This window comes from Anastrepha ludens, chromosome 6 (genome assembly GCF_028408465.1).
Source record: "Anastrepha ludens isolate Willacy chromosome 6, idAnaLude1.1, whole genome shotgun sequence".
Classification (NCBI taxonomy): domain Eukaryota; kingdom Metazoa; phylum Arthropoda; class Insecta; order Diptera; family Tephritidae; genus Anastrepha; species Anastrepha ludens.
The window spans coordinates 33,627,665-33,688,612 of record NC_071502.1 but is presented as its reverse complement, the minus strand read 5'-3'; the positions used below and the strand labels follow the sequence as shown (position 1 = coordinate 33,688,612).

Here is a 60,948-nt window from a genome sequence, read left to right as displayed (position 1 = left end):
TAAGTAAATATTATACATAGGAATCCAGCCAGACCCGAGGTGGTCAACCGCAGATGTAACTTTTTAAATTCTTTATCGTCCTGTTCGAGGATTCTTTTTTAAAGGTCATATCCATAAATCGATAGAAAATTAAATTTTAGGAAGTTACTTGGAAGCTCAAGCCATTAGCTATGCTAGAAATATGTTAAATTCACGTCCAAGATCAAAAAAAGTCTGGCCTGGGTGCCCAACAGAGGATTAAATAGAGTTTTATTTTCAATTGAGAATGTCATCTGCATTTATAATTTATCAAGGAATAAAGAAAAATCGCCACTTGCAAAAATTAGAAATAACTACTGCAGATTTTTCTGTTAGCGAACGCAAGCATTGCTTTAACGCTTGTTTTGAATATCTTTTCTTCAGATTCGCTCTTCTTGGTGGCATACATTTGATTTGGTTATTCGCTTTGCGATATTTATATGCACCATATAACCAATTATGTATGTATATTTATTTAGCTTTTTATTGCAATATAAATTAAGCTATATTTGTCCTTTGGTAAGATTAAACAAATTATTTTCATTGTCTAAACAGCCGCAAATATATGACAGTTTTAAACACAGAATGTATCAAATATCAATTTTTTTTATTATGTAGTTTAATTGCTCATTCATATTTAACAAATTAATAAATTATAAATGTATAATGTTACTCTGTTCGTTACGTTAAAATTAGTGTACTCGTTGCTATTAAAATATAATAAATTTGTTTCACTTATGCAAATACACTTCTTAGAAAATATTTAATTACACTCTCGTATCTTCACAATATTACTTATTTATTTAAGCTATTTGCCTGACTTCTGGTAGGAAGCTTTAGTTTCGTCTCGGTCACTCATACGACAATATGTACATACCTACATATATATTATATATGTATGTGTAGGCATGTATAAATGTATGCTTATAAAAAATACATACATACATACTTTTACACATTTGAAAATTTAAGTCTTAAGTTTTACGCTTTTATTGTTTATATTCATTTAGTTGTAGATAAACTTTTATGTAGTTAGGCTCTAGGCGGAGCTTGGGCCTCCTTTCTTTCATTACGCGTCTTTTCCCAGTTGGCAATGTATGGCAACGGGTAACAAAGGAAAGCCGAAACTAATATTAGTCCGCCAGAGAAATAAAAGGCAATATTATAGTCTTTGGTCATCCCATAAAGTGCGCCTGAAAAGGAAGAGAAAAAAGTCATCAATTTATTGTATTGAATGCCGATCAATTCAAATCGTAAAATTTAAATTAATAGCAAATATTATATGTATGTAAATGAAAAAATTTTGGCTTTGACTTAATTAAAATATATACATACCTACATTTTTATCTATTCTATGTAAATATAGGCGTATATGAGATTTTGTTGTAAAAAGAAAATAAAAAACAAAACATTCCAAATACATAGTGTTGCGTATGTACGTATAATTAATATTTTTATAAAACGTAAGCCTCTATGCAAATCTGGTGTAGGTACATAACGGGTTATACGAGTAAGTAAAAATCTGCACTACTTTGAATTGTTTGTAGTTTTCACATGCCTTGGCTCTATTACGCGTGCATTGCGTAACTGAATAATTTATTGCATTATCTCTTTTCCATATGAAAATGACGTCAAAGCAGCAACATCTCCGCGGGGGTATTGTACGCTTTTATCAGCAGAACTTAGAGGGAGTTAAAAATTTTACATGTGCGCATTGGAAAGCGTAGAGCGTGACAAAAGGGTTTAGTTAATCTATTCTAGACTAGACAGACGGCGGCGTTAATCGGGATTACCGGCGCAGTTAATTCTGATTAAAATTATAGTGTGATAGACGGTTGTTACGCGGATTAGTGGACAGTTGATTGGCTTGTTAGATAGTTTTGTCAGTAAAAGATGGACCGCAGTCAAAAAATACAGGTATTAACTACTCCAATACTAAGAAATAATTATTTACTTAAAAAAATCGCAACATTTTTGCAATTTCTCAAACTGCTCCGAAACATCAAAACAATTAAAGTAATTTCGAAAGGGTTAGTGCGAACTAGCATTGCATCCAGTCTCTCTTGTTCTCTCTTTAAAAGTTTTATTATTTTTCATTCACAATAGATATGAACCGTAATTTTTCGGTAATGTTGCCATCGAAAATTTCCCTCATCCGATTACATTATGAGAATTAAGTCTAATTGCCAATCTGGAGATAATTCCGAATTAAGTCGTTAATCTCTATTACCGCCACCGTCTACCTAGGCTATTATAAGTTGTTTATAAATAGAAAGGCAACCCGGTTTTATAAAAAAAACTATTATATGGCCGACCGCTTCTACCTATTTGTGGCGTGCGTCTTGATGTTGTTCCACAAATGGAGGGACTTACAGTTTTAAGCCGATTCCGAATGGCAAATGGTTTATTATGAGGAGCCTTTTCATGGCAGAAATACACTCGAAGGCGCGACCGCTATTAGAAAAAAAATGTTGCTGCTTCATGTACGGAGATTCGAACTTGTGCACTTCCGACACTCATCAACCCATTCGGCTATGGCGACCGCCATATTATGAACAGATAAGTTAAAAAATACGCTTAAATCTGTCGAATACCAATGCCTGAAGCTGGAGAATATAAATCGGTTCTGTTGGAAAATCTGGCGCCATGGTGAAAACCAGCAGCTGAGGAAACAATTGCTTTAACAAAGTCACTGCGAAAACCATGGGTTCAGGATGTTAAATGGGATCTTGTACAGAATAGAATAGCGACGAAGGCCAAGCTACTAAATACTAAAGAAAATTGTGAGAAACGTACATATGTTACAACAACGGCGCAATACAACTGAAATAAAACGTCAAAAAATCAGTGAGAGAGAGATTTTGCGAACACAATCGCTATGGACGCGCAAAATGCTGCAAACCCCCAAGATTTACGGGACTCTACTCAGCCATCAACACACTTGCTAATTCAAGACAAAATATACCTTTTGGTTGATGATAACAACAGGGTACCGAGTATAACAGACCAGAAACAGCTAGCGAGACGGAAGAACCATTTGGAACGAAGAACCATTTTGATACACCACTTGTAGAATCACTGTTTTTTTATTAGTCGAACCATCTTAAGTTGACTATAAATCTACCTATATCGTCAATTTTCTTTTCTGCAATTTCTTTCAAGTTGGCCATCGAGAATTGCCCCAGCGTTCTATGTTATAGAGCACCCAGACTTGGGCACTCTGGATCTCGAATACTATTGAATTTGATTTCACTTTATCTAAGATATGTTTTTCTGCTCATTTACACCGATTCTTGTAATTTAACTTTTTGATAATGATATTTTTGTATTGTTTGTGGGAATAAGTTTCTGCCCTCGTAGAAGTGGTGTCGCTGTTGCTCTAGTAATATACTAGTGATTTGAAGGTGTATATGTGAAGTTTCGATCGCTGCAGTTGACATTCGTTTAAAGCGTAAAGAGCCTTTTTTATCTGACGTCGAAAAGGTCTGCGTTCGTCCCGAAGATACAGCATTTGCTGTAAGTGATGCTTCATTATTACCTTTTAAAGAAGTGCAGCTGAAACGTGTCGTATATTGATCAATATTTACGGTAACCACACTCCATCAAATACAATTTGTAAGAGTCGTTTCGACCCTTCCAAAGTGGCAATTTCGACGTGAGTGATAAAGATCGCGAAGGGGCACAGAAAAAATTCGAAGATACTCAACTACAAAAATTATTGGATGAAGACGCTAAATCGAGCCAGAAATATATAGAGGGACTGAATCGGGAAATCTTGCCCCACCCACCGTATTCCCCAGATAATGCACCTTCGGATTACCATCTGTTCCGCAGTTAGCCCTTATTGGATTAAGTAAAAAGGGCTCGAATTTTTCTTCAGAGGAATCCATATGATGCCTGAAAGATCGAGTAGAGTTGTACCTTCCAATGGCGTAAGATCTTCGGTCCAGTGCGCGTTGGCGAAGACTACCGTTCAAGAATTAACCACGAGCTGTATGAGCTCTACGCCGACATTGACGTAGTTCAACGCATCGCCATCCAACGCCTGCGTTGGCTAGGGCATGTCGTGCGTATGGATGAAGAAGCTCCAGCAAAGAAGGTGTTCGAGGGCGAAGTCCAAGGGAGCCGCCGCAGAGGAAGACCATTGCTCCGGTGAATAGACCAGGTGGAGGAAACCCTATGCTCGCTTGGTGTACAGAATTGGAGAAGGCGCGCGCGCGAAGCAGAGGCGCCTGGAGAGAACTAGAGAGGTCGTCCGTAACTCGGTAAAGGGTTGTTATGGCCACCTAAGTAAGTAAGTAAGTAATGGCACATACTTCACATAATATATTATCTATTATTTAATTGTCTATATAATCTATTGTTTAATTGTTTAAATAATTCGTAACTTTGGCTAAGAAAAGACGGAAACTTATTCCCATACCCAATAATATTGGTCAGTAAGAAAAATTGTAATTTAACTTATTTTTTTATATATCATCCTTTTTTAGTAAGTAGTCAGTGAGAACAATTGTTTATTGATTTCAGAATAAATAAATCCGGGTCGTTACGGTTGCGTAGAACCAACTGTCGGGGGAACGCCGCTATCGCTGTCTAAACTCTTACTTTTTTGAACCAGAATTGCTTGGCTGCCAGACTTAGAATTGGCAGGAGTCCACAGTATTTCGACGTTTATCCGAGAGACGATGTGGGTTCACCACGTTGGAAAATAGAGGAGGAACTTGAGCCCAAGCTAAGTAGGCCTAAGTGGGGCCCTCTATATCCTTATAGAAGAGTGACAATCACCGTGACCTAATCTACTTTTTTCCGTCACTTTTTAATATTTTAAACTTAAATTTCGCGTCTGACCATCAAATACCAATTGTCAAACAGGTGATTGTTATTTTGCCAACTACAAATCATTATGCCAATGTGCAATATTTCGTTTCCTGGCGCTTAGACGGTTTCCTTGAACTCACAAAAACAAAATATTCATAAAACTGTCAAGTAACGAAGCAACGAGCTCCGTCTGAAGACACCTATCGTATCGTATTACGGGTAAAATTATAGAACCAGTGGATATTATCGCTAGGGTATCATATGACACTTAGGATATACCACATAAGCAAATATTTTCATATAATTTCATACTTATTAACACCAGCTTCATTTAGTTAATATTATCTAAGTAAGACCTTTGGAAAATTTCGCTAACTAGACGACCAAACCATACTAACGTCAGACCGGATAAATTTGATAAGTGCTATCATCCTAATATTGCGGATCCTAGGTCGACTGCTGCCTTTGTTGCGTTAATGTGAGATAACGTTTTGTTTATCAAACGATTTCAGTAGTCAGCTGTTAATTTGCTTAATGTGAAAAACAGATTAGTTAGGTAAGGCATATTTGTTTTAATTTACTGCTTAGATACAGAGTGAGCAAGTGAAAATAAAAGTTATATTTGAAACTTTGTTAGGCACTTTGCATGTGGGCGAGAATTGCCTACTAGATTAGGCACAAAAAAAAAAACACTAAGTACTAAATTTAGGCTATTTATTTTCTATTCGAATACTTGTTATTTGCCATGTTCGTACTGTGAATTTACATAACATTATTTATGTACATTTGTGTGTATGTTTGAACTTCGTCTGATATTCGGAAAGATTGTTGCGGCTATCCCATCATCTCGCTTGTATTTACTTGCATGGCTTTATCTTCAAGTAGTCCCTTAAGTTTTACAAATACAGGTGGGCTACTAAACAAATATAACGCAGAATCTGTAGGCCAGATTTGCAGTGGTAAATAAATTTAAATAAAAATGTTTGTTAAAGAACTGAAAATATTCGTGTGTATGTTCAAGCAGGCCATAATTATTATTGAAGTCTGCGCATAAAGTTAATAAAGTTCTTTATCGGAATTATTTATTGGTTTAATGGAACTCAGTCGTGTTTTACTAATGCGAATAATTAAAAACATTTCGAACTGCCAGCACTTAAATCACTCACAATCTCTTATACGTCTACCAATGTATTTGAAGTACTACTGTATGCAGGAAGCAATAAAAAAATAAATACAGAAAAGAAATCTAATTTATGTAAATGATAATTCGCCGTAACCAAAAATATATGCTTTCACTCACCTGCAATAGGAGTGCCGAATGTCGCCGCAATTCCTTGAAACAACATGAGGAATCCGAAGGCATTGGTTAGTTTCTCCAAACCAATCATTTCTACGGCGATAAGCGAACGCAAAGCCGAAAAGCAGGCAATGCAAACACCAAAGAACACAGCAAATACCCACTGGGTTAGCACAGTTATTTTCACTCCACTAAAGATAGTCGCCAGGCCGCCTGCGGTGATGGCTACATTATTTAACCATAGTGGCTTTACGCTGGGAATCGAACTGACCATGCCACATATTAACCTAGCAATGGTGTTCACTAAACCAATGCCCGCTACAACAGCCGTTGCTGAGGCCTCGTCCATTCCACTTTCCTTAGCGCGTGCTTGTAAATACTTGAAAGGTACAAAAAAGCCCATCATAGTTAGGAAACCACTGACTGCCAAGCACATGAAGGACGGCGACTTGAGCAGGGAGGTGTCTAACATAGTCGATAAAGTGCGGCGCACAGCTTCGGGACAGAGGTGGCATCCTTTCTGGCGATCTTCAAGCATATCCTGTTTGGTGGGCAGACGTGTCACCGACATATGGTAGGCGAGTGAAGTTTGTGATTGGTATTGTGGGATGCGCGCCAAAGAGCCGGTAAAGAAAATATCGTCACGATACATTGGTCTTGTGTGAATATTGTGTACGGTATCTTGAGATCCGACTGCACTTTTTTTACCAACAATATCGTTTGGTCTACGCCCAGATACGGTGTGACGACGTGCCTGTATTACCACTGCCTTTGACTCGGTTTCGATCAAGTTCTCATTCTCGGTTTCTTCTTCATTTTCTCCAACTGTTGTTAGTTCTTTATTAATATTGAAATGAAGTTGTGGTTGAGGGTGCGGCTCGCCGTTTGGAGTGGTAGGTTGCGATTTGCGCAGTGCCTTCAATTCAGTGCCTTTACCGGATGAATTTGAAAGACGACGTTCAATATTAGCACCACGAAATACTTCGGCAGCTGTGGGGTAGTGATGCTTGGGTGATGCGCCCATATATGTGTTATGAGCTGAGTTTGGCATTGAGTAGGCGAAACGCCCTTCAGGCAGTGGTTTCGTGAAAGCAGCTTGGTGGAGTTGGGGCTTAGGCGCCACAGTATTACCATGACCATTGCGCTTCTCATTCTCATTTTTGTCCTCGTCAGAGTCTTCATTGACAGCTAATGTAATGGGTTGAATTGGTCTAAATGCGCATGCAAACAAGGCACAAAAGGCTATGAAGCATCCCTGCACTGCGATTGTTCCCCTCCAGCCCGACTTGGCAAGCAAGTATTCAGTCAACGGGGCAAATATAATAGTGCCCACACCAGATCCACACATAGCAACACCGGTTGCAAGTGCGCGCCACTTTTCAAAATAGAAGCCTATAATGACAACAGCCGGTATGTAGACCATGGAAAATCCAACACCAGCAAGTATGCCGTACGTGATGAATAATAACTCGATGCTTTTAACAAAATAGGAGATACCAAAACAAGCAGCCGCAAACAGGGCACCAGCTATTGCTACTGGCCGGAAACCGAAGCGATTGGCCATGGCACTTACAAATGGTCCAGCGATTAAATAGAAGCCACTGAGCAGGGAAGGCACAAATGCTGCATAGCCATCACTCACTGAAAATTCCTTCATTAAATGCCCTGTAATAAAACTGGAACAAAAAACGATTCCATCCAGAACTGTGCAGCACAGAAACGATGCACACATCACAACCCATGCCCATCCGCTGTCAGGTGGTACAACCACCGCTGCCGTCGATTCGTCGATTTCGTAATCTTCATCTTTACTATTCAATGGCTCAGCAACAGCTTTGGCCTCGTCATGTGCTCTGGAACTTTGTGTTGCCATTTATTCTAAAAGCAAAAGAGAATGAAAGTAAAGTCAAGTATTATGTAGAAAAGGCTATAATCTTGTTTTTTCTATCGCAAAATTAGATTATGTTTGGTCATATATCACTGGTCCGATAAGGATAAGGTGTGTTATGTAAGCAGGAAATTTTTGTAATCAGGTGAGACCGAAAGATTGTTTTCTGACATTTAATTGTGGTTTGTGTACTTATAAGTGGTATTTGTTAGTGGCGTGTGTCAAGTACACAGGTGTACGTATGTATGAGTATGTAATTTAATTTTAACTGATTTATCTACCTGCTGCTGCTATACTTACGCGCACCTACTGTACCTTTAAAGTATTAAGAGGGCACTTTAATCATTTGATAACTGAGCACACACATACATACACACATATTCCATTTTTGTAGTTCTTAACTTTGGTCGTGATTCGGTAATCTGTCGAGTTGACTTCCTGATGTTATACCTGCCATGTTCTGAATATGAATTTTTATTTCTCAATTTTTTAATCTTATTGTAGGTGAGTCGTATTATAAACAATTTTTTGTTTTTGTCGGGACAACTATATAGTAAGTACAGCACTCAGGCACCATTAAGTTCATTGGACTGACTCGAGCTTCCTTTTTAATTTTCTTTCAATCTACCTGACGTCCGAAAAAATCTCAGTAGATCTTGTGATGCCAAGGAGCGAAAGAGGTTAGCACATCAGTGTTAAAGACCTCCAGCTTGATTCGAGGGAAGGCCGGGCAGAGGCACAGAAAGTGGTCCGCCGTCTCATCCTCCTCTCCATATGAAAGGCAGAGTGCAGTGCCTGAGAAGACTACCTATTCCATGTGCTTCGCCCATAGAAAGTGGCCCGTCATCAGTCCAACCAGCTGTCTGCAGTACCTTTTGCTTAATGACAGGAGGATCTGCGACAATCGATCGGGCATGACAGGAAATATCATTTTCGTCCATCTGCAGCCTTCCTCAACCTGCCAAACTCGCTTATAGGTTGAAGTAACCCGTTTGCTAACCGTGGCTTTGGTGGCTGCAGAAGGGAGTGGCAGAACGGGCTCCGGGTCAAAGTAGTTGGCGTCAGAGCCCAGGGTCAGAGGTCTCACTACCCACGATACCCACGTGCCTCGGTATCCATGTTAGCATCAGCATATTGTATCTACCAACATGGTTCAGCCTGGATTTACAGGAATCAATTAACATCGAAGGCCGTCAGCTCAGCTTGTTGTCGCTGCAGAACCGTATAGATCTGGCTCTCCACCTGTTTTCCACAACAAAGTTCATTGCAACAGCATATACCTCCGCTTGAAACACAAACGCATGCATTCAAAGAGCAAAGTGCAGTTTTGTCTCGCCGAATTCCACATAGACACCGGAGCCGCAACCATGCTCGGTCTTGGAGCCATCCGTGAAAATGCGAAAACCATTATAAATTATAAACAATTAAAATAAAAAAAAATAAATAATTGGCGCGTACACTTCTGTTAGGTGCTTGGCCGAGCTCCTCCTCCTATTTGTGGTGTGCGTGTTGGTGTTGTTCCACAAATGGAGGGACCTACAGTTTCAAGCCGACTCCGAACGGCAGATATTTTTATGAGGAGCTTTTTCATGGCAGAAATACACTCGGAGGTTTGCCATTGCCTGCCGAGGGGCGACCGCTATTAGAAAAATGTTTTTTATTAATTTTGCTTTCACCGAGATTCGAACCGACGTCTCTCTGTGAATTCCGAATGGTAATCACGCACCAACCCATTCGGCTACGGCGGCCGAATTATAAACAATTACAAGGAACTATACACATACTTCTATATCTGAATAGCATGTGCGCTGATGGCCTGAATATTGTAGATTATATTCTCAATTCGAAAACTAACTCCAAAGCGAAACTCGAAACATCTCTTCTGTTTGCACCATTCAGGTAACAGTTTGCATCTGTCTATTTTTCTACTCTGCTAAAGACTAAACACTCTTATGAAAAATGTATGTACGCAGAATAATAACATATTTCACTAAAAAGGGAAAGTGCGGCTTCAAACGTATTCTCAAATGGCCTTCTCCGGTGTGGTCTTAAATATGTAATCGGAGCGAATATCTCTCCATAAACGGCTAATCGCTAACAGTGATGTATTAATATGGCATTTATTTGCATTACAGACCTTCGACGACACAATACCTTAAGAGAATTATTTGCCACAGGCAGGAGGTACTTTGCCCATATACCAGTTTGGATTCAAGGAATCCCGCTCAACCGTGGATGCAATCAAATGTGTAGTGGAATTAGCAACAGAAGCCATTGAAGACAAGAGATGGTGTGGCGGAAAAAATAATACTGCGCTGTGGTAATTCTGGACGTTAAAAATGCTTTTTGCTCTGCTAGCTGGCAGCATACCTATACTAGAAGCCCCATACAAGTTGGGACTTCTAGTTATATTAACATAATACCCAATTATTTTTCGGATCGTAAACTGCGGTCTAGAATCGACAAAAGTATTGAAGAGTACAATGTAACAGCAGGGGTTCCCCAAGGATTCATTCTATTATCGATTATCGAACGACTACTACCGGCTCTAATGTACGACGGTGTACTTAGACTAGATATGCCTCCTAGAACGATTGGATTCGCGGATGATATCGCGGTGGTAATAGTGGCAAAACACGTCCAAGGAATTGAGAAAAGGGCCAGTAAATCATTAATTAGGATCAATGCTTGGCTGATGTCCATAAACCTGGAATTAGATAAGCTCAAAACTGATGTGCTTCTAATAAGCAGCGGAGGGCAGTGGAATCCTGGAAGGTAAAAGTGGGGACTGTAACAATCAATTCAAAACCCGGCATTAACTACTTAGGATTGATGATTGATAGTCGTCTAAACTTTAAAACGCATCTAGAATACACTATAAAGAAGGCATCGAGTGTGCAATTCTGTCTGGCACGAATAATGCCAAATAACGCGGGTCCTTTCGTATGCGGCACAAATCTAGGCTGATGCTAGATAGAAGATCGATGCGTAAAGAAATCGCTGAAGAAGAAAGGCGTCGTTCTATCGCCCACTGGAAGGACTGGTGAAACTGGTCACCTAAGGGTAGATGGACACATGAACAAATACCCATATGTATAACGTGGTTAGAAAGGAACCATGGGGAACAAGTTTCCACCCAACTCAATTCCTTTCAGGGCACGGGGTGTTTAGAAAATATCGCCATAGGTTTGGCCATAACAGTTCACCAAACTGCCCAATCTGCATGGAATGGGAAGAAGATGTTGAACACGTCTAGTTCGAATGCCTACGCTATGCTCTCAAAACCTTTAAAATTTTAAACGGAGAAAATGTTATGGATTTTATGCTGAAATCAGCTAATAACTGGAAGAGAATCTGCGTGCTGGTAACACACATTCATAATAATCTAAGATTTCCAGAGTTTAGCTGGCGTCTACAATAATTAGGAGCCTTTGAGCTAACCAGCCACATGGGTTAATACCTTTTTGACAGTTCCGCGGGGAGGGTGGTGGATATGTGAGCAGGTGCTTCGTACGTAGGTATAGCTGTGAGGACACGAGTCGTGTACACTGCTACGGCGGTATACATATGTAGCAGTACTCTTGAGAGCTTGCTTTTCACGGGCGTCATCTCAGAAAAAAAAACAATATCTTCGGTACAACTTTTTTTCATTTATGGCATCCAAACATTTGCAAAGCACCCTTTGGGGATCCTGCTAGCGATAAGAAAATGCATGGGTATTTTCAAATATTTATACCTTTTTGAGAAAGCATCGTAAATCAATTTTTTAAATGAAATATGTACGAAAAAAATGTGGACCCTCACAAAATTGACAAAAAAAATACCAATTTCAGGATGTGATGCTTCATTTTAGCGGACAGATTCGTATTCAGCACGAAAAATTACACAAAATACAATATTTCCGAATGCTCTTGTAACTAAAAGCATGTAAATTTTTGCTGGCCTGTGTATTGATATAAATGTACTAACCTAGTGTATATACAAACGTACATACATACGTATATGTACATATATATTATTACTAAACTGAATTACAAATCTATAAAAATGTTGGTGCTAATTAGTTAGTTAGTGTTGAGGACTTACGAGAGCGCTTATTATTTCATTCGCTTAGCACATCGCTAACACAACTAATTATGAAATAATATTAATAAATAAATAAATGGGCTTTATTCGCACCAGCTGATTCAGTGTTATTTGCTTACTATGTTTTTGGTTTATGGAAGAAATGAGAAACTTGGAGCTCAGTTAGTGTAAACTTGAATGAATGAAAAGGAGATTTACATTTCAAGACTTTTTGTGCTCTTAGTGTAGACTTAAATCGTCTTAGAGCTATGTGTCAGGGAATGCCTTCGTAGAGGCCAATATCAACATTCTCTCCGACAGCCAATCAAATCAACTAATCCGCGTAACAACAGTCTTAATTAGAATTAAATGCGCAGGTAATCGCAATTAACGCAGTCGTCCGTCTAGACTAACTTTCGATATAACAGGTTGAGAAAAATATTAAGTTAAGTTAAATTAGGTAAACTAAATTACACTTAATAGATAACTACAAATAATAACTGAGCTCTTCGAAGGCGTTTAAACCATATGTACATAAACTCAAGCCAGAGGTCTACTTGATAGTGAGCATAGCATCAACTCAGCAGCAAGACTAAGGCTTCGAGATAAAAAAAAATATATTTCTCAATGCTCGTTACATTAAGGGGTGGTCTAGAGCTCGAAAACTTTGGGTATTTTCAGGAGTTTTTTTTTTACAATAAAAAAATTAAAAACGATATTTAAATTTTGTAAGATTTTTATTTAACTTCTTTTACATACCTGCAAAAATGAACAAAAAAAAATTAATTTTAATAATTTAAAAAATGGCGTAAAGTTGGCCCTCCCGAAAAATGGGACCTGGACGGTGGTGTCCATTTCAGCTCTTCTATTTATCTGAAACACAAACACCAAAAAAATTATTAATCAGTATAGCTGTAGCTATGTCCCATACTAGAATACAAACAAAATTTACAAAATTGCGCGGTTTTGAATTTGACACCTAAAAATCGGGTTTTTTCAGTTTTTTAATAAAAAAAAAAATACAAAATAATGAAAATAATAATATGATTCTAGTACGGGCGATAGCCATTGATGTTGTGAACAACATATTAAAATTTCAGACGATTCGTTTGAATAATTTTTTTTTTGACAAAAAGTCGTTTCGAGATAAATGAGTTTTGTAGAAGCTAATATATAATATTGGGAATTTCCGCATGCAAATTGCACAGTATATTCTTAGGAATATCGGGAAACCAAAAAATCGATTTTTTGAAATTTCTAGACCATCGGGTCCCCTTAATACCAACTAACCCAGCACTTATGTATATTACATTTTGATTACATTATCATCACACTTATTAGTGTTTGGGCGACTATAAAAACAGCGCATCAGCCCATTTCTGTACAGAATTTTTTTCATAAGAGATGAATCTCAAACTGTGACACATTAATATGAATTGATATAATAATTGTGTGCACGTGAACGAGAGACGATGGTTAAGTGCATCCATACGACTACATCAGTGCGTATGTTTGTATGTATGTTGTTGGTGTCATCTACTGTCGCAAGCAAATCAATATAGTAGCGAGATAAAAATAAACTATAAGAACGGCACAGATGGTTCTTATTTGAATGAAGCGATGCACATAAACACATATATGACTCGTTTAAGCCCTGAACACCAACTAATTTATTTATTTATTTCATTTATTTCATTTTAATAATCTACAGTACAAAGTACATTATAACAGGCCCACATATAACTAGATTGCCTACTTTTTCGAGGCGAGATTGACCATACAAAATTTTTCTACCGAGATCCGAGATCATAAGAATATCTCAGATTATAAATATCCTATTTGCTGTACAACCCTGTGTTTTCTGTGTTATCGATAATTATTATTACGGCTGTAAGGACAAACGTAAAAGAGAAAACTAAATGGTTGCCGGCAAAGAAAAGAGGTTTGTAATCATAATTCTAATAAAGGATCAGCTCCTCCAACACTTTTTAATTTGCCATTTCTATGTAAAGTACTTTTCAAATTTTAAACGCGTTTTTCTCAAAATGGTGTTTTCAAAGTCGGTGATCAACATTACTCGAAAACGGCTAAACCGATTAGTATCAAATTTTAACACGTAATTTATTTATTTTTTAGTAATTAATCGAAGATTTTTTCTCACCGATAATTTTTTTTTATAAACAATTTAGGCTGAAATTTTGGTCAAAACTCGATTTTTTTTTTGTGAAATCACCATTTTGTCAAAAAAATTTATTTTGCTTATTCCTTCTGTTAATTACTAGGGCGGCCGCCATAGCCGAATGGGTTGGTGCGTGACTACCATTCGGAATTCACAGAGAGAACATTGGTTCGAATCTCGGTGAAACCACCAAAACTAAGAAAAACATTTTTCTAATAGCGGTCGCCCCTCGGCAGGCAATGGCAAACCTCCGAGTATATTTCTGCCATGAAAAAAGCTCCTCATAAAAATATCTGCCGTTCGGAGTCGGGTTAAAACTGTAGGTCCCTCCATTTGTGGAACAACATCAAGACGCACACTACAAATGCGAGGAGGAGTTTGGCCAAAAACCCAAAAAGGGTGTACGCGCCAATTATATATACATATATATTATAATTACCAGATTTAACATTACTTTAACGAAATTTATTTTGTTTTTTAATTTTAGAGGATTCAGTTCAGAGATATAGTGGTCACCGCAAAACGTCTTTTTTGAGAGGAGCTCCCGGAGGTCAGCTGTATAACTCAAAAAGTAATCAAGATATCAACATAAAATTTTACAGGGTTATTCTTTAACATATTGGCCTCAAATATTCCATTAATCATCACCAAAAATATTATTATACCAAATTTTAATTTTTTTTCTTTAAAAATAGGTAAGAGCAAAGCGGAATAACTTATTTTAAAGAACAAATTTGTCTGCTTGATTTCAGTTGATTAGAAAAGGCTGTACGTTCCACGGTGCAAATTAAAGGAACCACGTTTTAGTAGCTGTAGCGCCGCCATTTTTTTTTTTTTCTAAATATTTTTGTACTTTCATTTAAGCACAAATATATGTAATTTATTTTAAGATAATAAATACTCTCAGTTTGTCGCAAAAGAAATTGAAAAATTCGTTATCCGGAGGAGCTGCCGCCCTTAATTATGCATCCATATTACAGAAAACAAGGGTGTGTCTGTAGACGCTTTGGCTTTTTGCTTATTATAAAATGTAATATCGCATTTCGAATGCGTATTGCTGCCATAGTTTTTTGCAACCTCAGTAGACCTCGTTTACGGATTTCCTGCAACTGTCTATCACTAGCAGCGAATTCCGCAATTAAATTTACTATTGCTTCTCTTTGCCATTCTTTATATCGTTAGTAATAATCAAGTAAACCAAAAACACTAAAATATTTCACCAAACCAATTTCTGTGAAAAAAACCTTTCAAAAGAGTCTTGACAGTTGATTGTTAATTTTGCAGCTAAGCCGCCACATTAATTTTTATGGATTTATTGCTAAACACTGCATATGTGAACGTACTTTTATTGTTTTCACATATTATGTAAGCATATTTAACGATATATATATATATGTATATGTATGTATGCAAGTATACACTGCGTTAAATAACCATGGCACTAGGGCTTATAGGCAAGTTTTGGCAAATTATTTGTCTCTCAGCTAATTTTAATTTTTTTTTTTATGAAATACAATTTATTCTTCTACAAAACACGATATAAATTCAATTTCCAAACTGTGTACAAATTAAAAAAAATCCACAAAATTTTCTCAAAAATGTGAGTTTTTTAATCAAAATTTTTAGAAAATTTTCGATTATGCAGTTTTATAGCCCATTAAATTTCGGTATAATAAAGTGTAATTTTAAGTGGCTTAAAAATCGCATTGATGTTTGAACAGTTTTCTTATAGACGGTGTTGGATATTTTCCACCATATAAAAAAGTAATCAGCATTCGTTAAATGCGGAAAATACACAACTAAATTATTAAAAATTAAAAAAATTATTAAAATTCAATAAGAAACATAAAAATCGTCAACACTTGTCAATACGTTCTGGTATCATATTTATTTAAACCACTGTATCTACGCATTTTTTGTATTAAAAACAATTAAATTGAATAAAAAGCAAAAGCACTCAACATAAAAAATCGTATTCAGTACAAAATCTAGTCCATAATCGTGCTTTTCGTTATGAATATCGAACTGGGAAATATTTCGTTTTATTTCCACTTTCGACAATATTTGTGTTGTGAGTATAAATATTTGTCGAGCCCCTAAATGTGATCTACATTAATATATATATATGTATGTATATACGTAGGTAAGTACGAGTACGTATGCATGTGACTATTTGCACATACATGTCTGTATGTACCTGTGCATATGTATATGCACAAGTGTGCCAATGTCGTCAATGTTGTTTACCGGGTATACTGTTTTTTGTTAATTCTTTGATTATTCCTGTTTTTTTTAAAGGAAATACATAGTTCTCAAACGTTCTTTATATAAAATATTCTTAAATACTCTCACACGCGTACGCCCACAGCTTTACTATATACAATATATGTATGTAGCTATTTACAAATACATATGGGCGTAAAAATATATAAATGAATATCGAAAAAAAAAACATTGGATTTGTACTCATCCAGTGAGAAAATAAGTATGTACACACATACTATATATATATGTGTTTACTCTTCGGTTTGCCGAATCTGACACTCATTTATGACCTCCTTATGAAGAGATTTTAAGTGTTGTTAAACAATATAAACGCAATGCTACCTTTAATTTCCGTTATCTTTTGGTGAAAAAAATCAAAATTTGCATGAGTTTATTATACCGCCGCATGTGTGTGGAATATTAACGTATAAAAAGTTTGGAAGTCGATTTTGCTGAAAAAGCCTTTGTTTTTGCACTCACCTACTTAAGGAGGATACCATAAACGAGAATTTGAGAAATGTTTTATGGAAGTTTTATTTGTGCGAACATGCAGACACAAACATACATAAAATGGGGCGCAAAATTAATCACTCTATGGGAGGATTTACAATTTTTACAAATGGTCTCGTTCGTCAATCATATTTGATAGTGGTGAACTAGATAGCAGCAGTACACAAACTGACAAGCAATGGAGCGCGTATAGGTCGCAATAACGATTTCCATCAGTCAAAATCATTTGTGTTTCGTTTAGTAAAAAAGTCATTCAAAAACAAACTCAGATAATTAACTTTTTGATGATCAATTTTGCGCCATAAATGGACGCTTTGCATTACCAGTAAAATTCCAGTATAAATAATTTTTACTGATATTGCAATTTAATATGCCTTTCTAGCAAAATCTTACTGATTATTAAAAAAAATGTCAATACATAATCAGTCAGATTTTAATCAATACAATTTTTACTGATAATGAAATTTAATTCGCATTACCAGTGAATTGTTATTGGCTACTTAAGATTGCTACTGGGACTACAAATCGCACTTTTTAACGATTTATTTAATTTAGTGGTTATGAGTTGATTTTTAACTAGCAGAAACTATTTTCAGTAATCAGTAAGATTTTACAAGATTTACTGCTATTTCATGTTTGTATGTAAAGGGTGATCAGATTGGAGGTACTTTTTCCAATAGGGTTTTTTTGACAGATCACGCCAACTAATTTTTTCAGTATTTATTGACATTTCATCATGGAAAAACATACGCCTCAACAACGTTTACACGATTCTGTTACGAAAATTAACGCTCTGTGAAGTGGTCATAACGCGCTCAGGCCAACTTATGGTGTTCAATGATGAGGTCCATTTTTGGCTTAATAGCTACGTGAATAAGCAAAACTGCCGTTTTTGTGCTGAAAAGCAATCCGAAGCCATTCAAGAACAACCATTACATCCACTGAAAACAACCGTTTAGAACGGGCTATGGACTAGAAAAATCATCGACCCATATTTCCTCTAAGACAAGGCTGGCGCCAATGTAACAGTGAATGACGAACGCTATCGCGTCATGATAAACGACTTTTCGATGCCGGAAATCGAAACCCTTGATCTCCACAACATTTGGTTCCAACAAAATGGCGCTACTTGTCATACAGCCCGTGAAACAATTTATTTACTCCGTCGTCGTTTCGGTTAACAATTTATCTCTCGTCTCGGGCCAGTGTATTCACCACCAAGATCGTGTGATATCACACCTTTGGACTTTTATTTATGTGGGTATGTAAAATCTAAATGCTTTGTGGATAAACCAGCTTCGATTGAGGCATTGAAAAGCAACATTATTTAAGCTATTCTCGAGATACCGATCAAAGTCCTTCAGCGAGTCATTCAAAATTGGTAATCACAATCAATTTAAATTTTCGTTGCTTTATTTCAATTTAAAATCCGACACCTTTAAATTGGTCACTCTTTATATATTCATCATAATAGGTTTTCTTAAAATACCGGGGGGAAAATAAATCCATTATTTTCTCCGTAGATCTCCGATATCTCTTAAAGTATTGATCAAGCAATTTAAAGTTTATGCCCGTTGTCAAGGTGAGATTTCACACTAAAAAAATTCGCTTGCTGTTTTTTATTTTAATTCCATTCACTTGTGGGTGTTAACCATGGAAGTCATCAAAGAGAAAGTTTGGTACATTTTACAGTTTTTCTTTGATAAAGTCGAAAAATCAAGACAGGTCGTTGAAATTGTGAATGGTGTTTATGGTGCCAACACTGCAACAGCTAATAAAGAGCAATTTTGGTTTCGTTGATTCCGTTCCGGCATTTCTGAAGTTAAAGAAAATGTCGGTAATGTCGAAAATGTCGATAAAATCACAGAAATAATCGAAGTTGACCGGTATGTTAGTAGTCGTAGCATCGCCCAGGAGTTAGAGATCAACAATAAAACAGTTTTAAACAATTTGCGCAAAGCAGGATTCAAAAGGCGGCTCGATGTTCGGGTGCCACACCAATTAACACCAAAAAACATGATGGATCGAATTTCCATCTGCGAAGCTTTGGCCAAACGGAATAAAAGCGACCCATTTCTTAAACGGATGGTGACTGGGATGAGAAATGCGTCACATACGACAACAATGTGCGGAAACGATCGTGGTTAAGGCATGATGAAGCCGCTCAAACGGTGGCCAAACCAGAACTAACGGCCAGAAAGGTACTACTGCGTATTTGGTAGGACTTGAAAGGAATCATTTATTATGAGTTGCTTCCATATGGCCGAATACTAAATTGAGGTCTCTACTCTCAACACCTGACCGTTTGAAACGGTAAAATTTGGCCAACATAAGATGTGTTATGTTCTACCAGGACAAGGCAAGAACACAGACGTTTGTAGTGACTTACCGAAAACTCCGAAAGCTTGGTTGGGAAGTTTTAATGCATCCACCATATAGTACCAAGCGATTACCACCTTTTTCTCTCATTGCAAAACTTCCTGAGTGATAAGAAAACGGTATCAAGAGAAGATTTTGATCGATTACTACAGTTTTCCGCCAGTAAGTACTAAGACTTCTATGAGAGAGGCATAAGGAAGCTGCCTTTAAAATGACACAAATTCTAACAATAATTACAATAATTGGCTGTTACATTGTATTAACTTTTTTGATCTAAAAATTCTATAAAAAAATAGCTGAGTTATTGGCTGAATCCAATGAAATGTGCTGTAAAACTATCAAACGCATTAAACAAAAATCACCAAATCATATTCACATTAGAATCTTGTACAATTATCCACTTGTATGTATGTATGTATATTTGTATGTATGTATTATATGTATGCATGTATATGACACAAACTTAAAACAAATTAATAAAACTATATAAAAATGTGTAATAGAATTTTTTAAGTAGACGTTCGCCGCCAACGATTTGCAACCAAACAGATTACAAAAGTCTAATGACCCAGCGATGGAATGTAAATGAACTTTGAGTGCAGCCTTATAATTTTGCACCAAAACACTACTTTCCGATTTCTGATAAGAGGGAGGAGGCCCATGTAATGTGGAGCCACTCTGTTATGATATGTTAATATGTCTCTGCTTTAATACATGAATGTAAGTACGCACGTAGATATAGTATGTATGTACATACATACATACATACAACTTATAAATAAATGAGAAATGTGAATGCGTCAAGAAAGAAAAACAATTACGAAATATAATTATACGCCGCATACTCGTATAAATTAATTTAAAAGTAATTATGTAGCGTGTTTTTTTAAAGTTATCATTTATTACGTACAATCGAAGATTTATTTTTCTACTTCCTTCTACTTTTCTGTCTTTTCTTTTTATAAAATAGGGGTATTTCTAGAAATAATGAAGAATTTATGACATATGTATCTCTACTTAGGTAACGAACGTCTAGACTCTAGAGCACGCCGACGATATGGACTCCTCCTTCACTTCCTCCTTCACACTTCTCAAAACTACTAAATGGTAATGACGTGAACACCCCCACCAATGGAGAAGTTGATCCGAGTAGTGCAGTTTCTGTGACGGTGTCGACTTACCACCGCCCGACTATGACGAGGTCTTGAGAGCTATTGCTCGGCATAAGAACAACAAAGCTGCGGGTGCGAATGGCCTGCCGGCAGAGCTCAGAGAGAGAAGACTCAAAAGAAGCATGTATGTATGAATTGGATATTCCCGCAAAGCTCATGACTCTAAAAAACACCACCAGCGTAGTGAGAAGTGACAAAGATCTTTCTGAGCTATTTGAAACGAAGCGGGGCTTCAGACAAGACGATTCCTTATCCTGCGATTGGGTGATGGAGAAAATTATTTGTTCGGCCAACATCGACGTTTCCGGCACTATTTTCTATAAAAGTGTGGTACTTCTCACTTACGGTGATGATATCGACGTTGCTGGCACTAGTCAGCTGGCTGTCAGTGCAACTCTCTCAAGTCTTGGAAAAGAATTCTGCCGAGTGGGTCTTGCGGTAAACGAGGTCAAGACAAAGTCCCTTGTGTCAACAACCCAAAAGTCTACGCATATTGGACAGCAGGTTGCGATTGACAATTACGAGTTCGGCGCAGTCAAGGATTTTGTCTACCTAGGATCCAGCATTAACACCAACAACAACATCAATCAAGAAATCCAGCAAAGAATAACATCAACAAGTGCTACTTTGGACTGGATAGGCAATCAAAACGCAGAGCCCTCTCATCGTCCCGGTCTCACTGTATGGTGCTGAGTCCTGGACATTGACGATCACCGATGGGCGGTTATTAGAAGTTTTCAAGAGAAAAATTCTTCGCAAGATCTATGGTACAATTTGCGTGAATGATGAATCCCGAATAAGATGGAATCACGAGCTGTACGCCGACATCGACGTAGTGAAGCGCATCAAAATCCAGCGGCTGTGCTGGCTAGGTCACGTTAAGAGCAAAGAAGGAGCTCCTTTTGAAATGAACTGGTAGAACTCGCAAAAAAGGACGTCCTCATCTACACTGGAAAGACCAAATCGACGATGACCTGACCGCGCTTGGTGTAAATCAAACTAAAATTTGGAAAAACACAAAAAAAAATTAGATTTTACAATATTTAAAGATTTAATTCCTCACATTTTTTCTAATTAAAGCCAGCAGATTTTGAAATTTGGAGGTTCGAAATGGACTTTATATATAGCGCTGCATTCCAGTGGCATTCTTTCATAGAATTTTATGCAGAATCCGAATCTCCTAGAAACAATGTCGAGCAAAATTGACCCGCCCTAATTAATACACATACATACATATACGATATTATACAAGGTGAAGTCTAAAATATACAAGACTGAGCTAGAATAGAAACTACAGGAGCTTTGCTCTGATAAATTCGAATTAATTTATTCAAAATAGTCCTTCCTGGCCTGGATACACTGTTTTGCGCGATCTAAAAGCTTTTCGAAAGAGTGTTTCAGGTCATTGACCGAAATGTCCTTCAGGATGTCGGCACAAGCCTTTTGGATGACCTCTACGGACGTAAAACGTTTTCCTTTCATGGCCAAATGCAATTTTCCGAATAGGTAGAAGTCACAGGGAGCCATATCAGGCGAATACGATGAGTGTTTGATGGTTAAAATGCGATTTGTAGTCAAAAAATCAGTCACAAGAGTGGATCGATGAGATGATGCATTATCATGTAATAAGCGCCAACTTCCTCCTTCGCGGTATTCAGGGCGAATTCGACGAATGCTTCAAAACGCCAAGATAAAAAATTGCATTGTTGGTTTGGCTCGTTGGCACGAAATCCTTGTGGATAATTCCCTTGAAATCGTAAAAACAATTGAGCATCAACTTGATTTTTGACTTCTCCAAACGCGGTTCTTTAGGTTGTGGCTCGTCTGGGGTCTTCCATTCGGCACTTTGACGCTTAGTTTCAGGTTCATGTTGGCTACAATGTTGTAAAGGAAGTTCTCGTATTTTCTTGCCTCTTTAATGAGGTCTTTCGAATGTTGAATTCTGAGCAATTTTTGGTCCTCAGTTAACTTTTCGGAATAAATCGTGCACAGACCTTTCGCAAGCCCAAATGATCTGTTAAAATGCAATAAATCGATGGTTTGGAGATATTCAACTCCGATTTCATGAATTTTAACAATGATTTCCACTCATTTTTGATAAATTTACGAAAAATGTCGATGGAGTTTTCAGTGGTTACTGATTTTGGGCGGCCCGTATGTTCATTGTCATTTATGTCCTTAAAACAAAATTTGATATTAACTCTTTGTTCATTTTTATACCGCTGACACAACCATACTGACACTTTAGGAACAATAACTTCGCTTCCACTGAACCAAATGTCACCAAGTTTTCACGAGAAGTCAGCTAGGGATGTAACTTCCAACGCACTAACTCATTAAAAAGTCTTGTTTATTTTGGACTTCTCCTTGTATACGCGGGCGGGTCAATAAGTCCATGACTTTTTGTATTTCTGGCCTCTTTACTGAAAAAGAAATACTGCTCCTGTCAACAGGCATCTGCCAGTTGACTCCTGTCAAAATTTGAACGTGCTGCGTCAGTTAGTTTGTGTTTTACAGCTACCTTTATCAGACTACCCAGTAATTCACAGTCGACCACAAACGCAATCGTGTAACAACTTCACAGGAAGGTTTGGCGTTGTTTAATCGCAATATGGAGGAGTTTTTGCGCCGTTTTGTAACCGTGGACGAAACATGGATTCATCACCACACACCAGAGACCAAACAACAGTCGAAACAGTGGGTTTCTAAGGGTGAATCGGCTTAATAAGCACACGAAATTCAGTTTTTTTCCATTTTCTCCTCAAATTACTGGGTAGTCTGATAAAGGTAGCTGTAAAACACAAACTAACTGACGCAGCACGTTCAAATTTTGACAGGAGTCAACTGACAGATGCCTGTTGACAGGAGCAGTATTTCTTTTTCAGTAAAGAGGTCAGAAATACAAAAAGTCACGGACTTATTGATCCGCCCTCGTATTATTATGTTAGTATGGGGAAAAAGAAATCCATTCGTTTTGCATAAAATTGTTGCCCAAATGGTATACCTATAATTTTCTCTTTGTTGACTTCCATCGTTAGCACCCTGTAACTCACAACTGAACGAAACAAATAAAAAACAAGAAAAGATTTTTTAGTGTGAAATGTCACCGTGACAACTAGCATAAACTTTAAATTGTTTGATCGATATTTTACGAGACATCGATCACTGCAGCCATCTACCGAGAAAATAATTTTCCCCAAACTAATATTTATTTAAAATAAGCTTTGTGTCATGCATCTATTGCAGTTTTTGTACGCATCTTAATACTGCCCCACAAAAGGAGGCACCTATAAATTTCTATACATACACACACACTTTCTTAGATGACACAGCGTCTCCTCCAATTTGTCTATCTTACATTTGTGCATCACTGCCTTCTACGAATAGGAGATGGCTTTTATGAGTAGCATTTTTGTGCTAGATATGCATATATATGTACATATGTATGTACTCGTATGCTACATATTTGTTCATTTTCACGCACTCGGTGGTTTGCCATTGCCTGTCGAGGGGCAACCGCTATTAGTAAAATCTTGCGCCATAAAGCTATTTATCCATAACAATAAAATATAAATGTAAGCGCATATATTAAATAAAATTACAGATATCGGCAGAATTGTTTTTATTTTAATATATAGTACATCTGTACCTATAACGAAAAGGTCCAGTAGGTTATCTGGGTAAACTGGCACTATCAGCGTTTAAAATGCATATAAATATGTGTGTATATACATATGTACATGTCTAGAATTGTATATATATATATATATATTATATATATATTTGTTTATACAATATATGAATGTATGAATATAATACATAGGTATATGTACGTTTTTTTTGTAACTAGAACAATTTAGAATTGGCCCTTACAAGTCATCCTTGTACTAGAACTACGTTAAGGGCTGCTCCGCTCCAACATTCAAAGCAACGACAACTATTGTAGCGCAGATACTATATTCTTTGTATGTACATATGTATGATACAAAAAACGTTTCTACAACAAAGTTACTAAATTTTAAGACGCCATAAATCAATTCACAATTTTTGAAATATGTTTATTTACATGTCAACGTACGCAAAAAGTTGAGAGGTGGCCAAAGTTCTGTGAGTATTCATTTCACAATCAGTTGTCAGAGCAAAGCGAAGAGAACCCAAATGCGACGCAAACGTCCGTTTATGAGGTAGCACAAATACATACATATGTCTAAATTCATTTCCGAAAATGACTTGTTAATGTTGATAAGAACTTCTGTACTAAGAGTTTTTGAAAGCAAATTATTTTCTGAAAGTACTTCACTTGCTACATTTGACTGCGGCTTTACAAATTTCCTGTCTGATTATAACGCAATGAATCTGTATGAATGCAGTTGCATGTTTAATTGTGAAGAAAATAAAAAACGTTATAGATACATGTCAAAGTGAACTCCAATTGACTAAAAACAGATATTTATTTGACAACTTACTAGTTGGTTATATAACCTGTCATTTACAAGGTGTAAATATTGACGATATATCGTTTCACTTCAGCAGCATTCCCCACAAACTTATGAGAAACATTTGACGTAGTTACAACAACAACAGCATGCAACACAAACAATCATTTTTTTGCAAGCGAAATTCCCGAGCTGAATAGTTTCATGATATTCTACAGCAATTCGGTCGCCAATTCCGACGATTGTTGAATTGAATTGTTGATTGTCGATTTCTTTTTTTTTGTTTTATTGATATTTCGAAAGTAAAGGCTTTTAAGAATAAACTGTCAAATTTTTGGAAGGATATTCTCAGTATTTTCGATTCTACAGACGTTTTAGCAGATAGAATCAGAATCGTCACGCGGCGGCAAAAACTATACAAAAAACTATACAACCGAATCCTCTGAATGGCTATCGCCCGTACTAGGATCATATTATTGCTTAAATTATTTTGTATTTTTTTGATGAAAAAACTGAAAAAAACCGATTTTTATAGTGTCAAATTCAAAACCACGCCATTTTGTAAATTTTTTTTTTTTATTCTAGTACAGGACACAGCTACAGTTATACGGATTAATAATTTTTTTGGCTTTTGTGTTTCAGATAAATAGAAGAGCCAAAATGGACAATACCGTCCAGGTCCAATTTTTCGGGAGGGCCATTCTTAAAATTATTAAAATAAAAAAAAAATGTTTTCATTTTTGTAAGTAAAAGATGTTAAATAAAAATCTTAAAAAATTTAAATATCGTTTTCAGTTTTTTTATTGTAAAAAAAAATCCTGAAAATATCCTAAATTTTCGTGCTCTAGACCACCGGGACCCCGGAAAAAAGAATGAATTTATGTGAATAAACCAGCAACAATTGCAACTTTGCATAGCAACATTTGTCACGAAATTGCGACAAATCCAAATTTCATCAAAATTTTCATGCAATGAGCCGTCATCTGTACTTGGAGTAGGAAGTGGAGTGTATTTTGAAAATGCCATTTAGAATAATTTTATAGACTCTCTACTACACATACGAGGTGTGTTCAAAAAATAAGTAGAATTTTTCAAATTGCGCGGGCTACGTACATTCGACTTTCGATTATTATTTTTTTTTTTCGATTATAATTTTTTTTGTTGTTCTCGAAGATATGTTCACGGTTTAGCAATATAGCAGATTTAGTTTGTTTGTGAGAGGCATAAATAAGACAAGTGTTTTGCACGTTCGGCGATTTTCTGCTATCGAAAAAAATGGAACAAAGAAATTGCATCAAATTTTATGTAAAAAATGGAATTAAGTGCTCAAAAACACTTGAAATGTTGACAGCGGCATGCGTGAGAGTACTCTGAGTCAGAAAAATGTTTACAAGTGGTACAAGCTTTTCCTAGAAGGTCGAGAAGATGTGAATGACGACGATCGCTCTGGACGCCCCAGCACATCAACAACCGATGAAAATGTTGAAAAAGTAAAGAAAATTGTTATGGAGAATCGTTGAATCACAATTAGAGAAGTTGCTGAGGATGTCGGCATATCGGTTGGCTCATGCCATGCAATCTTTTCAGAAATTTTGGACATGCGGCGTATGACAGCGAAGTGCGTTCCAAAATTGCTGAATTTTGATCACAAACAACGTCGGATGAACATCGCGCACGAATTGTTGAATAATGTTAACGCTGATCCAGATTTGCTTAAAAGGGTCATAACTGGTGACGAAGGGTATAGGACTATGACATCAAAGCCCAATCGTCCCATTGTAAGAGTCCAGGAGAGCCAACACCAAAACAAGCACGCCAAGTTCGATTAAATGTCAAGGTTTTGCTCACTGTTTTCTTCGATTACCATGGGGCAATGCATCAGGAGTTCTTACCACGAAGTCGTACGGTAAATAAGGAGAATTTTCATGAAGTTATGCGCTGTTTGCGTGCAGCAATACGATAAAAACGCCCGGAATTGTGGAAAAAGATGCGGGGGCACTACTTTGAATCAGATAATGTAGAAATTCATGAATAAATAAATAATATTTGAGAAAAATGAAAATTCGCTTTACACACCTCGTGTAATGTACAAGAAACAGATAATGAATTCTTATGCTAAATATGTTTTTCATTTGGTCTCAATTACCAGGCATGAGTTAATTAAAGTATTAACAAAACGGCAAAATGTTTGTTTTCCTATACATAGAATATATTAAAATAACAATATATACAACTTTTGTTTATAAAGGATACCTAAAACCAGAAAAATTTAGAAAGAAAAGAACCGGTTTTTTCTGGGAACTTCAAGATATATTTCGTTCGGTTTTTTGCTGCTTAATAGTCCTACTCACGGGCTACGACGTCAGTGCTAACTCAGGTTAGTATCGCTTGAAACTTTCCCGTAAACGCAACCAAGTGAAAATGAGTGAGAAGTACGCGAAACGTTTCCAGGTGGTATTTTTATGCACGCATTCGTAAGGGCCGAAATTTTTTTACGCCGCGGCTGCGAAAATTATTAAAAAATCAAAAAAAAAGTTTTTGTGATGTGGAATCAGCGGTATAAAGTGTACAAAAATGTTGATGACCTTTCCGACCGCGGTTTGAAGCGAGTGACGACAAAAAAGCAGGATAAAGTGATCGTCCAACTTTTTCAGCGGGACACTTCTTTTCGACTACGCCAAGCACGATCAGTTCTTGCTAAAAAGAGAAATATACGTGAGTATCAACACCATTGAATGGCGATTGAGGAGGAGAACATATCCTACCGTCCAACAACATCAAAGCCACTGCTCTCAGAAAAACACATTGAGAAACAACAAAACAAGAAATTCGCGTCACAGTAATGGACTGGCCCTCACAGTCCCCAGACGCCAACCCCATTGAAAATGTGTGGGGAATTATGAAAACGCATCTTTGCGGAAAGCCAGTCCATGGTTTAAAGCAACTCGTGCGTCAAGTTCGCAAAATCTGGTCCTCTTGGTCGACGAGCTACGCAGAAAAGCTGGTTCAAAGCATGAATAAGATGCCAGGCTATACTCGGCAACGATGAAGACTACGCGGCTTATAGAGTAATTGCGACTCGTAGTTTTGTACATACTTTCATGTAAAAAAAAATTTAAATATATATCTTTTACACTTCATGAATAATCGCGGTTCCTTTTTCTGACACAGACTGTACATATATATTGGTGCTTACACCCTTTCTGTGCGTTTGGCCGAGCTTCTCCAGTTCCTATTTGTGGTGCGCGTGTTGGTGTTGTTCCACAAATGGAGGGACCTACAATTTCAAGCCGACTCCGAACGACAAATATTTTTTATGAGAAGCTTTTTCATGGCAAAAATACACGCGGCCGTTTGCCATTGCATGCCGAGGTGGCCGCTGTTAGAAAAATCGTTTTCTTCATTTTGGTGTTTCACGGAGATTCGAACCTACTACGCTCTCCGAATTTCGAATGGTAGTCACGCATCAATCCAATCAGTTACGGCGGCCGTCAAAATAATATTAATACTCTTGGGTTAATTAGTAGGAAAAAGCGGTTAAGCCGTTCACGATGCTGCTATTTAGTAAATACTTTCAAAAAATTAATATACAGATTTATTTTCACAAGGACATCAAACAGCCTTAGTTTATTTTCCATCTACCAGTGCATTCATATTTGCACACATACATACATACATATGTACTATATACCCGGCAGACATGCATTACTTGCGCACACTTTCGTTATGCAATAGACGTACGCATGTCTTTTCAAGTTAAATGGAGCTACGCTAGCAGCAGGTTTTTCACAGCGTTCCTGAGTTCAAGTATTTACGCATGTCAACCATAATGGCATTGCAATAAATAATTATCGGGAAGGTCAAATTCCTCAGATATTTCGAGAGTAATAATCTGAAAGAAAATTGAGCAATACACACACTTATACACACACAAACTTACATGTATATAATGTCAATATGTTCACCGGCTAGTTAAATAATAAAAAAGTTAATACGTAGTATCAATAAATAAGTAAAAAATAAAATAAACATCTACAACAACGACATAAAAACGCAATCTTTGAAATTTTGACTTTTCTCACAAAAACTTTGCATTGATATAAGTATACCGGCCCCTTTTGTTGCGTGTAGCTGATAATGAATTCATACTCGTCATACTTCTTGTACATATGTGTGCATGTATGTACATATGTATATGTGTTTGTTGTAGGAATTTTAACAAGTTAGTATGTGAATTATTGCGATAAACTTTCGGCATGCCGCATTATGCCACCAACCAACTCGATTCCGCTCACTTGCTTTATGTTTTCTGATCGCTGCTTTGTGGCTATGCGGTATGTGCGCATTGCACATAGTGGCGGCATTAATAGAAACTACACACACACCTATACAGCCATTCATATCCACATATCCATTCATATGTGCATATGTATGTATGCACATAGGTATACGAGTATTATAAATTGTTGAAGATATTTAGTTGTTGGATTTAAAAGTTTGAAAGTAGTGGAGGGTTCGCTGCCCGTGTTGCTATTGCTGGCTATGCTAGATATTGGCATTTATCTACCAACAACACGTTTTAGTACGACGACATTTTCGATCATTAGTTGGTTCGTTCTATTGTCGAACTTGATTTCGTTTTGATGGAATAAGTGCAATCGTTAAGAAGAGCGCGGGATGAATGAATTTGAACAAATAAAAAAAGCCGACTGCATCGCGAGTTTAGGTACTCGTAGACAAATGAAGTTGTATCTGTTGGAGAAAATGTGCTGCTCATATGTTAGGGTTTGCATTGCCAAAATATAAAAATATATAATACACATCTAAATATACAAATTCATATATGTACATACATATGTGTCCCTGTGTACATATTTATGCCATTTTATAAGTGCACAAAGGTGTTCATGCATAAAGCAGACACAAATAGGTATCCAAAAAATACATATGCACTGGATAAGTTAGTATGCTTTTTCTGAATATCACCTTCTGCTTTTTTCTTGCTTTATTTCTTACCGCTTAACCGCTTCAACTGGAGAAACTACTTTTACACACTTCGCCTAGTCATTGCCTAATAAGAGACTACCTAAGATGTCAAGAGGCCTGGTGCAACACGTACCACCGCCTTACCAATTATTGTCGTACTCAGACCGGTCTCCTCAACTGGGAGCGTTAACACCGGCAACGTCATGCCCAATGCCAACAATATGGGCCTTAGTCAGAGCACTACCACCACCATCAACACCAATCATGCCTTTGAGAATTTTACTCGTCATAGCAGCAAAAACAGCCGCGCGGTAATAGTCGCAAATGTTCGTGTAGCGTGCGCGAACTGCTTGCCGGCAACCGGTGCGAAAGCAAGCCCCAATGCGAGCGCCAACACGATCCGCTAAGTTTTTATGATCGTAATGGTCCGGCTGGGAGAACGTGTCTGGCGCATACACCTTTAAGTGGTGGTAGTGTCGCTGGTTTCATGCATGCATACATGCACATACTGTTGTTGCTGCCGATGCAATTGCGGCAGTGGTGGTGTGCGTGCAAAGTTTTCCACTGTAACAGTCAAAATCGAAAAATAATATTCACTCTCTATATATAACATATGTAAGTGCACGCATATACATACATATGTATATATTAATGTGTCGAATGTCATGGTAGCGGGGCGGACAAGAGCAGAGGAAATTGTAGTAGAACCAGGCTATTTGTGAGTCGCATGTTAGTGTCTCAAATCCCGTCCATAAGGCCACTAGTTTCTTGGTTGATTAGACTGCCAGTGCGAACGGAACGCTGTGAGCGATCGATCGCCAAGCGAATGGGCTGGCGTCACGTGCGTAAGTCTGTATGTATGAATGCTTATAAACTACGATAATAATTTCCATTTACCTGCAGTGTATTGAATAAATAAATAAATGAATACGACAAAGTTAATCGGTGCCGCTGATGCACAGTTCTTTTAATTGCCTTTGGTGGCGTTGCTGTCGTGTTTGTTATTATTATGGCTATTGGTGCTTTTGCTGTTATCGTCGCTGTTTTTATCGTTGTTTTTGTTTGGACGATAGTTGCTATCTTTGTTGGTTTTGTCGTCGAGTTGCCTCTAACGTTCCAGATGCCTAACGCAGATTCAACTGTTTACATGAACGGCCGCAGTGGAGGTTGTTTTAGTGAGTTTCGGGATGGTGGCAGTCGGTCGATCGTTGAGGAGTGCAGTAAACGTGTTAGCAATATGCGCCTAGCCGAAAATGCAGTAAGGGTTCTACTGTTCAAATTGTAGACGGCACTTTCTTTTTGATTGTCACAGTGTACGATTGCATTCACATACATATGTATATATATATGTATAAACTCACACACAAACTTGTTTTTCAATGTATGGGGTAATTCGTGCACGCACGTCTTATTTAGTGTATAGCGCTTAGCGTAGGATATGTGGGCAAACACTCGGCGCAAATGCTGATTCTATCTTTTAATGGTAATATTTGATTTTTGTCTTTTTCACAAAACTTTAGATTAATTCGTTTTAAAAAATGCCTTTCTTTTCTTTAGCGCTACTATTTTCGAATTGTGTTTGATTTTGTTTTTACCATTTATTTGCTTATGGCAGTCACAGCTCGTTGCGATTTACTAAATTTAAATACTTTTCACTTTTTGCATTCCTTTTCAGTGTTCTTTTTCGTGCGCTACATATAATTGTAATTCTATTTTCTTAAAATATGCCCGTATGTATGTATATATTGCACAGCCAAGTGTGTATTTTTTCACAATGTTTAAAATAATGAAACAAAAATGCAAACTGACGAAACAAGAAATGAATATTGAAAAAAGCGATGCGTGGTTACTGTTGCGCGATGCACTAACTGTGTGTGTACAAGTGCCAACACAAGTGACTGTGGACGTGAATGTTAAGCCGTGGTGGCATGAAGGCGAACACTAAATAATAATCGACCTGGTGCCGATCAATTTTAAATAGACGATTGCTTATCATCCGGTGGCGATGAGACCACAACCGTTTCCTCAGACTGCTTTCAGATAACTAAAGGAATTGAATTGTGCGCGGCTCACCGCTCTATCTACAGATATGAGTATGTAGGCGCACAGCACACAAAGCAGCACCATGGAGCGACAGTATGCGGCCAGGCTATTCCAACTTTTGTGGCTGCGTCAACAGCGCAAAATAGCGACAATAATATTCGCATAAGCGCCAACAACCAACAGCCAACAGTTGAAATCGAAAGGCGGCGAAGCCAAAAGAGCAAAAAGCCCCAAAGTCAAAGCGGCAAAGTAAAAGTAGCAAAGCAACAGACTAACAGCAAGCTATGCTAGTTACATATGTATGTATATATGAGTATGCATTCATATAAACGAGTTCACATGTATGTAGATACGTACATGCATACATACATACACACATGTAGAGTACGACAACAAGTCAACAAGGGAGCAGCATGCATTGAACAAGTATACGAATACGAAGTGTGGGACACAAAAAAGCTTGTAGGTATATTGGCACTGAATGAAACTGCAAAGCACCCGATCAGTATTTGAATTGTGCTCAGTTGGATTGAGCAGCGGAAAATGTGTGCAGCAATGTTGTTCTCAGAACACTCACATGTTGAACTTTGCCGATTGGTGTTAAAAGGCGAAGCGCGCCGCGTCAAGGTACTCGTGTTCAATAGTGGGCAATGAATGGAAATGCGCATCATGAAGTGTTGTTGTTACTTGTATTGGCGCTTAAGCAAGTGGCGACATTGCCATTCCCATCTCCAATAACAATGCTAACTATCCGAACAACAGCACCAATATAAAAAAGCAAAAAAGCATCAACATCGGTAGAAGTGGTAGAAGCAGCAGCGTATGGGAGCTAGCGCCACACCAGAGTCCCAGTCATAAGTAATGACGCGAGTGCTCGTGTGTAGAATTTCGTCACATTATCACATTGGGGCTTGATAATTGCTCGTAACCACAGGTTCACGCACACAAGCGTGCTGGTTAGACTAGCTTTTATGTACATACATATTTATTTGGGGTGTACTATTAAGACCGCCTTGAAAAGCGCGTCGAATCTCTTCTTACAATTCAGAAATCAATATTAGGCTACTAAAATATAACCTTCCTCTCAGACGAGCTCCAAAAAAAACAGATCGAATGCCATCAAACCATCTATTCTTGATAGCCAATTCACATTGCCGTAGCGCAAAATATCTACATTTTGGAACCTTCTTCGCAAAGCGCTCATTACTACGAGAATGGATGACACGAACACAAAACACAGATGTCAAGCCACTACAAAAAGGCACTAAATTCAAAATAGGCGCTCTTAATGGGTCACCTATTAAATAAGTATGCGCTTGTGTAAGTATGTTTGCACCAACTATACTTTGTGTAGCTACATATGTATGTATTTAATAATAGGCGCGGACGGATGGCCACTGCCATATCGACCGGTAGACGCAAAGCAAATAAATGAACGCAAAGAAACGAAAATCACTTACAAGTGAAAGAAATACCTCGCGACGCGTGCAATGTCTGCTGAAAGGGTAAGGTAACAACTGCTCATTTGAACAATACTACTTACATTAATGGTCAATAAGTGTAGAATTTACAAAAGCGGGCATACACATGTATTTATATACACCCTGTTGCATAATAATAAACGCACCATAAATTTACTTATATTTTTTGTTGTGTTTAAGGGAAGATGCTTTTACATGCACTCTTTGGATAAGTGTGCGAAGAGAAACAAGTTCACATTGCATGCGACAAAAACAACATAATTTGTATGAGGCAAGAAGAGAGGGTAGAAATATAACTGTTGCAAAATTATAAAAGCATAGTACGGTTGAAATGGTTGAGTATTTCTGTTGAAATAATCCTAATTAGCGACTAGCGCCATTTCACTGTTCTCGTGTGATGTCTCGTTTTTTTTAAGTCAGATTCATTTCGTGAGATCCAAGTATAGCACCAAACTTTGCATCTCTATGTCTAAGATTTCATTAATTTGCTGTAAGAAAGGCAAGCTTCGCCTAAGTAGTGGAAAATACTTTATTTCACCCTCTCCGCCTGACAGCTTCTGTACATGGGATTGAAAGGCAGGTTAAATCTGGTTGTATGATCCCCTATCTTCCAGTGACCTCTAAGGGTTACAGGGGTACATGAGATGGTTGGGCGAAAGCATTCTAACAAGTGATTCGTCGTGTGGATGTTGTACGACGGCCATGTTTTCCTTTGTTGTGGTGCATGTGGTTAATTGCTTCCACCTTCTTTCGGCTAAAGGGATTAGTAGTGTGATGCAATGCATGTTTTTATTGTGTTGAACGGGGTAGCAACTACCATCGTCTCTGTTATGTCTAGTGCCGAACCATTTCTTGCTAGCTCATCTGCTATCTCATTACCCTCTATATTCCTATGACCGGGAACCCATTCAGAGTAATTCGAAGCCAGGGACCAAACAGTTCTAGCTCCTTTCTACACTGTAAAACTAGTTTGGATGAAATGGAATTTGAATCTTAGGCCGTGATAGCTGAAAAGATGGCTACTCTTGCATCAATTTCTTTGTAGTGCTTCAGTGCATGCTTTAGGCACGCTGGCATAGTCAAGTAGTCGAATTGATTTGGATAATTTGAGCGACTCCGAATAGAGGCCAGCTGCCACAACACAGTTCATCTTAGAACCGTCAGTGTAGATTTCAATGTGGAAGGTGATTGGTACCTTCCCTTTTCTCTATTGGGCTTTCGTTGGAAAATGTACGGTAAAACCTTTCTTGAAGTTAAGGTCGAGGATTGTGAAGCCACATTTCTTTTTTGGTAGTAAGGGTCCCTGTAGAAGGATCTTGCTGTAACCGCACGATCTTGTTGTCCAGTTTCCTATGCCTCTGAATCTGGCCGCGCTGCATGTAGCGATTGTTTTTATGTGTAAGTCCAATAGTAACAGATGTCTTTGTACGGTAAGCGCTTCAGTAGGACTTGTGCTAAGCGCCCCTGTGGTTAGAATGCAGGCTGAACTTTGTATCTTATTCAGCTTGGTTTGTAGCAGACCACCAGACTAGTGCCGCATATATCAGCATCGATTTTAAATAGCTGTGTAGGACCAATTGTGTTGCTTTGGTTGTTGAAGGCCCTGTTTCTTACCCAACATTCTCTTGCACGTGTAAAGTGCTATATTAGCTTTCAGGGAGTATTAAATTCTCTGAAATGAAGCCACCTCCAAAACTTACCGCTGACCACAAAAGCAAATGCAAAAGCTTCGCTCGTATAATATGGATCGTTTTGGAATCTAGTAGTTTAAAATAAATGAAAAAGCTTTTTTTAAAATAAATGAAAAAGAGTATAAGTTTTTCAAATTTTACCAATTTTTTTTTTTCAAGTTATGAAAAGAAATTTGGCTTAGCTGGCCCAGATGGATTAGTAAGCATTGTAAAATTTAGAATTAGAGCCAAGATATTTTTCAAAAAGAAATTTGTGTGGTGGTGTGAGGAGCTGTAAGTAGATCTAGAAAGATCAGCATCCAGTTCCCATCAACTCACATTACGCAAAAAACCTGTAACTGAAAGCGCTTTGGTGTTAGTAATTTACTCTTTTTTAACAAAAACAGTGAGTGAAATTTTTAACATTAGAGAGCGATTTTGATATTTTCAGGTATGTATGTGTGTGTGCATACTTCTAATTTTTTAATTCTAAATTCAATTCGACAAGAAACACATTTCAGTTAACGAAGCCAGTTCTTGGGTTTGTTGTATTTGTATTTTAAACCAGTTGTGGCCGTGATATATTTATTTAATCAACAAACAATTACATGGAAATAGATAATATGTTGTTTATAAAATAAACAAAGTAGCTTAAAATTTTAAAAGGTGGCCGCGCGTTCGTAACTCTCTGCCAACTCAACGTTAATTCAACACTTTTCAGAAACCAGTAAGCGTAAAACGCTTTAAATTTCCGATAGATTTCATTATACAACATCTCGCTTTGTGCGTTAATAGCTGTGTTTTGCTAACGTTCTGATTATAACGGGTGTTTTTTACCCGAATGAGAACTATCGATAACTATGGTTTGATAGCTCAGACTGACAAATAGTGTTGACATTTCTATTCAGTTAATTTTGGTAAGTCGCCATGAACCGTTTAACGCCAAAGCAACGCTTCCAAATTGTGGAAATTTACTTTGAAAAAAATAAAAGTAAATCTATTCGCGAAGTTCATAGAGCACTTTGTTCATTTACGTGGGGCTTACACACTGGTGGCCTCATCGGTATTTCTTTCGAAATGAAGAAGTAACTGACGAAATTTTTATTTCCAAAAACCAAAAATTACTTAGATAAACATCGACGACATTTGGTACCAACAAGATGGCACAACTTGCCCTACACCGGGCTTAGCAATCGATTTATTGCAATACGGATTGGAAAAACTTGTCGAAAATTGGACTCGTAGCCGTGGCCAATATATAGGAAAGGATAAATAGCTGCCTTTGCGAGGGGCCCATTTGAACAAATAATCTAAATTCGAAGTAAAAGAATCTAACAAGTGAAAAAAGAAGGGACTTTGGGTTAGAGGCTGACGACCAACAGTGGCTAATTACTTTCGTAGTAACCGCTTCAAGCTACCGATGAATTTCTCCAGCTGTTTGATATTTAATCCCGCAATATCCGCAGGCATATCAAAAAAGTCCAGATGTCTAAATCTTTGCCCGACGAGAGCAGGACAGCTGAGAAAAACGTTCAGAAATGATTCCACCTCAACCTTCGACAGCTTCTACAGAACGAACTTGAAGCAATCTCAAGTCGCACTGCATGAGCACCTAACGGACAATGTCCGGTTAAGATGCTTTTATTAGCCTTAGAAGTTCTCTCGACGCCCCGATCTACCCGTGACTAATATGGCCCACATAGACCGATTACCATATTAAAAAAATTCCATGAAAAAAATATGTATATATATTTGGCGCTTACACCCTTTGTGGACGTTTGGCCGATCTCCTCCTTCTATTTATGATGTGCCTCTTGCTATTGTTTCAGAAATGCAGGGACCTACAGTTTCAGGCCGACTCCAAACGGCAGATATTTTTTATGAGGAGCTTTTTCATGGCAGAAATACACTCGGCGGCTTACCATTGCCTGCCGAGGCGGACCGTTATTCGAAAAAACTTTTTCTTCATTTTGGTGCTTCACGGAGATTCAAAACTATGTTCTCCGAATGGTGGTCACGCCATGAATAGCCATGAAATCACCTACCAGCATCAGCATATAATAAAATAAAAAATATATTCCAACCATACTTTTGTCTTGTATTATCATTTTAAGTTCTCAAGCTCTTAAAAAATACCCGATATATAGAGAAATTTCCTAAAACTCCAATGAAATTAATATATGTATGATCTAAGTACGAAGTGTGTTCAAAAAGTATCGCAAATTTTGAATTTTCGCAGGTTACGTATATTCGAATTTCGATTTTATGGTGGCGATATATTGGTACTCATGTCTCTCATGTCATCATACCGACGAGTTCGGCCATTTTGAATGTTCAGTTAAGGGGGTGGTAGGGTTTAGCGCTAAAAAAAAACACTTTTTTTTTGAATTTTTTACAGAAATATGGCTTAAGATACTTTAATAAAATCAGTTGCATGTTATTGTACATCTTTTCAATATGTTTTTAAAAAATATTTATAATAAAATATTGACAAATAAGCCCATGACAGAGTTTTTTTGGAGATGTGTTTTTCGAGAGGTGCTCTGCGGTGCCAATCGGCATTCGTCGTAGAATCATCTGAAACTAAAAAAGTCGAATTTTTCAGTTAAAGTATGACGTAATGCTCCCCCCCCCCCCACATTAATAAATTTTTTTTTTTTTCATTTTTGTAGTTTTGGTGGCAAAAAAACGTAAAACGAGCATTTTTGGCGAAAAATTTCGCCATATTTGTAAGTGAAAAACAACCTTAAAAAAATAAAAATAAAAAAAAAACAGTGTGGGGGGGAGGTATTTTTGATTTAGAAAACGTGTGCCAAATTTGAAAAGAATGGGTTGAATAGTTTCGGAGTTGTGATTGGCACCGACTTTTAAGAAGTCGTTTCGGGAGAAACGTGTTTGAAAAAATGACTCTGAAAAATTATCGATGCTCCGCATTCGAGGTAGAGGCTATAACTTCGGCTCGTCTTCGATTTTTACCTATTCAACAAGATGGATCAAAGAACCTGTATTAAATTTATTTGTGTGAAAAACGAAATTAAGTGCGCGGATGCATTCCGAATGTTGACTGTGTCATACGGAGAGGCTACCTTGGGCCAAAGCAACGTTTATCGGTGGTACAAAATGTTCTTAGAAGGCCGAGAAGATGTGAACGACGAGCGTGCCGACACTCGAATGCTCCAACAACAGACGAAGAAATTGATGAAGTGGGTCAATGCCACTCGTCGTATCACCGTTAGAGAAGTTGCTGAGGACCTAGACATATCGATTGGCTCGTGTCAATTAATTTTTTTCAATGATTTGGGCATGAGACGGGTCGCCGCAAAATTCGTACTAAAACTACTCAATTTCGAACAAAAGATGAGATGTTAGACTCTGTACGCGACGACCCAAATTTGCTTCAGAGGGTCATAACTGGTGACGAATCGTGAGGTTATGGTTATGACGTGGAAGCCAAAGCTCAACCACCTCAATGGAAGCTGCCGCACGAACCAATACCGAAAAAAGCGCGCCAAGCATTCAAGGAGGAGCTGAACAAGATAAAAAAATGATTTTTTGAAGTGCTTCGAAATTTTGAAAAAAACGTTGGCACAAGTGCATAATATCTCATGGGGATTACTTTGAAGGGGACAAAGTAGATATTAATGAATAAATAAATAATTTTTGAAAAACACAAAATTCGCGATACTTTTTGAACACACCTTGTATTTGATTTTAGTTTGAAAAAAATGCTCATTGATCTTAGTTAACTTTAATATTGTTGCCGCTGTCAAGAGGTTCAGGCGTTTCTTCTTGCCGCTAGAACTTGCTGGAATGCACCGCCCTACTATAGAAATTACAAAAAAGCAATTTAATTTTTTTTTAAATATGTCCGAATTAAAAAGGATATACTTGAAAGATTTGTGTTGGTGCACCAGGCACTCTGCTGTACAAGTGTCCGTTTCCGTGCGCACGATAACTCCAGCAAAAATTAAGAATTTTCAATGAAACTTTGTCCAAGGTTTGGTATTGAAAATGGGCGAAATCGGTCAACAACCATGACCCCCTCTCATATAACGGTAATTTTCAAAGAGGAAGAAAAAACGTAATGTCTCTGTTATACCTGAAGTACATTACCGGTATTTTATATAAATGATGAACCCAAAAAAAGAAATACGACGCAAGTACAATTCTGAAAAACAGTCGGTGCTCCGTGTCGGGTGAATGCGTGTATTGCGACACCGGCTTAATAGAACTAGACCAAACTTAGTAGGTGTATTGCTCCCCACCTCATTTAGATTCGACATAAATATTAGTCAGAACCACGCCCACTTTTTATATGTCAAGACTAATTTCCATCCATCCGTCTAATGTTACTGTAGCCATATAGCCGAGTTTAGCGGTTCAACAAGACGCTGCTATTAGCCAAATTTTTTTTTTTTGTGACGTTGGTACACTCTTCATATGAACGTATGTGAATTTTCAATTAATTTTTTGATTACAAGCCATTTAGTATAGACGTGTCACTATTTTCTACAATGGAAAAAATGAAGTAACGTGCAGTGATTGAATTTTTATTTTTGGACGATTTAAAAGCAAAGGAAATTTATGAACGAATGTGGAAAGTGTATAAATACTTGTCGACTTTTTGCCATGAATTAGTACAGTAGAAGGATGGGTTGCTGAAGTTAAACGTGGTCGTAAAGGCGATCCTCGTCAAGGTTCAAAAATAGCAACACCAAAAATCGTAGAAAAAATACAGGATATCGTATTGGAAAATCGTCGAGTGAAAGAGATTTTGTAGAAGCTCTAGGCATCTCATTAGGCAGTTTAAGCAACTTTTTGATTGAAGTATTGGATTTCAGAAGCTGTGTGCACAATGGATGCCGCATTCGCTAACGATGGATCAAAAAAACACATTCGAAAACGACTTTCTCAGCCACATTTAGAGCGTTTTCGAAAGGATAAAGTGGATTTTGAGAGCCGCTACATCTCTATGCATGAGCCGTGTGTCCATCACCATGACCCTAAATCAAAACAAGGGGCTAAATAGTGATGTGAATCTGGTAGTTTGGGTCCGAAATGAATTCGTGTCCACAAATCGGCAAAAAGTTGTTAACATCAGTTTTTTTGGGCTACGAGTAGTTTTGTTTGTGGATTACTTGCAAACTGTTAAAACAATAAATTCTTAATATTATTGTATCGTTTTGGACCAGCTGAAGGAAAAAATTCGTGAAAAATACCCAGTTTGTAAAAGAACAAACTTATTTTTCATCAGGACAATGCACCGTGTCGTGTTACGAGAACATTTTGACAGTGGCTAAAATCCATGAATTAAAGTTCGAACTATTCTAACTTCCATCGTATTGGCCCCTAGCGACTTCCGACTGTTTCCAGACCTAAAAAAAATGCATGCGTGCAAAGCGTTTTTCATCAAATAATGAGGTCATAACAGCTGTGGAAGCGTATTTTGCAGCCCTTCCAGATGTGCACTTCAGGGATAGAATTCATAAATTAGAATCTCGTTGGAACAAGTATTGTTGTGATATTCTGGGAGCCTATACCGAATAATGAAGGGTATTTCAAACCATAAAATAGTGTTTTTCTTACCGAATCGCAAAACTTATTGAACAACCTAGCAGACAAGGTGTAGATTACTACAGCAGCTGGTTTCTTTTTTTCTTGCGATTTGGCGGTTCCAATGTCAGAGTGGATCGCTTTTGACTAAATTGCGAAAACAAAATACATGTACAAATATATATACTTGTTGTTATTGTTCTCGTAACTTCACATTATAGGAATACGCCTTGTGTGTTATTCTGTCTTCAACTGTCGTTGTCATCGCTGCGTAGCAACTATTTTTGTTATATTTAATCTTATGTTTGTCTGATTTCCTTAATCCTCGTCGCCAAATTATATTGTGACCATATCACGCCTTTTATTTATTTAATAAGATTATTTAATTAACAAACAAGTAGACAATGCGTTGCTTAATAAATTCAGAAAGTGTTTACATAGCTTAAAATTTTACAAAACGAGCGAGCGGTCGTAACTCTTGAAAGATCAACAACCAACTCAACGTTAAATGACTTTCGATAGACTCAAATGACGGAACGACCTAGTAACCAGGCTGTGTGTATATGTATATGTATGCATTTACTTACATAGAAGTGCCTCCTTCGACCATCCACACCACCTGTCTCCTATGCTGACGATTGTTCGATAATGGCGTGCGCCAATGTCGTTGATGACTTGTGCTCCTTCTTTGCAAGGAATCTCCAGCTTTCCCCCACTAAATCCACGGCGACTCTCTTTACCACCTGGACGAAGGAGGTTAAACTGCAGTTACAGGTGAAAGTCGATGACACACCGAAACCGAGCGTTAACAACCGAAAAATGTTGGGTGTCAGCTTCGACAATTTGCTCTCCTTCTCGGCGCTAACAACCGCAATGGCTTCTAAGTTCCAAAACCGCAACAAGGTCCTCAAATCGCTAGCCGGCAGCATTTGGACCAAAGACAAAGAAATGTTGCTGGCGATATTTTAAGTACTTGACCTAGAACCAAATTACGCTGTGCTTATCTGGTTGCCTAGTACTAGTGATTTGTAGTGGTCAAAGCTTCATACCTGCCAGAATACTGCTATCAGGACAGCCATGAGATGCCTCCTGATGTCTCCCCTACAACAGCTTTACAACGAGGCTTTATGATCCCGGTTAAAGACCTCAGTAAGATGTTCAGCAGGCAATTCGAGTCAGGTGACATCTGTTCGACTACACCGACGGGATGCAGGACCAAACACGACTAGAACTACTGGATCGGACAGTGTACAGACAGTCAACTAGGAATCTCTTACCACTTTTCTAAACTGCCGATCGCAGAATACTGTTATCGGAGTCCAGCCACCACACATAACCTATGAAGAACTTCAGTTAACTCGTGAGATCTGCGTAATTTTGCTCAAGCAGGTTAAATAAACTCTTACTTATCCAGAAGAGGCCCCGACATACTTAGTTTATGTCCGATATATGAAGGTACCCCGCACGACACTAAGCATCTATTCACATACCCTGTTAAACCCACTCACATAACACCCCTCTTCATCCTGGCCCAACACGTTAAGGATCTACCGTTAGATGAGTTAGACGATGGTGATCAGTGACTACACCGCACTGACAGGACTTAATGAACTGCTACAACAACAACAACCATCCATGCCACCCTGTAAATGAACTTTGATCATGACTGTCAATCTCAAATAATTTTTGATTGGCTACAAACTACTTTGGGATTTCTGAATGTTTCTAGTTGTTGTAAAAGTTTCAGCTCGCACCGATTTGTGCTTTGGCAGTGATTTCGACGGTTTGACAGAATTATGTCTAAAATAACGAAAGAGCGCAAAAAAACCTTTGAAAATATTAATTTCAATTTTTTAAATGGTTTAGAAACTGAATTCCTTGTTCTGCACGAGAATACTGGTAGGGCAACTGATTCCGACGAATGCATTGAAGTGAAGAAATATAGGGACAGAGAAAATAAGTGCAAGAAATGATTCTTAAAACTTCGAAAAAATAAATATCTAATTGGCGCGTACACTTCTGCTAAGTGTTTGGCCGAGCTCCTCCTCGTATTTGTGGTGTGCGTCTTGATGTTGTTCTACAAATGGAGCTACAGTTTTAAGCCAACTCCAAACGGCAAATTGTTTTTATGAGGAGCTTTTTCATGGAAGAAATACACTCGGCGGTTTGCCATTGCCAGCCGAGGCATATTTGATTTTATATTATTCATATTCACTTACTGACTATTAATAATCTGGAATTCAGGTGTGCAAATATTTTGTAAAATGTCATTACAAACAAGTAAGGAAGTGCTATATTCAGTCCGGACAGACCTTAATACAGCCACGTAAATTTTATTAGAATTAAATTTTTTTTATGAATTTTTGGAGTCATTAAATGAGAGTTATGTCTTGTAACAGCCGACGGACGGGCGGACGGAGGGAAATTTAGTGTTAACATGTGAAAACGTTTACCCAGTCTCAATAATATTTATGACAGTTCTAAATGAGATGATGAGCAATACGAGTTTCATCAAGTCGTTATCGAGATACACACATTTACCCAAAAATGGGCTTATCAATTTCACCGAATTTCAATAGTCCTCTTTATTTAGAATAGAGAATCAGGTTTTTTATTTCTTTTTCTTTTTAAAAGTTACCGTTATATGAGAAATGATTTTTGTGATTTTTGACCGATTTCGTCCATTTTACCCTTGCAGAGTTTCGCAAAAATACCTAAAAAATTTTTTCCGGAGTTGTAGCTTGTAACATAAATCGGACTTGCGGAAATTTCATCTTATGGACGTGAGCCTCAATAATATTATATGTATGTTCGATCTAAACAGGGCGCGGAGCAACACATGCACCGAGATTGTGCGAGTTTTATTATGCCATTGTCGGAATACACATATTTACCCAAAAGTGGGCGTGGCACCTATTTGTCGCTTTGCTTGACAGTTATTGCCCATACCAAAACAAATTTGTGTGTGCGTGCATTTGCTGTCTTGTTGTGAGGAAATATGATATATTTACTAAAAATCTTTTTACCATGGATATAAGCATTACTCCCGACTTACACACAGAGACATCTGGAAAAGAAACACCGGAAATTCTCTTTTGATGTTTCATTTCGAGTCACATAGACAAAATATTTTTTGGCAACATTGGTTGCTTTTCAAGTTTAGATCTTTAAGTTTGGCAACACGAATAAGAATCACAAGGCGTGTCGCCAGTACCGGGAATAAAAACGCCTCTCTCTCCCCCATCCGACCTTCTCCCACAAACAAAATTTTCCCCTTTCAAAGGTTTCTCTGTAAAAATCAGGACTTACTGAGATGATGTCAACCAATCCGATCAATCAATTCCTCAATATTCATGTTATCGCGCATGAATACACCAACCTGATTTGTTTGATGCCCTTTTGAAAATGAAATGTGAAATTGTTGCCTCAAGATAAAGTCAAAATAGAAATTTGCCAGATGTTAAGACACATTTAGTAGTTTTAGATTTTGATGTAGGGTTAAAAATTAAAAAAAAAAAAACTGCAAAACGTAAGAAAAAGCAAATCTGGAAAACCCTAAACTTTTATTTAAGCCGTTTTTAATGAAAAAGGGACTCCACGATTTGGAATCAAGTAAAACTCATAAATAAAATGGCGAAATATACAAATCCGCAAACTGAAGTTTCGCGCTCATTTCAATTATGTTGCAACTACAATCCTAATTCCGCTACTTTGGTATTGGCGAAATTGACAGCATTGGCTGTTTTGAGTGACGTCAGCAAAGAAACGTTTTTACTCGTGAATCAATCAGTAAATTTAATAATAAAAATAAAGTACAGCGTGTTAAATTGTGAAGGTACAAAAGATAATAAAATCTCTGTATGCATATCTCCTTGTGTTCCACTTGCTTTCGCTTATTCTTCCTCTACATTTCGTTTATTTTGTTTTTGTGCTGACGTCACGCCCTAGGATAGCGCAATCTTGCACTCTATCATTCTTGTGTTGTTACGATGAGCATTTCGTCGAAATAAAAAAGTTAAACTACCAAATTGGCAGTTCATGGCAGGCAATAATTATCAAGATATTTATCATGATATTCCAATATCCTTTGGTAATATAAGATAAGCTTGGTCTTTCCGGTAAGGGTGAGCCGAATGTTGGGGCAATGTTGAAGAAAAAGTGCTTACATTGGTTGAAATGTTTTTGTTTTTATCTAATTTAATAATTTAATTTTCTTTAAATTGAATTTGAATTTGAATTTTTGATTTGAAAAAGTATACGGATATTTTACAATAAAAAAATCGGTTTCCATGGCTATTATATGCACAATCGTAAACTCCTCTAAGCAATAAATCACGAAAGAAAAACCAATAATAAGCTGCTTTTACTAAGGCCTCACAAATTGAATTGTTAGGTGAACACGATAATTTAAATCATTCATTTCTTCCCACTTATGTACCGACATCTATTTTTATAAATCATTCTTAACGAAAGGTACATTTTCTCTTCAAATATTTTAAAGCACAGTTATGGTGCACCATGGCGAAACTACTTTCCGAACACTCTCTGCTTGAACGATTATTGCTTGACAGCTTGATTAGTTGTTGTAGCTCAAATTTGAAAGATGTATACGATCCGAACAACAGCTCGTTCTTTTATTTCCGCCATTGCTTGAGAAAGTTTGGAAATTATGGGTGAGTTGCAGAATTAGTTTATTACTTTTGTTTTAAAGTATTTTCAAAGAATATTTGTTACTATTTTGAACTTCTATCGTGCGACGATAATTAATTTGTGAAAGTAAGTGAAATTTATTAGTCAAGCGTCAAAAAATCGTCGGTCGTATTTGTCTCAAGTCTGCGATTAGTACGAGTATTTGTTCAAAATGTTAACTTTTTCATCGTTTAATATCATTGGAATCACTTTCTTACAATTTGAGTTAGTAAGTAAATCTTAAGCTGAAAAGATTATTTCGCTTGATAATATTTGCAAATTATACACATAATTTCGATTTGGTTGTAAATTTCGTGTTTAACCTCACCATGGGTTGGTGTACGCCGTACAATTTGCGGGACTTCTTTTTCTTTCTTTGTCGAAGTTTGAATTATTTACTGATTGCATTCTTTTTTATTCTATTCCAGGCAAGCCAAGAGGTCTCCGCACAGCGAGAAAGCATGTGAACCATCGTCGTGATCAGCGTTGGGCTGACAAAGACTACAAAAAAGCCCATTTGGGAACCAGATGGAAGGCCAATCCTTTTGGAGGAGCGTCTCATGCTAAAGGCATCGTTCTTGAAAAAGTGTATGTAGACCTTCAAGTTTTAGTTTTAAACAGTGAACTCAAGTGCGTGCTGATGGTTGTCTAAAACAATAACCTTACGTGACTTTTTTTTTTTTGTTTGCCGCTAGTGACTGTGCAACCCGCAGTATATTTTTGTGTTTTGTATATGGAATTTATCATATCACAGGATTATACTGTGAGCTGCGCAGAGCTCTTCAACAACAACAGTGTTTTACTTTTTATTGACTAAAATTTAAATCTAAATTATTAAACTAAAACTGTTTGACGAACAATTTTTTCTTATTTCAGTGGCGTTGAGGCTAAGCAGCCTAATTCTGCTATCCGTAAGTGTGTAAGAGTGCAGCTCATCAAAAATGGCAAGAAAATCACCGCATTCGTCCCACGTGACGGTAGCTTGAACTACATTGAAGAAAACGATGAAGTCTTGGTCGCTGGTTTCGGTCGTAAAGGTCACGCCGTGGGTGATATTCCCGGTGTACGTTTCAAGGTAGTTAAGGTTGCGAACGTTTCATTGCTTGCCTTGTACAAGGAGAAGAAAGAACGCCCAAGGTCGTAAATGTTCACTTGAATGTAATATATTCGCTTATAGTTTCTATAAAAAACAAAATATAAATTCATACAAAAACACATTCGTGAAGTTCTATTCATTTGATTGTATTTGTATACATTATTTTGAAGAGAAGTACGGACGACGAGCCCTGCTACTTAGGCTTTCGGGTTTTATAGTTACCACGTTTTGTTATTTCTATGGTAGACGAAATTAAGACCGCATTTTGGGGAGGAGTTGCTAGTTTTTACTTGTAACAATTTGACATTCGGTGCGAAAACAATCACTTTCCATGCACGTCCTCATCGTTCCGACGACTGTCTGTTCTGCATCACTGGATTTATATCCATCCAAGGACTCCCTTCAGCAGCATTCCGCATATATGTATGAATGTTTACGCTGCTACGACAACAAGCACGTACTCGTACAATAAACAAAAAGCTGAATTTTGAAGAATCTAACATTTAAGGAAAAAGTGCGGAATTAGATTACAGTTAATATAAAGTATAATTCGCTGGATGTCAAGAAAATTGGCTAGTTCTTGTACTTGTAATGGATAATTTTTACTAGAAAAGAACGTGAACAGAGCTTCGTTACTTCCATATATGTATGTATGTATGCATACATGTTGAACAATGATTGTTGACTTTGAATGTGGTGATGGTCTTATCAAATATAGAGAAAAATGGCGAGCCGGAGCATAACACATTACGACTTAGATGTAAAGACTAAAACTTAACATCAAGACATGTTGCTAATAAGTAGAACGTTAAGCTGTAAAAGATTTTATTCAAATTTATGATGGAAATTGGTTACATACATACTTTTTTGTCATTTGTATAAATGAAATGTTCAATGTTTGCGGTTACTTGATCATTCTATTAGTTTAGTCTGGAAGATTTTGAAAGTGCGCTAATAATTTTGTACCAAATAATTTTTAAATTCGTGAGTATACCCAGAGAATGGTCATACTTATGTATGTATGTAGGTTCATATACTTACTGTGTAATCAAGTAAGATTTTCATTACAAAATTTTTCAATTTGTTCAGATAAATCATATTAATATAATTAATTAAGATGAAAGTTTTTACGCTAGTGTAAAGAGGCCAAATCGCACGAACAAATATTTATCTAAATATGTATGAACGAACATTGGATGTATATATAGGGTTTTTCAGTAAGAGCGCTTCAACTTTTGAACTTTTTTGAATAAAACACAAACGGTTTGACTTTTTTAACTAATTTTTTTTTTATTATCGAGCTTGAACATATACATTTAAGTATGAAATTCGATTTCTTTTGCATGACCACCGCGTGCACGTTTTACGAAGTCCAATCGTTGAACCCAATTTTCGACCACTCTTTTGCATAAATCGGCCGAAATTCCAGCAATTTCGCGTTCAATATTGGCTTTGAGCTCACAAATCGTCGCCGGCTTGTTACTGTAGACCAATGACTTCACATAACCCCAAAACGGGACGGCTTGTGAAATGGACCATAAAATGGCCGTAATGCTCTTAAAGTAGCAGCAACAGAACGATTATTTTCATAAAAAATTTGCACGATTTGCAATCGTTGCTCAAGTGTGTAGCGTTCCATGATGAAATGTATACTAATGATGTTTACAAATGACAAGCGAAAAATAAAAAATATTGCGTCGTTCGCCCTCCCTATCGGAAAAAAGTTGAATCGCACCTATTAAAAAACCCTATATATGTACATACATCTGCGCGTGCTTCATAAGAGATAAAATTTGAAAAAAAAAAAATGTTGCTGAGACTTTATTTCAGTACCAAAATTGTAATCATCGAAGACAAAATCGACATTTAACAAGTTAATTAAAAAAGGAGCATTTCGATTAATTTCATGAGAAGAAATATTAGACTTGATTTAAATTGTTGTACCCTTTTGCATCATTCGACGGAATAATTCGCAAACAAAAACTCCTTTATCAACAAGAACGGAATAATCCGCAATAAATTATTTTGCTTTATTTGTTAAAATTTGAGAAAAATAAATAATTTTGGTAATCCTGTAACTTTTTCCTTAGAACAAACAGCAAACGTCTTGCCGCCGCAAGGTATTTTGAGTACAACGCGCATTTCGAGCGGTGGTGCGAAAGGGTTAAAACGAGTAGCTTGAAACTTTTAGACAATCCTGAGATATTATTTTGGTTTGATAAGTTGCCTAGGCCACTTTCGGAATTAAAGTAGTCATAACCGCATATGTATGCACCTTTTTGGGTACCGCGCCTTTTTTAGGTCCGCCCACGAACCGGAGATGCTTTGATTGAATTTGAAGAGGTCGAGCCAAGGAGCACCAGGAGATTTGGTGGCTCCTAAAACACTCAGGCTAAAAAGCCCATTGTATTTAAAGCTCTGGAAAGGGGGTAGATAGTCAAGGAGGGAGGGAGAAAAGTATCAGAGAAAGAGATAGGAAAGAATAGAGACAGAGATAGAGATAGTTAGTCCTGTGAGAATTTTCCAGATTCTTTGGCAAATCTGTAAATATGCTCCAGTTTTAGAGAACGAATATTACTCATTCTCATGACATCGGAACCCAATACTCGTAGTCGCGCTCTAGCCAAGGCAGGACACTCACAGAGAAAGTGCTCAGTGCTATCCGCCTCCTCCAAGCATGACAGGCATACCGGGTCCTCGATGATTCCAATGGTGGTCATATGCTGACCCCATGGGCTGTGTCCTGTAATGATGCCGACCATCAACCGAATGTCTTTCCTTCTAAGTTTTAGTAGAAAGTTTGACAGTTTTCTGTTCGGACTTGTCACAAAACTGATGCTTTGTTTGAGCAGCTTTTTTATGGCAAAAATGCACTTAGCAGTTTGCCATAACCTGCCGAGGGCGAACGCTCTTAGAAAAACCCTTTTTCTATCATTTGGTGTTCCAAACCCTGGGTTTCTAACCCGGGCACTACCAAATAGTAGTTACGCACCAACCCTTCGTCTACGGCGGCCGCTCATAATAAATACAAACTTACTAATTGGCTGGCGGCTAAAGCTGCAATTAGCGGCGCTGTATCTTAGCCATAACCGTAACCATAGATTGCTACATCAAACATATGGGCATCACTGTAAACGATTATAGGTGCCGCACCATAACGCCAGACCATAACCGTAGCCGTATGTATCTATTGAATTTAGGTTTTTTTCCCGTAACCGTAAGCAGCTGTGAATTACTTTACATTTGTTTTGATATTTGCGATCAAAATTTGAATATAAGAAATGAACGACGAAAATTAATTGACTTAGTGGAAAATTATACGTGATTTTTCGACAAAAGGCAAATGTTGTCATTAGTGCTACTTCAAAATCAGCTGTTTATAGTTACGGCATGACTAATCGACAAATGCTGTAATGTTGCAGCTGTAAAGTTATGGCTACGGCACCACTAGTCGCAGCTTAAGATCGTCGTTTCGGTAACGCAGAGCCGACTGTGGGCGTCGTGATTTCGGGTTTGTTGGTAAACGCACTATTTCCGCGCAACTCTGCTACAGAAACCACTGTGCGAGTGCTTTGCTTTAAAATTGTACTGCGAGAATTTGGTTAACATTTCCGTTCCCGTTATTTAACATGATTATCGCTGGTCAACAACTTCAGAGTATATCTTATTAAATTAAAACAGAAAAAAGCACGAGGTAAGTATGTGTAAGCTATTATGTAAGCTATAAACGTTGCGACCGTTGGTTCAATTTGATGAAGTTGTGCTTGAGATTGCAAGGTTTCTGGGCTCGTTGAATGAAGTTGTGTCTTGGTTGTACGAAAAATAAACAATGTTTATTTTTGTATTTTGCTAGTTGTACATCTGAGTGGCAACTGGATTACGAATCGCGTTCAATCCACGGTCGCAACATTTATGACTTGCATTGCATTTTAGCATCGGCTGTGCTCTTGTAACAGTCCATTTTAAATTTACTACCAGAGAACGTTGATTTCCATTTTATGAATGAAAGAACTTTGCTTCTACAAATATGAGCTCGAACTTATGAATGAACTCGTTTTTGTTGTGCTTATTCAACACATGTTTGAAATGGTTCAGCGCCGTCGCGATTAAAAGAATCATGGCATTTTGTTTTTGTAGTCGCTAGGCGTAGAATTGTAACTTTGTGTGTTCGGTTATTTATACACACATACGTACATTTGTGTATACTAATAAGCATAGTTTTGTAGGAAGTTTAGAATACAAATGTATATAGTATTTATGTACATATGTACACCTAATTCTCGAATTTGAGTTAAAACGAACAAAAATTCTTTAACACGAATTGTTTTGTTTTAACACGTTTTTTAGTATTTTATGTATTTTTCTTGAATCTCATAGAGCAAATAGACTAAGATTCTTCGACGCATGTACGAAGCATTTAAATTAGTTTCAGAGAAAATCTTCTCAATCTCAAGAGAAAATCTCTGAGACTCGGTAGATTTTGCTCTCGCCGTTTAATAATTTATTATTATAAGAAATAAATAAATATGTATTAATGAATAACGAAAATAAGTATTTCATGAATTAAAATGTGTAAGTACGACATAAATTCTCAAGTGAACTCTGAAAAGAATTTTTTAATATTGTTTTCGCGTCTTTTTACACGAATTTTTTGGGAACGTACATATCTATCGCGTAAAAAGGGAATTAAGTGTATACAAGTTAGAGCAGCAAGTGTGCATACGTACATGCATTTTCAGATGCGAATTGTTTTGGCATTTTTTAGGCGGAATTCGATCATTTGAGTATTTACTCTTGAATGATTGTACGTAGATATGATAATACGATGCGTCGTGAGGTAGGTCGTGGTTGCTTCGGACATATGTATGTATGTAACAATGAATTAAAAGTACGTTCACATATGCATTAATTGCGAATAACTACGCAACATTAATCCACCCGTTCACATATGGCAGATTACCTAAGCTGTCAATACTGTTGTGAAAGGTTTTTGTTCATAGAAATTATATTGGTGGAATACTTCGGTGTTTTTGGTTTCTTTAATTATTACACTGGGGAACAGTCATTTTGCGGCAGGGTTGGTTTATATTAAGTCAATTCTGTGTGAGACTAGTGTGCTGAATACTAGAAAAATTTTAGATTTCTCAAATTGACTCTAGTTTTTGAGATAAAGACTATTATCTATTTCACTGAAAAAAAACAGTATTAAAATACCAATATGCACTAAAAAAATATTTTTATTAATATATTTCATTAAAAATTATACAAAAACAAAAATATATATTTGCAGTTAACTTAAATAATTTAAAAACATTACAAAAAAGTTTTTCTGTTGGTTTTTCTGTTATGGTTTTGCTTAGGACAATCCCTTAATAAGGTCCAGCAGTAGTCTGCCATCATGTGGCAGTCCCATCGACCTTGGTACCTTTCTTCCATTATTTTTATATCCTGGTGGAACCGTTCTCCCTGTTCCTCACTATAATCGCCCAAGTTTTTCGGGAATTTGTCCAAATGGCTATGAAGAAAATGCAATTTAATGCTCATATTAGCTCCTAAACTGCAGAAATTTCGAAGCATTTCATCAACTAGTTTTTGGTAATCTGGTGCCTTATGATTCCCCAAAAAAAATTGACTACTAAGACAAAGCTTAGCCATGCTTTAGATTCAATTTGTGACATATGGTTTATAAATTCAATGTCTTTTATAAGAGTACGGATCTGCGGCCCATCAAAAACACCTGCTTTTAATTTTTCCATACTTAAAGACGGAAATTTTTGACACACATATTTAAAACAGTCACCGGTCTTATAAAGGGCTTTGATAAACTGTTTCATTAGCCCAAGCTTGATGTGAAGTGGTGGAAGAAGAATATTTTCTCGGCTTATTAGTGGTTCATGAACCACATTTGCTTTTCCTACTTCCATATTTTCTCTCAAAGGCCAAACCTTTCTAGTCCAATGTTCTTTTTTTGCGCGACTATCCCATAGACATATGAAACAGGGGTATTTAGTATACCCACCTTGCTGACCTAATAAAAAATTCACCATCTTTAAGTCCCCACATACTGACCATTGATGTTGTGCGTATGAAATCTTTTCTAAAACAATTTTAATATTTTGGTATTCTTCTTTTAGTTTCGTTGAATGACCAATTGGACCCGAAGCAAATTTATTTCCATTGTGCAGCAATACACATTTCAGACTTCTTTTTGAGCTATCTATAAAAAGTCTCCAATGTTCAGGATTATATTCAGGATGCCCCATACAATTTAACAGACCAGAAACATTGTTACAAAATACAAGCTTGTATTCTTCTTGAAAGAAAGGAAGAAGTTCTTGCTCTCTGGTCCTAAAGAATGTGATGGTAACGCCAGGTTGAAGACATTGTTTTTCTTTTAGTCTTGAAACAAGAATTCCGGCAGATTTTTTTGATAAATTTAAATCACGAACCAAGTGGCTAAGCTCTGCTTGCGAAAATCCTTGTTTCATACAACTACTTTCTTCGAACTCGCTTTCACTGCTGCTTGCTTGATTGTCAGAATTCTCTAACATTTCAATGTCATTACAGTTAGCAGAAGATGGTCCTGTAAACACAGGAATTGGTAAATTGTCACTGTGCAATACTGGGGGTCTAACTGATTTAATATTAGGATAAACCCAATTCCGTTTCTTAAAACGGTTTGTACCTTTCACTTTTACTGCACAGAAATAACAGTCATTAAAATGATTCGTTGGCTCATTCCACATCATCGGTACTCCGAATTGAAGCCCTTTACGTCCTCCTTGGCTCCAGTATCGCAAAGATTCTACACAAGACTTACACACAATATTGGGCACCCAATATTTATTCTTTTGTACATACTTTATCCCAAAGTATGCTTGGTAGCTTGTTTTCACAAACTCTGTGATCTGTTTTCTTTGCTTTTGCGAACAAAATTTGCCACATATATAACAAAAACTGTTGCAATCGTTAACACAAGGTTTTCGTGACGAACTCATATTTTCAAGACAACAATTTCTTTAAAACTGAAAAATGACACTAACTGATAACTTCTGAGTCTAACAGCAAATAAGTGAAAGTGTTGTACCCAAATATGCAAACAGATAACGAAACCGTAGTTAGGTTTAATCAAATTAGTGCAACTGTAGGAGGGCACTTAAAATTTTTTTAGTAATTTTTAATTTTGCGTTTATCTCAAGAACCAGAGTCAATTCAAAAAATTTAATTTCATACTCAATATATATAATACAAGTGCTAATGAAAACCATTAACAAAATTATTGCCGCAGATTTTTTTTTTTTTTTTGTTGCCCTGTGTTATTAATGATATGAAGAAAATACAAGGAGAAGGAATAGCTAATTTAATTGCGTAATTGACTGCTAATAATAAACAGTTGAAGGAAATCCATAAAGGACGTTTACTGAGGTTTCAAAAAATTATGGCAGCAATACGAGTGCGAAATTAGATATTACATTTTATATTAAGCAATAACAGGACACAGGCTTTTTTTCTGTTATATGAATGTATTGTTAATAATACCTAACAAGCATTTTATTAGAATTATGTCTACAGACCTGTTTTCTTTGCCGGTATCCATTTTATTTAGTTTTTACTTTGACGTTTTCCTTTACACTTGTAAAAATAATGATCTATTACACAGAAAACACAGGGTTGTATGTCAAAAAGTATGGTTATTATCTAGGATTATCTTATAATCTCAGCTTTTGGGAGAGAAATTTTGCATGGGGAATCTAGCTTTTTAATTACATGCGACATATGGTAAATTTGGGATACACTGGCTCACAAAAGTATTTTGCATAAGAAGATGATTAAGTTCACCTTTGAATTTCTGTATTTTTTTTTTAATTTATTTGCTTATTATTTTATAAGTTATTAAATATAAATCTTAATGCACAGAATTTGATTGCTACACACGTTTTTTGTTGCATGCACCTAACGGCACAATTTTCGTGCATGCTGTGTAGCGCATCTAAGACAATGTTCAATAATACAACTACATATTTGAATTATTGTGTTTGGATACTTAGTGCATACAAAATTTTAAATTTGTACATACAAGTAACCATGCAAAATACGTCTGTGATCCACTGTATGTTCCACAACTTTAAAAAATCATGTAAGAGGAAAAAACTGTAAATATTTTCCCGAAAAACTGTGCAAAATAAGTAATAATGGGATCCATATTACATAAGTATTTATAAACAAAAAAAAATTTAAATTAGTGGACACTGAAAATTCCATCCATAAGTACAAAACATATAAAAATTCAAATTGAAATTAGGAATAAAATTTAATTTTGCAACTATTTATCGCTATTTGATAACAAGCGTGCATGTTTATTAGGGACTGAACTAAAAACGCTCTCATCAATAGATACAGTCCGGCTCACTTGATTAGAGGCAATCATTTTTATGGAAGAAAATGGTTATTAAAGCAACCGTATTTGATCCATTAACACAAGGGTTTCTGATAATTCAGTGAAGACTTTACTTTACTCGAAAATATACACGGATCAAAATATAACTTCATCTAACGGTACTACGCAGCAGTAAAACTTCAGCAGCTGTAATACTGCACTTGATTTTTTGGTTCGCTTGAATACGGGCGCTCAGTTAGCCTACATTATGCATTAAAGGGTGTGTGAAGGGATTGTTTTTTTAAACATTCATTGTTTTTGGTTTAAAACTTTTCATTTCTAATAAAAAAGATTTAACAGATCGCGGAAAAGGACAAATCGATAACTTGATCTCGAGCCTCTTTCAAATCGCCAAAAAGACTGGTTGAAGTCCAAACTTTGTGGATCTTTACGTAAAATAAGGTACCTCCAATGGTAAGAACTACAAAGACTGAAGTGCGATGGATTTAACATCGAAGGAAACACGTAAAATTCTGAGGATTGCGTCAAAGTCTCTTTCAATAGCAAAAATTAAAGAAATGGCAAATGTTGCAGTCGGTAAATCCCCTGTTCGAGGAGCTCTTCTAAAAGCGGCACATCTGAAGCACAAAAAATACAAAAAAAAAAAAAATAAACAAAAAATACAAAAAAAAAAAAAAAAAAATAAACAAAAAACAAAAAATACAAAAAACCTTTCAATAAATTAAAAAAATGTTTGCCTCTAATCAAGTGAACCGGACTGTATGTGAGATGCTATATCAAATATGCCCAGCCCAGCTGTCAGGTTTTATTCAATTATTAACTACTTTTGTTGGCTGTTTTTTTGCTTCTCGAGTTATCTATACCAGGTGGCGCAAAATTTGTCATCCTATCAGAAAATTTATAATTTTTGTAAATGTTTTCGTATATCAGCCATATTTCACACTTGTGAAGTAGAAAACCAAATTTTTATTCAGTAAAAAAATTATTCAAAAACAAAATTGGATGGGTAATTTTGAACAATCTTGTACAATAATAATTAAATTTTAAAATAAACTATCTTTAACCCTTTTACATCATACGTCGGAATATTTCGCGCTAACAAAAATTGTCTCTTGTCGCCAAGAGCGGAATAATCCGCAATAAGTTATTTTGTTTTATTAGTTAAAGTTTGAGGAAAATAAATAATTTTGGTAATCCTGTAAGATTCTTTTTCATTAGAACATACAGCAAAAGCTATTTTGAGTACAATGCGCATTTCCACCGATGGTGCAAAATTTAATATAATTACTATGAATGTTATTTTTTTTTAATACAAATTTTTACTTGCAGATTTTTTGTTACGAAAAATTAATTTTTGATAATAATATAATTTTCTTCTTTAAAATCACAAGATGATGCTACAAGGTAAATTATATTTGAGTTTTTTAAATATTGTTATAGAAAAAGAGACTGTATGTAATTCCTTTTATATGTTAATCAAACTATTATAAAACTTGCAGAACACAAATTTCGAGTCATAAACTTTTTTTGCAACTCACAGCGTTTTTACATTTATTTTTCACACGAGGTGTATTTTCTCTACTTTCTATCTTCGTAATCATAACTTTTTTCTATTTTCGTATTAAGAGGTTCCCTGTCCACATACAAAGCATTTTGAGAATGATCCAAATCCACTGTTTTTTCTTCTGATACGCTAAATAAACTCCATTTATGTTATAATATATAATTTTCATTAATTATTGTATAAAGAAATGAGCCAAATTTGACTCGTGAACTTATTTCAAAACGCACTCGTCGTGAGCCACATATGGGTCATTGGACAGGGAACGTTTTAAAGACAGTTTATTTTAAATTTTGTAGGACTCAAATTGACTTTAGAACTATGCTCTAATGAATTTCTTCCTTACAATTTTTTGTAGTAATCGAATTTGCTAGGGGCAATGTCGAAAAAAATTGCTCCATGTAAATTGTCCCGCTCTAATGTTTAGATATGGGTTTGATCGAGCTGCAATCAAACCGATACCTTGCACGATTTTTTAAACTGTCACGTTCGATGTGAACTTCTGGCAACTTTAGCAAAAATATAGCGTTCTAACTGTTAAATATTCGACCAATAAGTTTCTTTTTTAACAATTACTACATACATATATTTATACAATATTATTCATTATAGAAATCTCCATTATTTTTATTTGCCTATACACTTTCACTTTTCTATAGGCCTCTTCTTTTCACCAAGCCTTAGCAAGTGGCGAGTAAATAAAGCAACTGGTATAAAGATATCTTGGCACCGCTGGAATAGAGCTGCCTAAAATTACATTTGTTTGTGAAACAGTACATTTGTACTGTAAAAAACGTTATGACCATATTTCTGTTTTTGCGAAAAAAATTGCTTCCGTATCCTTTTACGACTTGCTTAGGTTTAAATGGTTAGTTTTACTCCAGAAGATCATAAACACACCCAGATAACTCAATCATCGACTTACGTTTTCAAAGTCCTGCCGTTCGTTAAACTTAGTCCCGATGAAATTCAGTTGTTTGGTGACTGAACGTCAATACTTTGTGTTCTCTGCCCGTCTTTGGAATACCTTACCTTGCAAAATGAAACGTATAAAAGAAAGCGCGTGTTTCAAAAATAAATTGCTTCGCTACCTTGCCGAAAATTGCTGAATGTACTCAAATGGTTCCACATTCTTTAAATCTCTTCCAATTAATCCCTACTCCTACTACTATTATCTTTATCTTACTTTCCTTTTTTAAAACTTTTCTCCAGCTTATACTTCTTTACTACTATCTGTAATTTTAATTTTCATTTTACTGTTAATCCTTTTATGTTAACTATTTTTAAGGTCAATCATTGTAAAAATAACCTATGCTTGTATGTTTGGCTTTAATAATAATAAATAAAATGAATAAAAATAGTGAGTTATACTTGTTTAATGAGGTATAAGCATACCGAGCAGAGAAGTGGCGAATAAAAGAGGCCTTCTGCCAAAAAAATGTGGAACATCACAAGAGTATCAGTTTGGCATTTGAAACAGGGCTACAAACGTTTATAGGTGGTGCAATACTACCGCTTTCGAAAAAGCCCTATATCTGTGCCTGTGGGGTTCGGTAAACTAGACAGGGTTAGCTTACTGGGGCGGCATCCCTTGGTCGGGAAAAACCCCCCCGAGTCATTCCAGTAACGCAGAACTGGCTGCCATGGGAATGCAATTTTGCCCATCAATTAAGGTAGCCTAAGTCAAATAACGACGAACGGGGGAAAATAAAGTTTTTGTTAATATCAACATTTTTTTACCAATACAAATTTTACAAAGGTAAAATATTGGAGACATACTGCGGCAATGCGAATACTCATTTATAAAATTATTTCATTAATGTGCTTTTGATGCTCTCTAATATAGATTTGTTGCTTTCTACAATCGATAAATGCATTCCAAAGTGCATTTGACGACTGCTAAAGCAGATTTGGCTATTCTAAAAAACCTTCACGAAACTTTCTAAAGTCAAATGGTTTTTTTCCATAGTACCGTTGGAGGAGGTTTCAACAGCAATTCATTTCCAAGTTCCCATGTTTGCACTCTCTAAATTAGCATATACTTTATTAATAAATTTCAATTCGAAGCAATTAAATGTGGCTAGTAACGAAATTGGCAAATTAAAGTGGAATATGCAACATTTATTTAATATTTAAAATATTGTTGCAGTTTTCGAAAGTAAATCCGATCTTGAGTTTGCATAAATATAATATAATGAGGGATATTAAGTGTATGAATTTTGTTTGTATTTTATAAATATTACTTGCAAAAGCTAATATTTATGAATAACGCATATTTCCGTAATTTCCACCGGTCGGACGCCGCATGCGCCGTGCGCGCTGTGAACGCTGGTTGGGGAAACCGCGCATTGGACTACCGGGCGGTTCTTGTCCGCGATGGTTTGGAGACATATTGCGTGAGTGTCCAGCACTATCTGCAAATAAAAACGTAATACAAGTTAGATCTTGTGCATCACACGACGCGGTATTTTCACATTTTATTTATACCTTGCCAAATTATGGGGGTTGGTCTACCTCCACGTTGAAAACCGCGAGAAGGTCGCCGTACACCACCCGAGCCCTTGATAGCCTTAGACCGAGTTGTTATCGATGGGGAAGTGGAGGCTTCGGCTTCGCGTCCCTCTTCCTTTAAGTTTTTAAGAGTACGTCTGGTGTTATATTAACTCTTTTTATTTTCATTTTAAGGTACTCACTTCTATTTCCTCCACGGCTTGCTTTTCGCCTTCCGACGATACTCCATCTGCACCTTCATTGTCCTCAGATGTTGCTTCGACCTGGTTTTGCTGGATATCCTGCATTTCGGATTGCGTAGCACCGCTGCTGTGATGACCTAATAAAAAAGTATATTTAATTTTATATTGTTTGAACAGTTTGAAGGCATACACACTTTCGCTATCTGCATTCTCAAGCACTTCTACTGCAGCAGCTTCCTCTATAAACTCTTCTTCCACGTTTTCCATATCCTCTTCTGCGGCCAGCGCAGCATCGCTTGGTCCACCGCTTTTTGAAGCTTCAGGGGCGTTTTCGTCATTGCGTTCACCCACTAGTTCATCGCTCTCTGCTACGTTCTCATCGGCCGCCTCATTCGTAGCCAATTTGCTCTCGTGTTGTTCGGAATGTGCTCCAGCCTCACTGGCACCAAATTTGGAACCTTGTGGAGAACTGACTAGTTCAGCACCACTAATTGAAAAAATTTTGAATTTTATTCGTGTGAATATTTCAATTTTTATTTTCAAAGTCCTACCTGTCAGATGGACGACTTCCGTTTGGATCTTGCTCTCCACTTTCACTGACATTTCCGCCTAATCCTTGTTGTGGCGCAGTTGCCGTAGATTTTTGTGGACGAGCCTGTTTCCGTTGTTGGGCCGTCGGTTGTGTGGCATTGGGATTGGATTCATAGCTACCGCTACTGATAGTTTGGCTTTGTTGATGACTATCCATCTCGTGACTATGTGCCATGGCGGATGCTGCAGCTTGACTTGTACTAGCTCCGGTATTGTAATGTATGTCTGACTGATTGTCGGTACCCGACGTACACTGAGCTTGGTTTTCAATACCCTCATCGACATCAACTTCATTGTTATCGACTTCGGCATCCACACGTATGTTACTTTCGTTAATTTCTGGTATCTCGTTCTCGTCCATGTCTTGATCTTGTTCATAGGAATCTTCGTAGCCTTCATGTTCAGCGTCGCCATCCGTTGGCCCGTCATCAGCCTCGATCATGCCGTCGTCTTCTTCCTCGGAGTCTACGACGACAATATCATCTTCTTGATCACGTTGCGATGAAGTGGGTACTTGATATTCAACGTCGATGCCAGACTCGGTTACTCCCAAGATAGCTGGCTCAGATCCACGCAAGCGTTTCGGATGTTTAGTTGCTTTGTCGGCATTACCATCCTCAATATTCGTAGATGAGTCTCCTTCTAGTTCACGAGGCCTTTTATGGCCACCCGATGTACCGGCCTGTGAGGTGGTAACACTGCTGCTAGAAGGTGTATGACGACTGTGGCTACTAACAGCGATGTGTGTGCTAGAACTGGTAGTGCCTGAAGTACTAGGTTGCTGGTTTCCCGGATCTTGTTGAAGCTGCAAATTCGGAGAAGGGACATTTTGTGAAGATCCCTCAACTCGTGGTGAAACTAAAGCCACCACCTGTTGTTGCCCACCACCAACAAGCAATTGTGATTCATTTTGTTGAGGCTGTTGGACGCTCTCGGCCTCTTGGGAACTTTCAGCTGCAGATGTAGAGCCCATCGGTGGAATGGCAGCCACGGCTACCGAAGCCGAGCTACTAGTGGAGGGCATGTAATCTGTGTGGGAAGAAGTTGGTGACGATGACATTGACTCAATCGAACTGCTGCCAGTTGTGTGCACCTGTTGCTGTGGCGGAACTAAAGCTGTATTGCTACAGCCGGTTGAAGCGGTTGTTGTGCTCGACGAT

General features: G+C 37.0%; 3 protein-coding genes across 3 annotated transcripts in view; 1 reads left to right on the top strand and 2 right to left on the bottom strand.

Moving 5' to 3' along the window:
- Positions 1–618: 618 nt before the first annotated feature.
- On the bottom strand, positions 619–32,038 carry LOC128866927 (monocarboxylate transporter 3). The gene is made up of 3 exons (XM_054107980.1): positions 30,911–32,038; positions 6,137–8,011; positions 619–1,211 (listed from the first exon to the last, which is right to left on the bottom strand). The coding sequence occupies exons 2-3, from the start codon at positions 8,004–8,006 to the stop codon at positions 1,051–1,053; spliced, it is 2,031 nt and encodes a 676-aa protein (XP_053963955.1). The 5' UTR covers positions 8,007–8,011; positions 30,911–32,038; the 3' UTR covers positions 619–1,050.
- Positions 32,039–45,349: 13,311 nt separating this feature from the next.
- On the top strand, positions 45,350–46,666 carry LOC128866067 (40S ribosomal protein S23). Its single transcript, XM_054106559.1, has 3 exons — positions 45,350–45,433; positions 45,878–46,037; positions 46,326–46,666. Exons 1-3 carry the CDS (start codon positions 45,430–45,432, stop codon positions 46,591–46,593), a joined length of 432 nt encoding a protein of 143 aa, XP_053962534.1. The 5' UTR covers positions 45,350–45,429; the 3' UTR covers positions 46,594–46,666.
- Positions 46,667–58,520: 11,854 nt separating this feature from the next.
- Positions 58,521–60,948, bottom strand: part of LOC128868827 (nucleoprotein TPR) — an 8,145-nt gene continuing 5,717 nt past the window's right edge. Inside the window, exons 2-6 of the mRNA XM_054111362.1 lie at positions 59,749–60,948; positions 59,392–59,684; positions 59,198–59,334; positions 58,992–59,130; positions 58,521–58,918 (exon numbers count right to left, since the gene is read on the bottom strand). The exon at positions 59,749–60,948 is cut by the window's right edge and continues 5,167 nt beyond it. Coding sequence (XP_053967337.1) covers positions 58,764–58,918; positions 58,992–59,130; positions 59,198–59,334; positions 59,392–59,684; positions 59,749–60,948 — 1,924 coding nt within the window. The 3' untranslated portion in view covers positions 58,521–58,763. The remainder of the gene's footprint in view (positions 58,919–58,991; positions 59,131–59,197; positions 59,335–59,391; positions 59,685–59,748) is intronic.

Coding starts and splice junctions, on each gene's coding strand:
- LOC128866067 (XM_054106559.1), top strand. Junction 46,038..46,325: donor GGCATCGTTCTTGAAAAAGT/GTATGTAGACCT, acceptor TTCTTATTTCAG/TGGCGTTGAGGCTAAGCAGC.
- LOC128866927 (XM_054107980.1), bottom strand. CDS start 8,006: ATGGCAACACAAAGTTCCAGAGCACATGACGAGGCCAAAGCTGTTGCT. Junction 1,212..6,136: donor ATTCGGCACTCCTATTGCAG/GTGAGTGAAAGC, acceptor CTTCCTTTTCAG/GCGCACTTTATGGGATGACC.